General features: G+C 44.7%; 2 protein-coding genes across 2 annotated transcripts; both read left to right on the top strand.

Annotated features, from left to right (window-relative positions):
• Nucleotides 1–24,420: 24,420 nt before the first annotated feature.
• Nucleotides 24,421–55,805, top strand: LOC115465426 (zinc finger protein 2-like). Its single transcript, XM_030195879.1, has 6 exons — nt 24,421–24,667; nt 24,856–24,982; nt 30,576–30,689; nt 41,107–41,214; nt 50,919–51,026; nt 55,248–55,805. Exons 1-6 carry the CDS (start codon nt 24,644–24,646, stop codon nt 55,790–55,792), a joined length of 1,026 nt encoding a protein of 341 aa, XP_030051739.1. The 5' UTR covers nt 24,421–24,643; the 3' UTR covers nt 55,793–55,805.
• Nucleotides 55,806–55,872: 67 nt separating this feature from the next.
• On the top strand, nt 55,873–56,745 carry LOC115464197 (gastrula zinc finger protein XlCGF7.1-like). Its single transcript, XM_030194588.1, has one exon. The coding sequence runs from the start codon at nt 55,873–55,875 to the stop codon at nt 56,743–56,745; it is 873 nt and encodes a 290-aa protein (XP_030050448.1).
• The last annotated feature ends 298 nt before the right edge of the window (nt 56,746–57,043 follow it).

Raw genomic sequence — 57,043 nt, forward strand, 5'->3', positions numbered from 1 at the left:
ACGTCCAAATGATGCTTTTTGTCACTTTTATGCCACTTCTTTTCTTTTGAAATGAGTCCGTGGAGGGGCATAATCGAAAGGGACGCCCAAGTTTTGCTGAGGACATCCTCGCAAAACGTCCCAGTGAAGGGGCGGGGAAACCGTATTATCGAAACAAGATGGAAGTCCATCTTTTGTTTTCAATAATATGTTCGGGACGCCCAAATCTGGAAATTAGGTTGTCCTTAGAGATGGTCGTCCCATAGACTTGGTCGTTCTGATTTCGGCGATAATGGAAACCAAGGACACCCATCTCAGAATACGACCAAATGCAAGCCCTTTGGTCAGGGAGGAGCCAGCATTGTAGTGCACAGTCCCCCCTGACATGCCAGGCACCAACCAGGCACCCTAGGGGGCCCACTGCAGTGGATTTCATAAATTGTACTATACTACTTATCAAGCGCTCTCCAGGTACATAGCTCCCTTACCTTGTGTACTGAGCCCCCCAAACCCACTACCCACAAATGTACACCACTACCATAGCCCTTACAGGTAAGGGGGGCACCTAGATGTGGGTACAGTGGGTTCTGGTGGGTTTTGGAGGGCTCACATTTTATCACCACAAGTTTAACAGGTAGGGGGGGGGGCCTGGGTCCGCCTGTCTGAAGTCCACTGCACCCACTAAAACTGCTCCAGGGACCTGTATACTGTGCGATGTAGTTGAGTATGACATTTGAGGCTGACATAGAGGCTGGCACAAAATGTTTTGAAAGATTTTTTTGAGAGGGGAGGGAGTTAGTGACCACTGGGGGAGTAAGGAAAGGTCTCCCCGATTCCCTCTGGTGGTCATCTTCTCATTTAGGGCACATTTTTGTGGCTTGGTCGTAAGAAAAAAAGGACCAGGTAAAGTCATCCAAGTGTTCGTCAGGGACGCCCTTCTTTTTTCCATTTTCAGTCGAGGACGCCCATGCTGTTAGGCACACCCCAGTCCCGCATTCGCTACGCTTCCGACATACCCCCGTGAACTTTGGTCGTCCCCACGCTGGAAAGCAGTTGAGGACGCCCAAACTCGGCTTTCGATTATGCCGATTTGGGCGACCCTGTGAGAAGGACGCCCATCTTGCGATTTGTGTTGAAAGGATGGGCGCCCTTCTCTTTTCGAAAATAAGCCTGATAATTCTCTAGAGTGTGTTCAATGTGCATATTACCATTAGCAACAGAGGTACTAAGGGGGAGACAGCTGGTGCTGCTCCACCAAAGCAATACAGGGATCCTTCCCAGCTGTGTTCACAAGTGTCCCACACTATTCCTTTACTGCCCCACCTTGTCTTGCCCACCCCAGTTAAGCGTCTGGTCTCTGAACAGCTGAGTCACCAACCCATCTGCAGCTGATGGAAATGACCTGGAGCAGGGCTTAAGCTGGAAGAAAATGTGGGGATGGGAGAAGTGCTATATAAAAGCCCTTGCTGTTTGTTTCATGGTAGCTGTTCTTCTCTTCTTTTGGTGACTTTTTTCCTGGTTAAATAGTTTAGCCCCGCCTTTTATTTGAACACTTATAGCCATTGGGCTGCAGACCTTGAATGGTGTATTTTTTTTTTTTACTTCCAGGTCTATCCTGTGGGGTGGGGGAAGGGTATTCCTTCCTATTCTTCAGCCTGATTTTAGAGACAGTGCTGGTGGTCCCAGTGTCCAACTCCAGCAGCAACAAATCCTTTAAAGAGTCTGCATTCTTCACTTGTTATAACCTGTGAAAACAAACAAGAGCCTGCAACCATAATGAGGAAATCAACACAATTTTGTGTATTTACTGTACCAAAAAGAAAACAAAGGGGATACAAAGATACTTTGATCCAGCAGCACTGGTGCTTGGAAATGTACTTTGTTCCAACCCCACTAACTTGAGAGGGTTGATAGCATCAGGGGCAGCACCCTGGATTCCTCAACCACTCAGCCTGTATTCCAGATGTAACTTGAAGCCAGCAGGGAAGTCTAGCAGAATTGAACTAGTAGGAAGTGCAAATACATCCTGCTCAAGATTCATCTAGTGCTGCCTCTGACCCTTTTTAAAGTAATGTATTTTATGACCATTTTCATAAAATTCCTTTCAACATTATTTTTGAATTGGGGGGGGGGATGGGTCATGGGAGGTTGTTTCTTTCAAGGTAATAGGGCCTTTATTTCTAGATTTATTTGTATCTGGGTTTTTTTTTCATGTTTTTCTATAAACCAATAAAATACATTTAAACATTATTTTTGCATGTCACATTTTTTCCTAATTGATCAAGCAAAATTCTTAAATTTATCTATACTCCATGCTCTATACCCCTACTCAAATACAATTAATAACATGTTCTAATTTTCCTGTTCCTTCATCTTTTTCGCTTTATTTCCCCCCCCCCCCCTTTAAGATATACCACACTCCATGTACTCCTCAATTAGAATATCACCTCTACTCCGCCCCATCACTCAGTAGTGCTTTCTCTCTCTCTGTTATAGTGTAGCCAGGACACCTGAAGGGCTAGGCCGGGTGGTCCGCCCCAGGTGCTGGTAGCAAGGATGCATGGAGCAGGTGCGCACTATCAGCTCTGCCTGAGGAGGTTAGATTGAGAACAGGAGATGGCATGATGTCATAAAGCTGAAGCCAATTAGGTTTGTCTCATTTTCCCTCTCCCTGGCGCAGCCATCATCCCCGCTCACAAAACAAAGCAAGCAACTTATGAACTGCTGTATCCACATTGTCATTCTTTATTGTTGGCAGCATTTTTATTTGATTTCACTTATAATTTTCAAACATGCCGGCTTGTGCAGCATATGGATGTACACAGAGGAAGTATTGGTTTAATCGGTTAGAGTAGTAATTAGTTCTAAATTGTAAATCATTGTGTCATTTGGAGGGGCTGGGTTTTCACCTAGTAAAGAGCCACAAAAACAAACATGTTATGAGAATCAGGTGCTTAACAATCAGACTTACTATTTATAAGTACAATTTAAAAAAACAAAAAAATAGTGGACGAATGGCCTAGTGGTTAGAGCTGATGGGGAGAAATTAAAAAATAGACTTTTACTTCAGCAGATTTAGCCCATACGCAGCAGAGCTTTAGAAGTGTTAACTCCCATTTTTTTCTCTCTCTCTCTCTCTCTCTTTCACACAGACTCTTGAATAAAAGATTCAATTACTCTCTCTTCTTTAACTTCCAAACAAAAATGATGTTTACTTACAGTTTCTTCAGATAACTATTTACATCATACTTGCAGTAGACATGGTAAAACTACTGAATACCAAAAATTCTGTTAGTTGGTTATCATACAGCTTGAAGGGAGATTGCTAACACCATCTTATGCTGACACAGACTGACTCACTCTCAGAGCAACTAGAGTGACTCAGACACACCCACAAGACATTACACTATATCCAATGACATCATAGCTCATAGAATTGTTGACAGTTAATGCATGCAGCACTTGTCTTTCACATATTCCTACAAGAGCACCCATCTTGACATCCAGAGGTGGCTGTGACCGGTTCAAATTCCACTGTTGCTCCTTGTGGTCTGTGCCCTGAAAATGACAGATACAAATCAAGGTAAGGTATACACAAAATGTAGCACATATGAGTTTATCTTGTTGGGCAGACTGGATGGACCTTGCAGGTCTTTTTCTGCCGCCATCATCTACTATGTTGTGATCTTTGGCAAGTCACTTAACCCTCCATTGCCTCAGGTACAAGCTTAGAGCCTGTTTACTAAGCTGCATGCACTGTGTAGGCATCTATAATATTCCTGTGGGTGCCTACAGGGAAGTTTAGCCACATATTTAAAATGCTAGTGCACCTTAGTAAACAGGGCCCTTAGATTGTGAGCCCTCCGGGGACAGAGAAATACCCAGTTTACCTAAATGTAACTCACCTTGAGCTACTACTGAAAAAGTGTGAGCAAAATTCCAAAATAAGTAAAATAAGAAAATAAATGAATTAGGTTGAAACCTGATGGTATGTGGGAACTTGCTCCTTTTGTTTTGTGGTATATTACAAAAATGCACTTGCCTTTTTTATTATTACTACTATTTCACAGAGAAGTATTGAATAGTGAGGGAAGAGCTTCCTTCATGAAGAAATGCTGTCCAGAGTCAGTCTAAATGTGACAACATTTTCCAGTTCAGCACCACGGGTTTCTTTTGCAAAGCCGCGATAGCGATTCCTGCGCAGCAAATGAGAGGAAGCCCATTCAGTTCCTAAGGGCTTCCTCTCATTTTATGCACAGGAATCGCTAGCACGACTTTGTAAAAGAAGCCCTATTAGTCTCCAAGTTCATACAAAGTTAATTATGTTCAGTGGAACACATCAAAGCAGACAGATTATGGTCTACTTTTAAAACGCCTACAACCGACACAGTTAAAACATTACTGACAAAAGACACACATTCAAACTGTCTGTTAGATAGCTGCCCTAATTACATGATGAAGAATCCACCAAGATGGTTCATTAAATGCTTTACCAAATACATAATATATATGTTGTCGAAAGGTCAATTCCCTCCTGACAAAGGCGACATTATATTTACCCCAATCTTTAAAAACACCTCTAACAAGATCAATGAACTCACGAACTGTAGACCAGTGGCTTCAATACCACTCAGTGGCGTAGGAAGGGGGGGCGGGGGGGCTGGTCCGCCCCAGGTGCACGCCGCTGGGGGGTGTCGGCTCCGCGCTGGTGCACTGCCCTCTCTGCCCCGGAACAGGTTACTTCCTGTTCCGGGACAGAGAGAGCAGTGAACCAGCGCGGAGCCGACACACCCCAGCAACATGCAGTCGGGGCGGATCGGCCCTCCTGCCCATCCCTCGCCGCAGGTATGCACTCCGGGGGGGGGGGAGGTATGCGCTCCGGGGGGTATGCGCTCCAGCGGGAGGAGGGTGCGCCGTGCTGCACCCGGGGGGGGGGTGCGCAGCGGCGACCCGCCCCGGGTGTCAGCTCCCCTCGCTACGGCTCTGATACCACTGCTGACCAAAATGATGGAAGGTCTAGTAGCAAAACAACTAATGGAATATCTGATACATATCTCAATTTTACACAGCTCTCAATCAGGTTTCAGACCACTATACAGCACCGAAGCAGTCATAACCAACCCTGATAACAAAATTCAGTCATGTGCCTTCGATCTAGTCAACCACAACACACTAATGACCCTGCTCAACAATATAGAAACCACAGGCACATTGGCAGCCTGGTTCAATGGTTTTTAAAGACTAGATCTTATATTGCAAAGATGTCTAACCAATTTTCAACTCCTTGGATCCCAGAAAGTGGGGTGCCACAGGGCTCCCCAATATCACCCATACTGTTTCAATATCATAATGGCTCCACTCAGAATAAAAGTGGAAAAAAACGGGATTCAGCCCACTCATATATGCTGACTCACGTCACCATTTATATACCTTTCAACAACAATATCACAGAAATACCAGACAGGGTTAAAATAGGGCTGGACGTTAAGGAAAACTAGACCACAATTTTCAAACTTAAACTAAACAGACACAAAACAAAATTCCTGGTCCTAACCAGCCCGCATGACCCCACCTATTACCAAAAAGTAAGAATCGACCAACAAACGTACCAAATCGAATTGCAGCTAAAAATACTAGGCATCATTCTTGACAAACACCTATCTCTTGAAAATCAAATTTCAGCAGTCATAAATAAATATTAAAATGTTTCAAAACGCTATGGAAACAGCAGAGACTACTTTCCTAATCAATCATTTCGCCTCATAGTACAGTCATCAATATTGCCACAACTAGATGATTGCAATGCAGCATATACAGGGTGCAAAGAAAAGATACCGAAATTTGCTGCAAACCATTCAAAACACAGCAGTAAGGCTGATCTTCAAAAAGTCAAAATAATGAAAGAAATACCCCATTGCTTACTATCCAGCTTATAATCGAAAGTAATCGCCAGCTATTTCCCGACACAAATCGGGATATGGCCGGCGATTTCGCAAAAGCGGCGAAAAGCGTATAATCGAAAGTTACATTTGTGATAGCTTCGCCGCTTTCCCTTCGCCGCGCCGGCGAAAGTTCAAAGGGGCGTGTTGGCGGCGAAGCAAAGACGGAACATGGGCAGGCTTGGGCGTGGCTACCAGATGGCCGGCTTTCGCGGATAATGGAAAAATAATCCCGGTGATAAGCAGTATTTCGCCGGGTTTACTTGGTCCTTTTATTTTCACGACCAAGCCTCAAAAAGGTGCCCCAACTGACCAGATGACCACCGGAGAGAATGGGGGATGACCTCCCCTTACTCCCCCAGTGGTCGCCAACCCCCTCCCACACTAAAATTATTAAAATACAAACCTTTTTTGCCAGCCTGTATGCCAGCCTCAAATGGCATACCCAGCACCCTGACAGCAGTATGCAGGTCCCTGGAACAGTTGTTGTTGGTTGCAGTGGACTGCAGAAAGGCAGAGCCAGGCCCATCCCCCCCTAACTGTTCCACTTGTGGTGGGTAAAGTTGAGCCCTCCCAAACCCCCCAAAACCCACTGTACCCACATGTAGGTGCCCCCCTTCAGCCCTTAGGGCTAGGGTAATGGTGCACACTTGTGAGCAGTGGGTTTTGGAGGGGATTTAGGGGGCTCAGCACACAAGGGAAGGGTGCTATGCACCTGGAAGCTAATTTGGTTGGTTATAAAGATGTTTGAAGTGCCCCCTAGGGTGCCCGGTTGGTGTCCTGGCATGTGAGAGGGACCATTGCCACTACAAATGCTGGCTCCTCCCATGGCCAAATGCCTTGGATTTCGCCGGGTTTGAGATCGCCGGCAGTTTTTTTCCATTATCGCGGAAAAAAATACAAGAAGTGGCGATCTCAAACCCGGCAAAATCCAAGGCATTTTCGCCGGCCCACACCGTATATCGAAAAAAAAGATGGCCGGCCATCATTTTTGAAAATATGGTTCCTGGCCGGCTGTTGCGCCGCCGCCAAAATAGATCGCCGGCGACCTATTTCGCCGGCGACGTTCGATTATTCCCCTCTATGCTACACTGGCTCCCGATCTAGGCCAGACTATTGTTCAAAACCAGCACCCACATTTTCAAAATACTGTTTGGTATGGTCCCCGACTACATGTTAGACCTGATCGAGGTATCACCAAGAAACGCAAGTCCAGATGCCAGAAATTACCTAGTACTTACCCAAGTGCAGAAACACAGTCTACAAAACCACTCACATGGCTGGATTTAGTTACCTGGGATCCAAATGGTAGAACTCATTTCCTAAGATCACATGAAGCATTACAAATTACCTCCAGTTCAGAAAAGAACTGAAAAACCTACCTCTTCAAGAAATGTTATGGAGGAGTGGCCTAGTGGTTAGGGTGGTGGACTTTGGTCCTGGGGAACTGAGGAACTGAGTTTGATTCCCACTTCAGGCACAGGCAGCTCCTTGTGACTCTGGGCAAGTCACTTAACCCTCCATTGCCCCATGTAAGCCGCATTGAGCCTGCCATGAGTGGGAAAGCGCGGGGTACAAATGTAACAAAAATAAAATAGATACTATTGGAGATTCTACATGGAATGTTGCTATTCCACTAGCAACATTCCATGTAGAAGTCGGCCCTTGCCAGATCACCAATGTGACCGCGCAGGCTTCTGCTTCTGTGAGTCTGACGTCCCAGCCCAAAACCAGCCGTAAACCTGCCCAAAAACCGCCTGCAGCCAACCCCCGCCCCCCCGCGTCACCGAATCCCGCCCCTCGCGTCACCTAACCCCGCCTCCTGCATCACTAGCCCTGCCCCGACGTCACCCCTGACGTCAACCCCGCCCCTGAAAGGCTTCTATTGGACCAAATTGGACCAATAGAAGCCCCGGCAGCGGGAAAATTGGCCAATCGGCGGCCGCGAAAACCACCCAAACCCGCACCGCGGCCGCTCGATAACCCGCCCAAATCCCCGCAGCCCACGCGATTAGAGAATTTCCCGCAGCCGTTTCCGAAAAGCTGCCCAATTCGGCGGCTTAACCACAACCCTGGCAAGCCCGTTGAGGAAGTTACCGAGAGACTGAGCTGGGCCCAGGGCAGGGCCGCCATTGCCGGGCCCGCCCCTCTCAGAATCGCTACCGCCGCTGCACCCCCAAAGATTGTTGCTGCCACTGCTGCCCCCCCCCACCTGCAAGGATTGTCGTTGCTGCCGCCTGCCACAACTGTAAATACCTTGGTTGTTGGGAATCCCAAGGCCCTGCTAGCTGAAAAGTCTTCTTCCAGCGTTGCTCTTCTTCCTCTGCCGTGTGGCCTGCCCCTTCGGCTGCTTTTTCTCTCAGATCGCGTATTCTCAGTTTCAAAGCCGAGAATGCTCAGCCTGAGGGGAAAATCAGCCGCTTGGAAGGCAATGCGGCAGCCTGTGAAGAAGAGCAGTGCTGGAGGAAGATCTCTTCTGCTGGCAGGGCCCCCCCCCCCCCACCAGTCTGCTGTGTCTGCTCCTCTGGGTCCTCCCCAGCCTCCAAGGGGGGGCCTGGCGCCAGAGTTTTCTGTCTCCTGCTCCTGTCGGGACGCGATCATCCGGGTCCCATCAGGAGCAGGAGAGGGAGAGAGACCCTGGTACTGCCCCCCCCCCTTGGAGGCCCGGGCCCTAGGAATTTTGCCCCCCTACCCCCTCCCCTCTCGGCAGCCCTGGAAGTTACCAGTATTAATGGGTTATCTAATTCTGAGCATTTCACTTTCTCTAGAGTATAATCTAGGGACTGTTAACATGCCCTTCGTTTACCTTTCCATATCTCTTGTTACTGTTACCAGTGCAGCTGATTGCTTTATTTTTGTAAATACATCTAAGTCTATTCCTAACATAACCTCTCCTGGTCTCCTGTGCAATACAACTTCTTTTGTGTCTCTTGCTTACTCTCCTATGTACTAACCCAGCTTCTCTATTGGAGCAAATTCTATTCTCTGCTTGTGTGGGTGATTCTGGACAGAATCAAAGGGGGGCATGTTGTGAGGGGTTTGAAGGGGACCCTGAAGAACAGGGCCTGGAAGAGCCGGAGTTTTGGGGTCCAGAAGGGGATAAGTGAGAAATGGAAAAACAGTGCCAGTTATATAATGAAAACAGTTTTCCCGAGGCTGACAGTAACCTTGAACGCTTTGAACTGTAAATGCCTGGCTAATTAGTTTTTGAACCAAATGTCCTAGCACTAAGCCTTGAAACCTAGATATAAAGAGAACATAGCAAACTGTGTATATAGCTTGGGCCAGAAAAGATATGATGTATCTATTGATGTGTGAAGACAGAGAGAGCCTGAGAAAGAAAAGTTATTTTGCTTGTCAACTATGTTATCATGCAAATGAATTAATCTGTATCCTGAAAATTGGTAATAAACGTCGTCCAGCAAATCGTAGACTCAGGGGACCTTTTACTAAGCTGCGGTAAGCGTCTACACACACCCAATGCGTTGCCAAAATGGAGTTACCACATGGCTACCGCGTGGCCCTTGTGGTAATTTCATTTTTGACGCGCTTCCACTATGCACACCCAAAAAATATTTTATTTTCTGGTGCGCATCACTACGTGTGCCAAGTGGCATTTGGCGCATGTAGGTCATTACCGCCCGGTTACGCGTGAGACTTTACCGCTAGGTCAATGGCTGGTGGAAACGCCTTTTTTATAGGTGCACTGAAAAATGGATTGGCGCGCGCCCAAAACCGTCTACACTACCACAAACCATTTTTCAGCGCACCTTAGTAAAAGGACCCCTCAGAGACTTATGTTACTTTCCTCCAGGAACTTTTCAAACCTTTTTAAAACCCAGATACGCTAATCGCTGTTACCACATCCTCCAGCAACAAATTCCAGAGCTTAACTATTCTTTGAGTGAAACAAATATTTCCTCCTATTTGTTTTAAAAGTATTTCCATGTAATTTCATTAAGTGTCCCTTGGTCTTTGTACTTTTTGAAAGAGTGAAAAAATCGATTCACTTGTACTCATTCTACACTACTCAGGATTTTGTGACCTCAATCATATCCATATTCATCCATCTCTTTACCAAGCTGAAAAGTCCTAACCTCTTTAGCCTTTCCTCATATGAGAAAAGTTCCATCGCCTTTATCATTTTGGTTGCTCTTCTTTGAACCTTTTCTAATTCTGCTATATCTGTTTTGAGATCCGGAGACCAGAATTGAATGCAATACTCAAGATGAGGTCACACCACGTAGCAATACAGAGGCATTAGTTATTTATTTTATTTGTTACATTTGTATCCCACATCTTCCCACCTATTTGCAGGCTCAATGTGGCTTACATAGTACCGTAAAGGCGTTTGCCAATTCCAGTATGAACAAATACAGTTATGATATTCTTGGCCTTGTTTACCATCTCTTTCCTAATAATTCCTAGCATACCATTTGCTTTTTTGGCCGCCGCCGCACACGGAACAGAAAATTTTGGCGTATTGTCTACAATAACACCTAGATCTTTTTCTTGGGTGCTGAGTCTTAACATGGACCCTAGCATCAGGTAACTATGAATTGGATTATTCTTCCCAATGTGCATCACTTTACATTAGTCCAGATTAAATTTCATCTGCCATTTGGATGCCCAGTCTTCCAGTTTCCTATGGTCTTCCAGCAATTTTTCAAAGTCTGCATGTGTTTTGACAACTTTGAATAGTTTTGTGTCATCTGCAAATTTAATCCCTCACTCGTCTTTCCAATTTCTAGATCATTTATAAATATGTTAAGTAGCACCAATCCCAGTACATATCCCTGCAGCCCTCCACTATTCTCCATTGAGAAAAACGGCCATTTAACCCTACCCTCTGTTTTCTGTCCAATAACCAATTCCTAATCCACAGAAGGACATCCCATGACTTTATTTTTCTCAGGAGTCTCTCATGAGGAACGCTATCAAAAGCTTTCTGAAAATCCAGATACACTACATCAACCGGCTCACCTTTTATCCACATGTTTGTTCACGCCTTCAAAGAAATACATAGTAACATAGTAGATGACGGCAGAAAAAGACCTGCACGGTCCATCCAGTCTGCCCAACAAGATAAACTCATATGTGCTACTTTTTGTGTATCCTTACCTTGATTTGTACCCATCCTTTCCAGGGCACAGACCGTATAAGTCTGCCCAGCACTATCCCCGCCTCCCAACCACCAGCCCCGTCTCCCAACACCGGTTCTGGCACAGACCGTATAAGTCTGGCCAGGATTCATAGTAGACTGGCCCACCTGACATGCCAGGACACCAACTGGGCACCGTAGAGGTCAGTGCAGTGGACTTCAGAAACAGCTCCCACATGCATAGCTCCCTTACCACGGGTGCTGAGCCCCCAACCCCCTCCCCCAAAACCCACTACCCACAAATGTACACCATTACCATAGCTCTTAGGGGTGAAGGGGGCACCTACCAGTGTTACAGGTAGGGGGGATGGGCCTGGGTCCGCCTGCCTGAAGTGCACTGCGGTACCCACTAAAGTGCTCCAGGGACCTGCATACACGCAGGCCTCTAGGACTTGTTGCTGCTGTAGAACCTTGGCACACCAGTTGACACCTGAAGACTGTCTCCGAAAACGTCCTTTATTTGAATAAGCACGTTTACTCACAGTTAACTGCAGATCAGAGGTTGTGTCCCACTGGCAAAGAGTCTCCCTGGTACTGAGATTAGCAGTAGGTCAGAGTCTTCAGGAGGACGTCTCTCCTTCCCTGACCTGGGTCCGCCCCTTCTGACATACCTACGTGGGTTACTTACGTCAGAAGGGGGCGGGCCCAGGTCAGGAAAGGAGAGGAAGACTCGCGGCCATCAGATTATCTTCTTGCCTGTGCAGCGCCTTCACACAGAGGTGAGAGGCACTGCGCGGGCCCGGTAAGGTGGAGGGGGGGAGCGGTGGCGACGACCTCAGGGGGTGGGGCATGGGGGCAGAGGATGGTGGGAGGCGGAGCTGTGGGAGAAGGCGAAGAGAGAGATAGGAAGGGAGGGGGGCCGGGGCTGCTAAACTTCTGATTTTTGATAATACAGGGGGAAGCGGGGAGCAGCGGCGACCTCTGGGGGGGGGACAAGGCCGTCCATACAGGACGCTCCTGACGAGCGCCTTTGCCCCCTCCTGATCCTTTTTTTATTTTTGGTTTGATTTTATATTTTAAGCAGGGGGAAGCGGGGAGCAGCAGCGACCTCGGGGGGGGGGGGGGGGAAGGCCGTCCATTCAGGATGCTCCTGACGAGCGCCTTTGCCCCCTCCCGATCCTTTTTTTATTTTTGATTTGATTTTATATTTTAAGCAGGGGAAAGCGGGGAGCCACGTGTTTGTGGGGTTTTTTTGATGGTTGTTGTTTTGACATTTGTGGCATGCGCAGAGCAGCCAGCATAACGCTTGGCTGCTCTGCGCATGCTTTAGGGGCCGATTACCGACGGGGATTACAACAGTTTAACGAATCTGTAATGCATTGTACTTTACAATACCACACCGAACATGTGCGACTTGTTTTTTTGGTGCATTCTTCGTTTTTTCAAATTCGGTAAGCACTTTTACGTTTTAGATTTTTTTACATATGGTTGATGCATCTGGGCCACAGTTCGGGAATTGCGGATGTAAAAGAAAATGATGGGGGAGGGGGGTTAAATAAGAAATTTGTGTACTTATCAGTGTAGAAGAGATATAATATATGCATGTTGGTGAGAGTAAGGGCGTGTGAGATAGAAAGAGGTGCATGAGAACAAAGAATGTCTTCTCCTTGTTCCTGGAAAGTTGAGTAAAACAGGAGGAGGCTGGGCTGATTCCTGCTCCCCCCTCTGCAGATCTAGGACAGGAATGTGCAGGGGGATGGGTTTCCAGTTCTGGGAGGCAGAAAGTTTCTGCTTTTCTGAGTCTTTTTTTGTGCTGTTTGCAGCCCTACAGCCACTAGAGGAAGAGATAGTATCGGAGTACAAGGAAGGAGGAGATTGAGAGGAGATGGCATGACATCAAAATGTTGAAGCCACTTAGGTTTGTCTCTATTTCCCCTTCTCCGCGCAGCCGTCATTCTCCGTCCACTCAAAACAAAGCTATGAGCTGCTGCATCGTCGTTCTTTATTGTTGGTAGCATTTTTATTTAATCTTACTTATATTTTCAGATATGCCAGCTTGTGCAACATACGGATGCACACAGAGGAAGTATGATAATGAAATAACTTTTCCTAGTAAAGCACCACTAAAACAGACTTCTTTCTTTCTTTCTTTTCCACATTATCCCAAACACGATTGAGTTCAATGTGGCTCACAAGTAACAAATATTGATATAAGGAAACAATCCAGTAATGTACACAATATTAAATTATTTAGTACAGATAGAATTCTAATGGCTCATAGAAGCAAAATTGGAGAGTAATTCCTCTTTATCACAACTCTACTGCCTGGCCCTTGGACAATTGTTATTATTATTATTATTATTATTATTATTATTATTATTATTATTATTATCAGCAGCAATCCCTGACTTACTCCTTTCAGCAAGCCCTGTACTTCCCTGGCTAGCAGGTTTCAATTCTTGAGCTTTGGCCCTTTTATAACTAATATTCACGCCATGGTGCTTAAGGGACAGAGGCTATTATGACATTTATATCCCATATCAAGCATTAATTAGGTTGAAACCTAGGAGCATTAAAAAAAAATTTCCTGTGCCTAGATCAAAAGCAAAAGATGGTTTGTGGAATGCAGTGATATAGAAAAACAATATTGTTTATTACTACTGTTTATAAGAGAGATATTAAATAATGTATATAGATGTGTCCTGGGAATAATGAAGGCTAAGGGAAAGCATCAGTAATTTGGAGCTGAATGACAGGAACAAATCTGATGGGAGTGGAAATGAGTCTGCGTGAGTTCAGCAAAACAAAATCTAGGCTTAAAACTATTAGCTGGTTGATATTTAGCAGAAGTTATCCAAGTCGACTTCAAGCTTCCTAATATGATTTGATAACACCATTTTCTCAGTTATTATCCAAATGAGAACACAAATTATAATGTTAATTATATGACCATGTCTGCCTCTGATGGTAGTTAGGGTAACCCAAACAATAATAGCCACAGTTCACAGTTTGGTAATTGTTACATGTTCTTTACTTAGATTTCCATCAAAGCCTTTTCTTCAACGGTGTTGGATTTCTGCTATTTGACATAAAGATTTTGCCCTTCATGAACTGCAGTTTTGTGCTCAAAGCATTTCAGGGAAGAGGACTTTGACAGAAGCAGCTTGATAGTTGTTTGTTTGCGTAAAGGTGCTGTGCCAGGCATATTTGATGCTTTTCCATCTTATCTTTAAACAGTCAAAAGACCCAAAAACCTCTGAAGCCATGCTCAAACCAAATCCTGATAAAGAAATACACGTGCCACTTCCTGAACCTGCTACTCCAGAGACGGTTCTGTTAAATAATCCAGATACGTCCAAATCATCTAACACACCACCCCAAATCCTAAACCTCATACCATCTCATCTTCTCAATCTAACCCAGGGGCGTAGCCAGACACCCAATTTTGGGTGGGCCTGGGCACAAGATGGGTGGGCAGAAGAACCTCGCCCCGTCCCAGAGGTGATTTGGTCTCTCCTTCTCTCGCCTGCATGCCATATGATCTCTCAAACACCCCCCTTCTCCCGTATACCTTTTAAATAGCAGATTTTCACCAGCAGTGAGCAGCAACTAATACACACTGCTCATGTTGGCCCCACAACCCTTCCCTCTGATGCAACTTCCTGTTTCCACCTAGGCAGAAATACATCAGAAGGAAGGCTGTGGGGCCGGTGCGAGCAGTATGTATGTCACTGCTCACTGCAGGCAAAGATCTGCTACTTACAAGGTATGCAAGAGGGACACTTGTTGGGAATTTTCGGCTGGTGGGGCTTGGGGATCCCTGCCAGCCACATCATAGGTATGCTGTTACTGGGTGGGCCTGAACCCAAAGTGAGTGGGCCTGGGCCCACCCAAGCCCACCCTTGGCTACGCCACTGATCTAACCTCCTTATCTGAGTATGCCCCAAGAAGGTTGGATAAACAGGAGATGAAGTGAGCCTATCTAGTCTAAAGATTACTCATCCAGAGTGAAGGGAAGCACTAGTAAAGGTTGATTAGAGATGGTGCCCCGAGCAGCTGGTGCAGCGCACCTCCACCACCACTCTCTGCATCACGTGACTCACCGGATCTCTTTTGTTTACGCATAACTAAATGGGCTATAAACTCCTAATGCAGTCCATTGGTTTTCTTATAATTTGTTCTTGTGATAACTTATTCTGTGCCAAACTGAGAACTCTTATCTCTATCTAGTCGATAATAAAAGGAGCTCATTGTGAACACTATCCACCCTAAAAGGTTGTTTTGTGGCTGTACATGAGGAATTGTGATATTGAATAAATAAGTGTATGTTTGTGTCCCTAATCATGCAAAGTTTATATAATCCTTTCAATATAGCCAGTTAATCGTTTAACTTATTAGTGGAACATAACCACAGAGACATGGTATGGTTGCATTTTCAATATGGTAATAGTAGGGCCCAGCTAAGGAACAGGTTATTTTGAGTTGGTCTTCACTTTCTTCCTTGTGCCATCACTATCCAGTGGGTAGACAGTGTCTTAAAAGGTAAAGGATAAAGGATAAAAAAAAAATTATATCACATTATTACTACTACTACTTAACATTTCTAAAGCGCTACTAGGGTTACGCAGCGCTGTACAATTTAACATGGAAGGACAGTCCCTGCTCGAAGAGCTTACAATCTAAAAAGACAAATGTACAGTTAATCAGATAGGTCAGACAGATTAGGGCAACCTATATGTTCGAAAGGTTAGGTTCCGAATGCAGCATTGAAGAGGTGAGTTTTAAGCAAGGATTTGAAGATGGGTAGGGAGGGGCTTGGCGTAGGGATTCAGGAAGACTGTTCCAGGCATAGGGTGAGAGAAGGGAAAATGAGCGGAGCCTGGAATTGGCAATGGTGGAGAAGGGTACTGAGAGGAGGGATTTGTCATGTGAGCGGAGGTTACGGGCAGGAACGTAGGGGGAGATGAGGGTAGAGAGGTAGGGTGGAGCAGCAGAGTGAGTGCATTTGTAAGTAAGGAGGAGAAGCTTGAATTGGATGCGGTATCTGATCGGAAGCCAGTGAAGCGACTTGAGGAGAGGGGTGATATGAGTATAACGGTTCTGGCGGAATATGAGACGTGCGGCAGAGTTCTGAATGGATTGAAGGGGGGATAGATGGCTGAGTGGGAGGCCAGTGAGGAGCAAGTTGCAGTAGTTGAGACGAGAGGTAATGAGAGCGTGGACGAGAGTTCGGGTGGTGTGCTCAGAGAGGAAAGGGCGAATTTTGTTGATGTTGAAAAGGAAGAAGCGACAGGTTTTGGCAGTCTGCTGGATATGCGCAGAGAAGGAGAGGGAGGATTCGAAGATGACCCCGAGGTTGCGGGCAGATGAGATGGGGAGGATGAGGGTGCCATCAACTGAGATAGAGAGTGGGGGAAGAGGAGAAGTGGGCTTAGGTGGAAAGACGAGGAGCTCGGTCTTGGACATGTTCAGCTTCAGGTGGCAGTTGGACATCCAGGCAGCAATGTCGGATAGGCAGGCCGATACCTTGGCCTGGGTCTCTGCGGTGATGTCTGGTGTGGAGAGATAGAGCTGGGTGTCATCAGCGTAAAGATGATACTGGAAGCCATGAGATGAGATCAGTGAGCCTAAGGAAGAGGTGTAGATAGAGAAGAGAAGGGGTCCAAGAACAAATCCCTGAGGAACTCCAACAGATAGCGGGATGGGAGTGGAGGAAGATCCATGAGAGTGCACTCTGAATGTGCGGTGGGAGAGATAGGAGGAGAACCAGGAGAGCACAGAGCCCTGGAACCCAAATGAGGCCATTGTGGCGAGAAGTAAATCGTGATTGACAGTGTCAAAAGCGGCAGAAAGATCAAGGAGGATGAGGATGGAGTAGTGGCCTCTGGATTTGGCCAGGAGCAGGTCATTGCAGACTTTAGAGAGTGCTGTTTCTGTCGAGTGGAGAGGGCGGAAACCGGATTGGAGAGGGTCGAGGATGGCATGAGAGGAGAGAAAATCAAGACAGCGGCTGTGAACGGCGCGCTCAAGTATTTTGGAGAGGAAGGGTAGGAGAGAGATGGGGCGATAGTTGGAGGGGCAGGTAGGGTCGAGTGATGGTTTTTTGAGGAGAGGTGTGACTACGGCGTGCTTGAAGGTGTCAGGGACAGTTGCAGTGGAGAGAGAGAGGTTAAGGATGCGACAGATGGAGGGGTTGACAGTATGGGCAATGGTGTTAAGTAGGTTGGTGGGGATGGGATCAGAGGAACAGGTGGTGCATTTCGAGGAGGAAAGAAGGCGGGAGGTTTCTCCTCGGTGATCTCAGGAAAGGAGGAGAAGGAGGCCTGGGTTGGTTGGTTGAGGGAGAGGGTTAATGGGTGAAGAGGGGACCAAACTTTCTTCCTTGTGCCATCACTATCCAGTGGGTAGACAGTGTCTTAAAAGGTAAAGGATAAAGGATTAAAAAATAAATTATATCACATTATCCCAAGCAGAGTCGGGTTCAATGTGGCTTACATTTGAAAATACAGTGAGACAGAATAATAGAATTCAGTTATAGCATGGGAACAAATGGATGGATAAGTCTGAAACATTTAACAAAGTTGAGATCAGCATATATGCCCAACTGGGCATTTAAAAGTTTGTTTTTTTTAATGATACCACATGTTCAGAAATCCATAGCAATTAGTATAGGCAGTTATCCAAAGATTATCACATACACACACCAGAACAGGAATCCATCACATTGCAAAAGTAAACAACTTCTTCTACAGAGTACATCCAAAATTTAACTTTTATTTCCTTATTTATATCATCCAAAATTCCAGACAGCAGATGTACAGCTCCGTATACTGCACAAGTCGGCATGTTTGAAAATATAGTGAGATTAATCAAAATGCTACCAGCAATAAAGAAGGACAACTTGGATACAGCAACTCATAGGTTTACTTGCTGGGGAAACTTAGATTGACCCCTCACTTGATCTCCTGTCTATTAAACCTCCTTGACCCAAAGCTTCTCAGCTGAGGTCATGCTGAGAAGGATCTTGAATTCTTAAGGTAGATCTGTAGAGATAACAGGTTGCTGCTGTGTTCCAGGCAAAAAGAACAAGTCAAATCACTGGTATAGAAAGCAAAGGAAAAGGAGAAGAACAGCACCAAAACAGGAGTAATATGTTTTTTAAAAAATCCAATTCTGAACATATTAATACGTTAGAGTTGATGGCAAAAAACCAAGGAAGGTGATCTTGTCTCTGTACCCCAGCAATGTGAAAAGTTACCTTGGACACTTATTCGGAACTGACGGTTGTAATATTGTGAAATAATGCTAGAATTTACTGTGATCTTCATATGGGTTTGTTATGTTGAGGGTTCATTTTGTATTGACTTCATTTGCTGTATGGTAGCTTTGTTTGTTGTTGCATATAGAAATACAAGTTTTATAGATAGATAGATAGAAGTCCAACCATGGATCGAAGGCATTTCATATTGTTGAATCATAGCAGCTGCTGAAGAATATAAGAATCTTGAGAGATCCATTAAAAGAATGGCAAAATATGACCATGTTGAGCTTTTAAATATTGTTCTTAAAATTGGTTTTATGTATGTAAAAATTATCATTATTTGCTCATTACTCCTACTTAGGCTACTGGTTTAGTCATGTTGCATCACAACTTGTAATTTTGCTGAATTTAGAGAAGTCATTATAGACTGGCAGAGAGACCCATCAAAAATGGCTGGTTAAAAATATCAGTGAAACAGAGTGTCTCGGGACTCACAGATGCACACAAACTGTCTGTCATGGAGACACGGACACTCTTAATCACAATCTCTCTATCACATATACTAACACTTCCACGCATATTCTGCAGAATAACCAGGAGATGGCACCAGTACTCCATACCAGATTTAGTATGCAAATACTTCTACATTAAATTAAAATGATCTGGAAAAGGTTTTATTTATTTATTGCATTTGTATCCCACATTTTCCCACCTTTTTGCGGGTTCAGTGTGGCTTACAATAGGAGTTAAATGTTGGAAATACAATTTGTTACATATTGGTTATGGATTATATTTTGCATAATTATGCGAACCAATTGAAGTGTCGTTGAGAGTGTAACAATGGAGCACAAACATTGAAACATTGGAAGGAAACAATGGGAGCTTAGAGGGCGATAAGGGGGCATAAAGACATATAATATATATCTTTTTGTGATTGGAGGTATGAATGATGTGATATTACGGGAATGAGAGTTCCGAGGTGAATGTGTGTTGCATTCGTGGATAGTAGGTGTGGACTTTATGTGTTTTGGTTCCATAAATCTTTTCGAAAAGATGGGTCTTCAGTGATCTGCGGAAGGAAGCTTGCTCGTTGATTGTTCTTAAGTTGCGTGGCAGTGTATTCCAATATTGCGTGCTCATGTGAGAAAAGGTTGATGCATGTAGCGTTTTGTATTTCACGCCTTTGCAGTTGGGGAAGTGGAGGTTTAGGAAGGTTCGGGATGATCTTTTGCCGTTTCTGGGTGGTAGATCTATTAACTCAGACATGTAGGCTGGGGCTTCGCCGTGAATGATTTTGTGGACTAATGTGGACTAATGTGCACACTTTAAAAGTGATGCGTTCCTTTAGTGGAAGCCACTGTAGTTTCTCTCGTAATGGTTTTGCACTCTCATATTTGGTTTTCCAAAGATGAGTCTGGCTGCCGTATTCTGGGCTGTTTGAAGTTTTCTCAGTGTTTGTTCTTTGCAACCTGCGTATAGTGAGTTGCAGTAATCCAGATGGCTGAGTACGAGGGATTGTACTAGGCTTCGAAAGTATTTTAGGCTTTTCTGTATTTTAGTCCAAATGACAGATAACAAACTGCTAAAATTAGTAACATGTTAGCTTGCACTAGCGCTGCGTACGTCTAGTAGCGCTATAGAAATAAGTAGTAGTAGTAGTAGGAGTTAGCAACTTTTAATGGTGTAGCAGCCCTCACAGATAGTGGGGCTGAGGCTGGTGCACAACCAATGAAGTCAGGGTCTGTGGCTAGACTCTTCAAATCTCTCAAAAACCTTTCTTCTGTAATAAAGAAACCCCATAATGTCAGGCTTTAAATGTTAATAATCAATATTAGATAGGCATAGCAAGCCAAAAACGTGGCTGAGAGACTGCTCAGATTGGACCTCAAAGCGGGGTAACCCACCTACTGCCGACTTACATCTCTCTTTGTTTAAAACCCCTCTAGGGGAGTGCGACTGTGCAGGGCCGCCGACAGACTGAGCCGGGCCCGGGGCAAGGCCGCCTCCCCCCCCCCCCCCGGTGCCGCCGCCCTACCAGTCGCCACTCAGGCCGCCAGCGCCACAGTCTCCAGTCTCCACCCACCCACTCCCAGCCCCGTTGACAGCCCCCCTCCGTCCGCCACTGGGCCCCCTGCATTCAAATCGGCAGCCCCTCACCTCCATGTGAAAGCGGTAGATCACCTCCCTTCGGGCCCTTCCTGCCTGTGACCCACCCTCGCGGAAACAGGAAGTTACATCAGACGAGGGCGGGACACAGGGAGGGAAGGCCTGGGGCAGCGCTGCTGAACATCTGACTGTGAGTAAATTACCTGTGATTTATTCAGTAAAAGAGACTTCATAAAAATAATAGAGACTTCAGGTGTGACTGGTGTGCCAAGGTTATACTTTCAAGATATCAAGACTTTGTAGTCAAACAAGTCCTGAGAGGCTTGAACAATGCTAACCACTGTTACCACATCCTCCGGCAAAGAGTTCCGCAGCTTAACTATTCATTGAGTGAAAATTCCTTCTATTTATTTTTAAAGTATTTCCATGTAACTTCTTTGAGTGCCTCCTGGTCTTTGTACTTTTGGAACACGTAAAAAATCGATTTACTTCTACTCATTCTAGAATGATAATGGAGAAAAACTAGAGAGTATAGTTTGTATCAGACTTGGAGGAATAGTATTCTGGATTATAAAAAGGCAATAAAGGAAGTAAAAGTTAATTTCTATGATAAAAAGATACATAATTCTGAAAATGCTTCCAAAACACTGTTCAAAATTTATATTGAATGAACTAGTACTGATAGAACCAGGAATATTTCTGAAGTATCTCAGCCTTCTGCTGATCAACTTGCTCATTTTTTTCAATGTAAGGTTAACAACATTACCCCCCCCCCCTTTTTACAAAGCTGCGCAGCAATGCTGACACAGCCTATTCAAAATGAATGTGCTGTGTCGGCATTGCCACACGGAAGCCGCTAGTGTGGCTTTGTAAAGGGGGGGGGGGGGGGAGTTGTATTAAATAATATTGATGCTGTTTTCAGTTTAGGAGGGATGAGATCGTGCCCCCCCCCAGTCCAACATCTTTCCACGCTCTCTCTACCTACTCCCTCCCTCCTCCGGCAGTGGTCTGGCATCCCCTCCTTCCTTCCTCAACCCTCCTCCCCGAGCCTACCTTGTTTTTTTTTTTGTTGTTGTTGTTGTCAAAAGTCAGCGGTGGCAGAAATCCCCATACACTGCCCACTGCCGGCACCAGTGTCTCCTCTGTACTGTGGGCCGCCTCTCTGACATAAGAGAGGCGGCCCACAGTACAGAGGAGACGCCAGTGTTGACGGCAAGGCAGCGTATGGGGATTGCTGCCTTTGGCAAATTTTGAAAAAAAAAAAAAGGAAAAGAAAGTAAGCTGGAGGGGGGAGTTGAGGAAGGAAGGAGGGAAAGATGCCGTGCACTCCATGCACTCCGCTCCACGGATAAATCCTTCTTATCTGTTCCCTTCTCCACTACTGCCAACTCCAGACTTCGCGCCTTCTGTCTCACTGCACCCTACGCCTGGAATAAACTTCCTGAGCCCCTACGTCTTGCCCCATCCTTGGCCACCTTTATATCTAGACTGAAAGCCCACCTCTTTAACATTGCTTTTGACTCGTAACCACTTGTAACCACTCGCCTCCACCTACCCTCCTCTCTTCCTTCCCGTTCACATTAATTGATTTGATTTGCTTACTTTATTTATTTTTTGTCTATTAGATTGTAAGCTCTTTGAGCAGGGACTGTCTTTCTTCTATGCTTGTGCAGTGCTGCGTACGCCTTGTAGCGCTATAGAAGTGATAAATAGTAGTAGTAGTAGTCTCTTGTAACCAGAGCTAATATTGTAATGTCATAATGCCTCAGTCCACCAATAAGAGCCAACCTCATCAGTAATGTCACAATGGCTTGATTGTCCTATACTTGGCTCACTTTTATTACATAGCTCTTTGAGCAGGGACTGTCTTTCTTCTATGTTTGTGCAGCGCTGCGTACGCCTTGTAGCACTATAGAAATGCTAAATAGTAATAGTAGTAGTAGTAGTAATGCCGATCCATAAAGAGTGCCGCCTGAGGCCCCTGCCTCAGTTGGCATAATGGTAGGGCTGCCACTGCTGCAGCCTATGGGTGAAACATTGTATCTTACTACTACTACTATTTAGCATTTCTATAGTGCTACAAGGCGTACGCAGCGCTGCACAAACATAGAAGAAAGACAGTCCCTGCTCAAAGAGCTATGTAATAAAAGTGAGCAATCAAGCCATTGTGACATTACTGATGAGGTTGGCTCTTATTGGTGGACTGAGGCATTATGACATTACAATATTAGCTCTGGTTACAAGAGACTACTACTACTACTATTTATCACTTCTATAGCGCTACAAGGCGTACGCAGCACTGCACAAGCATAGAAGAAAGACAGTCCCTGCTCAAAGAGCTTACAATCTAATAGACAAAAAATAAATAAAGTAAGCAAATCAAATCAATTAATGTGAACGGGAAGGAAGAGAGGAGGGTAGGTGGAGGCGAGTGGTTACAAGTGGTTAATATATGTTTTTTTTTACTTTTAATAGAGGTACCAGCATGTCACCTCTATTCAGTGCTGCTTCTTTTTGCCTTGCTGTTTTTTGCAAATACAATTTGAGGGTTACTACAATATTTTGTATTTCAGATCTGGTAATATTGCTTCCACCCCCCACAACTGGAGTTAAAAAAAGATGCAGAGACCATTTACCATCCAATTATTTCACTGCAATATAAATGCTATTTCTATGCAATTTGATGAAGCAGTTTGCACAAAACATTCCAAACCAGTGAATAAACACTAACAAATTTAATATTACATGGAGGGGCATAATTGAACGAAAACATCTATCTCCATGGGCGTTTATCTCTGAGAAACGGGTCCGTGAAGGGGCGGACCGAACCGTATTTTCGAAAAAAAATAGACGTCCATGTTTTATTCGACAATTTGTGAGCTGGGCGTTTTTGTTTTTCAGTGATAATGGAAAATGAAAGCGCCCAGCTCAAAAACGAATAAATCCAAGGCATTTGTTCGTGGGAGGGGCCAGGAGTTGTAGTGCACTGGTCTCCCTCACATGCCAGGACACCAACCGGGCACCCTAGGGGGCACTTTTACAAAAACAAAAAAAAGGTAAAAGAGCTCCCAGGTGCATAGCACCCTTCCCTTGTGTGTTGAGCCCCCCAAATCCCCCTCAAAACCCACTGCCCACAAGTCTACACCATTACTATAGCCCTAAGGGGTGAAGGGGGGCATCTACATGTGGGTACAGTGGGTTTGGGGGGGGGTTGGATGACTAAGCATTAAGCAGCACAATTGTAACAGGTAGGGGGGGGATGGGCCTGGGTCCACCTGCCTGAAGTCCACTGCACCCCCTAACAACTGCTCCAGGGACCTGCATACTGCTGCCAGGGAGGTGGGTATGACATTTGAGGGTGAAAATAAAAAGTTGTGAAACATCATGTTTTGTGGTGGGAGGGGGTTAGTGACCACTGGGGGAGTCAGGGGAGGTCATCCCCGATTCCCTCTGGTGGTAATCTGGTCATTTAGGGCACTTTTTGGGGCCTTATTCGTGAAAAAACAGGGTCCAGGAAAAGTGCCCTAAATTCTAGCTACAAACGCATACTTTTTTTCCATTATCGGCGAAAGGCACCCATCTCTCCTCGGCCGATAACCACGCCCCAGTTCCACCTTCGCCACGCCTCCGACACGCCCCGTCAACTTTGTACGCTTCCGCGATGGAGTGCAGTTGAAAACGTCCAAAATCGGCTTTCCATTATACCGATTTATTCGTTTTTGTGAGATAAACGTCTATCTCCCGATTTGGGTCGAAATCTAGGCGTTTTTCTCTTTCAATTATAAGGTGGATAGTGAGCGTTCCAGAGTTACAGAGAGATTCAAGTCACAAGAATTACAAAGCCATAGATGCAAAAGGGACAAAATCAAGTTTCCTGATCTGTTCTTTCTGTGTGGGACACGCTGCCTCTACAGATCCACCTTAAGGAGGTGGGATACACCAGGATGATGTCAACAAAGGGAGGGGGTGGTGAAGAGTTCTGAGCATGCTCTGTTTCTGCTGCTTTGCTTTCCTTCCTTTAGTGTCTGCTGGTCTGCAAAAAAGCAGAAAGAATCAGATCAGAACAAAAGCTGAAACTTTCAGTCTCTTGAGATTAGAAATCCTTGCAAGAACAGTCCCCGATCTGAAGAGTTAGAGAGAAGGGAATTTATCAGAGACCTTCTGGAATCAGCCCAGCCTTCTCCTGTCTTATTTATGTTTTAGGAACAGGGAAATCTCATCCCAGCAGCTGCAGACTACGAGGAAAACAGGAGGAAGATGTCTGCCCTGGTTTCTGATCAGGTAAACAAATACAAAATCAGCCAACACTGAGAGATTTTCAGAGTTTTTCTGAGGAACAGGAAATCTTTCCAAAATACTGCAGATTAAAGGGAGCAAGAGTGACAAAGCCAGAGGTCATGTAACAAAAGTGTATTACATGATCAATGATAATGAAATTGTGTCTGAGGGTGTCCTTTTTGCTGTTCCAGGTGCCAGTCACATTCAAAGATGTTGCTGCTTATTTCTTGGAAGTGGAGTGGGACATTATAGGAGAATGGCAGAAAGAACTGTACAAAAAGGCCATCAGGGAGATTCACAGCATCCTCACATCACGAGGTAAATATGATTTCTCTATCATCTACTACACAGGCATATTATGGAATAGGTACTGTTATTTTCTGAGGTTAAAAAAAAAATCCCAGGTCCCAGGTCCCATGAGCATCTAAGATTTAGAACCTGGCTTCTAATGCTATCCCATATCCAACAGGAGCCAGTGAAACACCTCACTGCTGCAGGCTCTGCAAAACATGCTTCTCTGTGCTGTAAAGATAAAATGTATACCTTGAACGGTAGGTTTCACACAGCACTAGCTCATGGGAGTAGTTTGCAGGGGGCAGTGCCCCCCACCAAATGAGCTGTACCTACCGCAAGAGTAAGGAAGAAAAAGGAGTGGTGTGCACCTGCAGCTTAACCATCCCCCTCCCCTGCAAGTCCAGCATCCCTTCCATCACTGTGCTTGTCCAACACCTTTCCAGCCCCCCCCCCCCACCCGTATGCAAATGCACCACAGGTCACTGACATAGGCAACGCTGAAAACAGGCTGACTCTGGACCTGCCCCACCAGGGCCTTTTCTGTGCCACATCACACAGCACAGGAAAGACCCTAGTGGGGCCAGTACAGAGGCAGCCTGTTTTCAGCACTGTCTATGCCGGTGATCTGCAGCACATTTGCATACCAGTGGGGGGTAATGGAGAGGTGCTGGACCCTTGCATGGGTGAGGGGGAAGAGAGGGGGAGAGATGCTAGACCTTGGGAGAGGGAAGAGAGAAAGGAGTGACCTGGAGCAAAGGGGAGGGAGTTAAGCAGAAAGAAAGAGAGATAGAAACTGGACTGGGGAGAGAGACGCTGGACCAGTGGAGGGAGAAAAGATTCTGGACCATAGGGGGGTGAAGGAGGAAGGGAGGAGAGAACATGGGGAGGGACACAGAACAGATGCTTTCAATGGTAGAATGGAGGGAGCATAGCAACAAGAACACAGAAAGATAATGCTGTACACAAGGGGAGAGGTAGGGACACAGAAGGAGGATGATGATGAGTATGAGATGCTAAACATGGAGGGAGGATAGGGACAGAGACACAGATAGGACACGCTGGACAGAATGGTCAAGGGATGTAGAGGAAAGATGGATGGTGAACATTGAGAGAAGAAATATCAAAAGGATAGGAGACTCTGGAAAGAGTTAAGAAATAAACAGAAATAACTCAGACAACAAAGGTAGGAAAAGGTATTTTATTATTTTCAGAATTTATTAATTGTAAGCGTTGGGAAGTGTGTATCTTTGGTATTTTACATGGCAATTTCTATTCCTGTTACTATAACAGGTTTTCTATATAGATCTGGAATGTGTTTGCTTTTTACAGGCTTTTTTTTTTTAACTGGAGCTCTGAAGGAGTTCCCACTTCCCCAAGTCCCCTCTACTTTGGTGTTATAGGGGCCCATCTTAATTTTTCTACCCAGGGCCCATTCAGTCCTAGGTACGCGACTGGGTACAGCTACTGGCTCTGTGGTCCCACCCCTTCAGAGGTCAACTTCCTGTTTCCTAGGGGGCGTGACCAGTATAGCGAGCAGCTGTGTGCTGTATATAGGGCACTCCCTTCTTGCCTCTAAGGGGGGAGCTGAACAGAAGAGACTGAAAAAAAACCAAGCTCTTCTGGCAAAGGAAAAACACTTTAGAGTTCAGTTTGTCTCTTTTATAATAATGCTAAAATTTATTAGAGTAAATAAATGGTTGCAATAAAATTTCTTTTATCCCAGTATTACAGAAAATTGAATTCTTATTTATATCAGTCCAAATTTCAGTGTAAGGAAAATCAAATATTTCTCTCTCTGTATGTTTCCTTTGGAAGCTTAACAAAACCTGACTACCACAAAATGTGCTTGTCAGATTACTGAAGCCCAATTTTGTCCAATCACGTAATGCCTTATATTTTCTCTCTTACTTATCTGGTATTCTTCAACTCTGACCTCAAAGGTCACCTTCACATAATTCTGTTTCTTTGGTATTTTTCTCAAATATTCATCATTTGCCCATTGTAACCTCCTTCCCTCGAATACTTATCACTCAAACTTGTCCTTCATTAAAAGTGTCCCTGTGTTATGTTCAGAGCCTGTTTGAAACAAACAAACAGACACTTGTTAAAGTTTATGGCCCATTACTAGGGCTAAGCAAGCCTGTCTATGGTCTGTGAGAAGACCAAGAAGACAAAAGCTAGCTATTTGCCCTACTACATCATAGATAAGGGAATGTTATATATACAAAGCTGATTGATGTACAAAACCAGACAGCTCTATACAGTGCACATAGAGGCAGGGGCTTGTGTCTTCTTTTTATTGTTGCTTCTGGTCTCAGCAAACATCAGGGGCTGGGGTGTGGGCGAACTGAAGATGCCAGAGGTAGAAGGGAGGGGGGAGACTCTGGATGCAGAGGGTAAGAGGGAGAAGGGGAGAGGCTAGAAGGAAGAGGGAAGCAGCTGGATAGCAGACAGGAGAGAGAGAGCGGAATTGCTGGATGGAAGAAGAAAGTGGAAGAAGGATGCTGGATGGAAAGGGAGGGAGAGAGAGAGAGAGGGGAGACACTGGGTGGAAAGGGGAGAGAGAGGGAAGACTTTGGGTGGAAGAGAGAAAAGGGGGGAAATGGATGTAAAGAGGCGAGACAGAAAGGGAAGAATGGATGGAAGAGAGAAGGGGGAAACAGATGGGAAGAGGAGAGCCTTGGATGGAAGGGGAAAAGAGGGGAGACACTAGACAGAAGGGGACAAGAGAGATGAATGGAAGGGGAAGTGGGAAGTCACTGGATGGAAGAAGAGGGGGGATACAGTGGATGGGAGGGGTGAGACATTGGAAGGGGGAGAGAGACGGAGGAGACGCTGGATGGAAGAGAGAGAGAGGAGACACTGGATGCAATGGGGGAGAGAGGAAGGAAGGAGAAACGTGAAAAAACAGGGGGAGAAAGAGAGAGGATGGAAGGAGGAAGAGAACAGAGTTAGTGAAAGTCTGGGAAATATGAGGAAGGTGAAGGAAAGAGATGGAAACCTGTAGGTAGATGCAGTAAAAATGGGGAAATTGAAAACTGGTTAGTATAATGAAATCTGGACAGAGACAAAAAAATAAATGGAAGAAACTGAAGATGCCAGAGCGAGGATTTACCTCTCATTTCTTGCTGAGAACTAGAACTTCTGTGTAAGGTAAGGGCATAACATGTCCACTGCACACTACTCAACCAGGGCTATGGAGTCCGAGTTGCAGTTAGTAAAGATATACTGATTTAAAGCCTAGTGTCAGTAGACATCAGTGGGACTGTTCTGCCCTCTCACTGGGCGTGATTGGCATTCATAGTAAACATAGTAACATAGTAAATGACGGCAGAAAAAGACCTGCACGGTCCATCCAGTCTGCCCTACAAGATAAACTCATATGTGCTACTTTTTGTGTATACCTTACCTTGATTTGCACCTGTCCTTTTCAGGGCACAGACCGTGTAAGTCTGCCCAGCACTATCCCCGCCTCCCAACCACCAGCCCCGTCTCCCACCACCGGCTCTGGCACAGCCTGTATAAGTCTTCCCAGCACTATCCCTGCTTCCTGCCACCGGCTCTGCCACCCAATCTCGGCTAAGCTCCTTAGGATCTATTCCTTCTGAACAGGATTCCTTTATGTTTATCAGTCTAAGCCAGAGTATAGAACATCACTATGAAAAGACTCTTGAACCAAAATCTTCTTTAATGCAGTAATAAAACAAGGAAAAATAACTCACAGTGCTGGACAAGAGTTTTGCCTTATAAACTGGGAGACTGTTCTCAACCAGCTCTCTCCATACAAAAGAGGCTGGGAGAAATTACAGCAACACACTGAAAAGTGATGCTGTTTATACTTTTACACTGGTGAAATCTTGAGAGTCACAATTGCTTGAAAAGATCATACAGCAGAATACAGCGTAGGCAGTTTCAGTTCACAGAGGCGACGTGCTGCAGACTAACTCTCCCGACCCGGTGGAGAGAGAAAGAGGGGGGACGTAGAGAAAAAGGCAAGCCAATAGAAAGAGTCCCATAAGATACAGGGAACAGGACATGTACTCGGAAAGAGCCTATCACAGGGAACTATAGGATTATGGGGATTTGTAGTTCAAGGGCACAACCCAACTCCCTGCTTCCATGCAAATGGGGGGCAGAACACGGACAGTAGAAAAATAGAGGAGTCAGAGTCGAAAGTTTGGTATACTGACTCCGCTTCCCTGTACTCAGCTATACAGTGCAATGGTTAACTCCTTCAAACAAGTATTACAAAGAAGTTTGCCACCTGCAAAGCCTTCACTACTACTACTACTATTTAGCATTTCTATAGCGCTACAAGGCATACGCAGCGCTGCACAAACATAGAAGAAAGACAGTCCCTGCTCAAAGAGCTTACAATCTAATAGACAAAAAATGAATAAAGTAAGCAAATCAAATCAATTAATGTGAACGGGAAGGAAGAGAGGAGGGTAGGTGAAGGCGAGTGGTTACAAGTGGTTACGAGTCAAAAGCAATGTTAAAGAGGTGGGCTTTCAGTCTAGATTTAAAGGTGGCCAAGGATGGGGCAAGACGTAGGGGCTCAGGAAGTTTATTCCAGGCGTAGGGTGCAGCGAGACAGAAGGCGCGAAGTCTGGATTTGGCAGTAGTGAAGAAGGGAACAGATAAGAAGGATTTATCCATGGAGCGGAGTGCATGGGAAGGGGTGTAGGGATGGACGAGTGTGGAGAGATACTGGGGAGCAGCAGAGTGAGTACATTTATAGGTTAGTAGAAGAAGTTTGAACAGGATGCGAAAACGGATAGGGAGCCAGTGAAGGGTCTTGAGTAGAGGGGTAGTATGAGTAAAGCGACCCTGGCGGAAGACGAGACGGGCAGCAGAGTTTTGAACCGATTGGAGAGGGGAGAGATGACTAAGTGGGAGGCCAGCAAGAAGCAGATTGCAGTAGTCTAAACGAGAGGTGACAAGGGTGTGGATGAGGGTTTTGGTAGGAGCACTCAGTCTGCTGCCCCTCACTACCTCTCTACCCTCATCTCCCCTTACGTTCCCGCCCGTAACCTCCGTTCACAGGATAAATCCCTCCTCTCAGTACCCTTCTCCACCACCGCCAACTCCAGGCTCCGCTCATTCTGCCTCGCCTCACCCTATGCTTGGAACAACCTTCCTGAACCCTTACGCCAAGCCCCCTCCCTGCCCGTCTTCAAGTCTTTGCTTAAAGCCCACCTCTTCAATGCTGCGTTCGGCACCTAACCCTTACCGTTCAGTGAATCCAGACTGCCCCAATTTGACTGCCCCTATCGGACCGACCGTTCACTTGTCTATTAGATTGTAAGCTCTTTGAGCAGGGACTGTCTCTCTTTGTTAAATTGTACAGCGCTGCGTAACCCTAGTAGCGCTCTAGAAATGTTAAGTAGTAGTAGTAGTAGAATTGACTGTACCAGAAAACCTCCAAGGTTTAATATTAATCATGTGGCAGGCCACATCTCCCTGTTCTCTCCAAACGTTGTCAGGCAAAATACACATCCCAAGATATGTATATATATATACTCTTAAACTGCTTCTTCAGATCAGGAAACAGATGGACCTCCCCAGGGATTCTACATACAAATTTAAACGTCATTTTCCTACTTCTTATTGACAGGTCATTCAATTCTTAATCCTGATGTTGTATTCAAGATTAAAAAGGAAGATGAGAAATATTTCATTCAACACTTGGAGCGGGAGGGAAAAGAAAACCCGAATGACCCCAGGATGAGTAAGTAAATGTTTTGGATACAAAAGGCTCTGCATTTTTAGATCACGTGGGTCACTGACATCAGACATTTGGAGGCCCTTTTACTGAAGCTTAGCGCATGCTAAATGCTGCATTTCCTATTTTGTACCTATACACTTTAAGCTTTTAATAAAAGGGCCCCTTGGAAACTTAAAATCCGTTTCCTAATTAATATTATCAGATCCTTGGTGAATCCTTCTAGATGTGTTTTCTCATCACAGGCCTTCCGATTGTAACATCTGTGTTCTCACTGAGTGATAAACAAGAGGAAGTTCTCTCTTTCACGGATCATCCTGAATCAGAGGCATCTGAACAGACTCATCCCTCTGTAATAAGTAAGTGTAAAATTTTTCCTCCACATCTTACTAAGGTCAGCTGGGACCATTAAGAGATTCAGTACTGGTAGGATAAGAGGCCATGTCTGGGAGGAGGGGTGGTTTGGATGGAATAGGCTGACAATGGAGACAGAGAGGCATTTGATGGAGGTGAATGTCTGGGGGGGGGGGGGGGGGTGAAATGAAGCCTGGAAACCCCTTCATCCTATAGTGTCATGGGTTTTGAAAAATCTGTATTTTTGAAAGGGCTGGATGGGAGTGGAGGCGCCTTTCCATGATTGCGGCAGAACAAGACTGATGAGAGCGGTACAGTTTGATTTAGAGTTTTTGTATTGCTATTGGGTTAGTGCAAATCACTGTACATATTACATGATTCTAAATGTAATGCAGCCCATTACATTTTTTGTTAATCTACTTTAAGTCTGCATTAAAGTTAGTGAAAACTGACCCAGACTGGCTTGTAAATTACATTAACGGTATCGTACATTTTCACTTCAAGACTTTGGTCCTTTAGGGATAAATTCAAGAAAGTGCACCAAAAATTGGGCCGGAAGGCGCTAATTCTGTAACAGCAATTGCGTATGTCATTGCCGGTATAGAATACTAGTGTAAATTGTCATTGTCGCACCGAACTTTAGACTCAAGCACTTTACACCAGCTCAATGGTTGGTGTAAATGAACTTGTCTAAATGTTGCAGTCGTGTGCATAAGTGATAGTACACTAATGTCTCGGTTATCCGACAGACACCCCAGTGACATCACTGTGTCATCGTTAAGAAGCACGGGGTTTCTCTTTCCGTTTTTTTTTTTTTTTTTTGGCATAGCACAGAGGGAAGTTTTGCACCTGAGACAATTAGTTTTGAACCCGGGGCCCTACTTTTAATGCAAAACAGCACCGTTGTTACCATTGTTTTCTTTATTATCCGACTTTTCACTTATCCAACAATGGGTCGGTCCCATTTACATTGGATAATTGAGACTTTACCGTATTCTATAACTTACACACACAGCGGCAAGACAGAACCCCTGACATGCCCATATATTTGCCTCCTTTGCAGTTAGGCGCTAGAATAGTTCTGTGAGGGAGTGAGTGGTATAGTGTCAGGTGTCTCCGAGAACACTCTCTCACTGATGCTGCAATTAAGCCACCTTATGGCAGGTGGCGCTAACCTACCATATGAGAGGCTACATCAGAGGGGCGGGACTCAGGCCGGGAGGTGGTTAAATGCCCTGGAACGGAGTAGACCAGAGAGGCCCTGAGGGAAGAGGTTTCAAGGAGCAAGATCCCAAATCAGAGGTCTCCTGGAGGAGAATTGGGAGTGAAGGATTCCTCCCAAGGTGTTGACTGGGCCTGCAGTACCTGTAGGGGAGACCCAGGGAAGTAAGGAGTAGCCCTGTTTCCAAGGATTACACCCGGGCATAGGCGCCGACTCTGTGGGTGCTCGAGCACCCCCAATATTTCACCCACCGGAAGTTCGTTCCCTCCCTCTGAGTTCCAGGGTCGTCCCTCACTTCAATTTCCAGGGTCGTCGTCCCTCGCTTCCTCCCTCCCTCCCTTCGAGGTCCAAGCCCCTCCCTCTGAATTTTAAAAGTCATCTTGACTTACCTCGTCGGGGTTACGGCGGTAGCAATGGTGAAAAGCGTGCAGGCTCGGCCCTTAATTCAGTTTTCCCTTCTCTCTCAGCTCTGGTCCCGCCCTTGCGGAAACAGGAAATGAGGGCGGGAACAGAGCTGAGAGAGAAGGGAAAACTGAATTAAGGGCCGAGCCTGCACGCTTTTTACCGCTGCTGCCGGCCGCCGTAACCCCGACGAGGTAAGTCAAGATGACTTTTAAAATTCGGAGGGAGGGACGACGGAAGGGGGGGGACCCTGAAACTGGGAGGGAGGGGGGATGAGGGGGGGAGGGGGATGGGGAGAGGGAGGGGGGACGAGGGGGAGGGGGGAATGCACCACCTGTAAAAAAAAAAAAAAAAAATTCAGCACTCCCAATCATTTTGAAAAGTTGGCTCCTATGCATCCGGGGGGGGGGGGGGGGGGGGGGGGGGGGTAAAGAGTAAATACCCAGGGGTTACAAGAGAAGGAACAGAAGACTGCAAAGGAAAAAGAGTGCATTTCCTTATTTGTGATGGCTCAAACCTGAGTGTCCTAATTAGAGCTAGGCCTGGATTTATGCATGAATGACTTAAACTATGCTGTAGTAGCCTGAGGACTGCTGAAGAGAGGAGAAGCCAATGTTAATGTGATTGTTGCCATGTTAAGCCCTGAGTCTGTGACAGAAACAGACTGCCATTTTGTTTGCCTGTTCAACAATAATCCTTTTGATTTACACTGCACCCTGACAGTGTCTGTGTGGCTCCCAGTCTGACAGCCAGCCACGCATATAACTTCAAATTAGTGCCAGTTTAGGTCCATTATTGATACTTAATGCTCATTAGCACCTAATTTAATAATTAGGCACATAACTGGCACTAGTCCAGTTGTTCCTAAACTGTGCATTGTTGGCACCCTGGGTTGCTGCAGCGAACTCACAAGGGAGCCGCTGCGGCATATTATAACATCCTTCCCCCCTTCAAAATTGTGGCATCCATGGAACAGTAGGCAGGGATGCCCAAGCCCCGTCAGCTGAAGTTGTCTGCTATCCAAGCCCTGAGCTCCTTGCTGCCTGAGGAAGTCGGCGGCTTACTTCAGCCGCCAGTGCTGGCACTCCTGCGCATGCTTAGTTCATGTTGAACTGAGGATCCACAGGAGTTCTGGCATTGGCGGCTGAAGTATGCCACCCACTTCCTCAGGCAGCATGGAGTCCAGGGCTCAGGCAGCAGACCACTTTAGCTGCAGGGTCTGGGCATCCCTGGCAGCAGAGGTAGGACTCCATGTTGCCGTCATCATCGCTGCCACCACTGGGGAGAGGGGGAGGGAAGACCTGAGAGGAAATGTGTATCCTAGGGACGCCATGAAAAAATGACAAACAGTGAGGGTGCTGTGAACCGAGAAAGCTTGGGAACCGCTGCAGTAGTCTGTAACGTGCACACACAATTTTGTTTTTTTCATTTGAAGCTTTTATTTTATGAAATTACAGCAACACATTGAACACAGCACCCAAAAGGGGTAACAATTACACAGTAAACATGTCCAGAAACCACTGCTTATAGAATTCAGCTGTTCATGTAAAGACCTCTGTAGCATTATAATCCCTATAAAAACAACTCCTCCCTCACCCCTTCTCCCACTGATTCCATGTTAATATATGTGGGAATTAAATGCTGGGAATAAAATTAATTCAGCCTGTGGCTGTAAGTTACTTAAAAACCATGGATGCTGGAGAGTGAATATCCACCCTTTAATGATTTAGCAGATTTGCAACTGGGGGGGGTCAGACAGAAGCTGATTTCTTATCTAAAGCAACTGAATGGAGAATAATCTGTGGCAAAAACAAAACAAAACTCTTGGTGACAGAAATTTCCATTATATTTATGCAGTAGCAGTATCTACAACAGAGCTGTTTGTAGCTCTTGAGAAAGAAGTTGCCCACCACAATATAAAAATATCAGGGTATTTCTAGAATGCATTTATTTGGATTTTGTTCACACCTTTTCAGTAGTAGCTCAAGGTGAGTTACTTTCAGGCACACTGGGTATTTGATCATTATCATTTGATTATGATCAGTACAGCAGCACCCCTCTTTTTATGGACTCTGTACTATGAAAGTGCCCATGAAAACAGCATAATTCTGAGCACTTTATAGGCTTTGTGGTAACTTTTTAAAGCATATTGTACTATCTTTTTCCTAAATAGGCTCCGACAATGTCAAGCCTGACATTTTAATCCGATTTCAACAAGAGGGATTTGGGACTGTGCTTCAGGTGTCTGAAGAAAGAGGAAATCTGATCACCACAGGCACATGTGAAAAACTGCACGAAGCATGTGATGAAGCTTGGATTAACACTAGTAATGAGGTGATATAAATTTTTCCTACCAAAAAGATGCATATTCTGGACCAGTCTTAGTGAGAATGAGATTACAATCACAGCCTCTGACTTCTTACCTTTTCTGTGTAGATAATATGTTTGTTCTATTTTCATTGGGGGTCAATATTCAAAGTGATTTTTTTTTCCACTTTAAATATTTTTATGAATGAAGCAACTTACAACATTCAAGACAATACAGATAATGCCAAGTTGTCCTAAAATATTGGACATCCATATAATAAAACAGAAAAGAACAAAACAACAACCCAGTCACCCTTATGGTGAAAATTGAACTATCAACTCCCAATCACTATAAACAAGGGTCTACACCCTCAGCTCTGTCCTACCTCCTTAAATTTGTTCAAGCATATAATTGCCTCACTTCCCCCTCTAGCCCTCCTCTTCAATATTCAAAGTGATTTAACGTAGCATAGCATATATGGAGGGACATTTTCGATATGATGTCTAAGTTCAAGTTTGGACATTTTGCTCAAAACATCCACAATTCAAGTGGGGAATATAGTCATTTTCGAAACAGAAAAACGTCTATTTTTTTTTAATGGCTATTTTCTAGATGTTTTTGTGCTCTGTGCGTTTATCTTTTTGGTCCAAGTGAAAAACGCACAAAATCAAGCCGTTGGGATGTAGGAGGAGCCATCATTTTTAGTAGACTGGCCACACAAACATCCCAGAAGAGCAGTGGGGCACCCTAGGGGACACTGCAGTGGACTTCACATAAAAGGTCCCAGGTACACATCTCACCATTGCTCCCTTATATTGTATAGTGAGCCCTACAAAACCCACCAAACATCTACTGTACCCAACTGTAGACCACTACAATAGCTCTTATGGCTGCAGGTGTCACCTATCAGTGGGTACAATAGGTTTTTTTTTTTTGGGGGGGGGGGAGGAGCTCTTTCCATCACAAGTGTAACAGGGTGGATTATGAGCCTGGGTCCCCTTCTCTACAGTCACTGCACCGACCACTAAGCTACTCCAGGGACCTGCTTGCTGCTCTGATACTACTGGCTATAACATCTGAGGCTGTCATAGAGGCTGTTATGTACTGTTTGGGGGGTGGGAGGGGACCAGTGACCACTGGGGGAGTAAGGGGGTGTCATTCCTTTATTCCTCCAGTGGTTATCTGGTCATTTAGAGAGCTTTTTGTGGCTTATTCATTCTAAAGATGTGAAGCGGCTGTTCACGCTTTCCAAAAATACTAGGACTAGGGGGCATGTGATGAAGCTTCAATGTAGTAAATTTAAAACGAATCGGAGAAAATATTTCTTCACTCAACGTGTAATTAAACTCTGGAGTTCGTTGCCAGAGAACGTGGTAAAGGTGGTTAGCTTAGCGGAGTTTTAAAAAGGTTTGGACGGCTTCCTAAAGGAAAAGTCCATAGGCCGTTTTTAAATGGACTTGGGGAAAATCCACTATTTCTGGGATAAGCAGTATAAAATGTTTTGTACATTTTGGGGATCTTGCCGGGTATTTGTGACCTGGATTGGCCACTGTTGGAAACAGAATGCTGGGCTCGATGGACCTTTGGCCTTTCCTAGTATGGCAATACTTATGTAAGACAGGTCTAGCTCAAAACGTCTTAGTTTTAGTCCTGGACATTTTTGTTTTGTGATAGCAAGCAAAAAGCAGACCAAAGATATAGGAGTGCAGCACCTCCCTCACCAATAGAGAAAGATTCACCTTCTCACTAAGAAGGTGAATCTGCTTTGTTGGTGAGGAAGTGCTGCAGTGTATTTGGAGACATTATAACTATTAGGAAAAGTTGGGTATTTTCCCCTATAGGTTCTAACCCCTGACACAGGGTGAAACGTGGCCATGTCGGATATTTGTACTAATAAATTTGCCCAGCACTCCTATATCCTTGGTCTGCTTTTTACTTGCTGTCAAGTTGGTGTGCAGATCATCGCCTCTCTATGTTGGTTGCCGGTTTTTGTTTTGTTCCCTTATGACTGAAAAACATCCAGGTCTTAGGAATACCCAAATCCCACCATTAACACGCCCCCCCCCCCCCCCCCCCCCGACATACTCCCTTGAGATCTGGATGCACTGCAGACGAACAGCATAGAAAAAGTTTGCAAAATGTGTTTCAAAAATACTGATTTGGATGTTTTTTTGTGAGGAAAAACGTCCAAATGCTGCTTTGTGCCACTTTTTAGATGGTTTTTCTCTTTTGAAAATGAGCCCCATCGTAAGTTATGTTGCTATTTGTAGAACGGTGCTTAGGCGCCTTGTTAGCAATCATGAAGGTATGTGCACACATATGTACCTAATTGCTAGTATTTTAGACATCTGTGCATGCAAGGGGCATGTAAATTTAGAACACTTAGATCAGCCATTCCCGGCCAAGTACTCTGGGCACACCTAGTCCTATCGGGTTTTCAGAATATCCACAATGAGTATGCATGAGTTAGATTTGCATGCAATTGAGGCAGTACAGAATCTATCTCATGCATATTCATTGTGGATATCTTGAAAACCCGATGGGACTAGGTGTGCCCCGAGGACTGGATTGGAAATGGCTGACCTAGATTACAGATTTTGCCTTTTTAGTGCCTAGTTCTTCCATTCTGAAGGGATTTGCATTGGCCAACTGTAAAATCTAAGACAGTATTTTAGAGGCTAGAAGAGAAATATGCAGATCACCAGTAAAATTTGCACTTTAAAAATTTGCATTGCACAGAGCAATATGATTTTGATTAAATTGAGGATGAGGTTTTCTTTTATGCCTATGAGGTAACCACCCATGAAACCTATCACATTAAGGGTGAAGGTGGGGCTCTGAGACTTTTTCCTCCCTCATTTTTTAAATCCTGGCTTTGTGTATTTAAGTTAGTCTTTTAGTTTATTGGCTTGACACTTAATTTTGTAATTCTATAACGGACAGTTTCATTGATGACTACATTTAAAGTGTCACACACTATATAAATGTCTGTCTGATTTTTAAGATAGTTTGTGTATTATGTGTTACTGATTTGAATTGTTTGGTGAGTGATTATCTTCCTTCTAGAACTCTTTGTTCTTTCTTTCAGGGGTTGTTGACTTTTCCTAGTAGCACTGTAGTATGGAAAACTTCCATAGGACTGCGTAGTTTTCAGTATAAGGACCCCAACTCAGTGGCGTAGCAAGGGCAGGGTGGTGGGGGCGGTCCGCCCCGGGTGTCAACGGGTGGTGGGGTGCTCCGTCCACCCCCCCCCCCGGCGCAGCGCCTCTCACTCCCCCCGACAGTCCCCACCTGCCTACCAGCTGAGCTCCGCCGGCACCTCCAATCTGCAGCGCTGCTGACTTTAAATGAAGAAAACCGTCTCGTCGTTGGCCCTTCACTACTGAGTCCCGCCCTCTGATATAACTTCCTATTTCCTCGAGGGCGGGACTCAGTAGTGAAAGGCCAACGACGAGACGGTTTTCTTCATTTAAAGTCAGCAGCACTGCAGATTGGAGGTGCCGGCCGGAGCTCAGCTGGTAGGCAGGTGGGGACTGTCGGGGGGAGTGAGAGGCGCTGCACCGGGGGGGGGGGGGGTTAGGGTCCACACCAGGGGGGTGCAGACGCCAGGGGGGGTGCCGTTCCACGCCGGGGGGGCGCCGTGTTGCACTGCACCCAGGGGGGGTGCGTGCAGCGGCGATCCGCCCCAGGTGTCAGCCAAGGACGGAATGCCACTGTTCGCTTAGACACTGCAACTTGCTTCTCACAGGTTTCCCACTAAGCCATCTCTCTCCCCTTCAATCTGTTCAGAACTCTGCTGCACGACTTATATTCCGCCAGTGTCGCTAAGCTCATATTAGCCCTCTCCTCAAGTCACTTCATTGGCTCCCTATCTGTTTCTGCATACTGTTCAAACTCCTTTTATTGACTTACAAGTGCATTCACTCTGCAGCTCCTCAGTACCTCTGCACTCTTATCTCTCCCTAAATTCTTCCCGGGAACTTCATTCACTGGGTAAATCTCTCTTGTCTGTACCCTTCTCCACTGCAAACTCCAGATTCCGTTCCTTTTATCTTGCTACACCATATGCCTGGAATAGACTTCCTGAATCAGTACGTCAAACTCCAGCTCTGGCCGTCTTCAAATCTAGGCTAAAAGCCCACCTTTTTAAGACTGCTTTTAACTCCTAACTCCTATTCACTTGTTCAGTACCATGTCAGTTTTATAATTCCCACCTTAAGTAATTCCCTTATCCATTATTTATCCTGTTTGTCTGTCTTGATTAGATTGTAAGCTCTGTCAAGCAGGGACTGTCTCTTACATGTTCAGTGTACAGCACTGCGTATGTCTAGTAGCGCTAAGAAATGATAAGCAGTAGTATTACTAACTGTTTACTCTTGGAGTTGCAGTGTGTGATAGATTTCTTGACTTGCTATAAAAAAGATAAAGGCTTGGATGTTTACTTCTGCTTACTCATGATATTTTATTTTGAATGATTTTCTGTTATTGTTTGTTTTTATGTTAACTCATGTATGTTTAAACCAAGTATGCAGATAGGCAGATGTACATTTCAGTAATAGAAATTAAATGAAAAAAATAATGAAACTTTGACTTACTACTACTACTACTACTACTTAACATTTCTAGAGCGCTACTAGGGTTACGCAGCGCTGTACAAATTAACAAATAAGGACGGTCCCTGCTAAGAAGAGCTTACAATCTAAAGGACGAAATGTCAAGTTGGGTAGATGAGATTTCCTGAGAAGAGATGTAGTGATTAGGTGCCGAAGGCGACATTGAAGAGGTGGGCTTTGAGCAATGACTTAAGGTGTAGTTTTTGCTGTTCCAGGCATCGGCCACATTCGAGGACGTCGCTGCTTATTTCTTGGAAGTGGAGTGGAACATTCTGGGAGAGTGGCAGAAGGAGCTTTACAAGAAGGTCATCAAGGATGTTCATGACATCCTCATGTCACGAGGTAGATATGTCCTACTCTGTCATCTACTGCACGGTCTCATTATGGAATCAATGGTATAAAAATGACAGGTACCATAGGCATCTGAAATTTTTAACCTGGCTTTCTAATGCCATTCCATATTCAACAGGAGCAAGTGAAAGACACCATTTCTGCAGGCTCTGCAAAAGATGCTGCTCTGTGGTGTAAGATAAAATGTATGCGTGAGAACATAAGGAGGTTTTACACAAGACTAGCTGGAGTCTCTCTCCCTTTTCTTTATAAAATAATTTGGTGCAGAAGACCAGAGAGAAAATTTACCTCTCAGATTTCACACTAGAACATACACTTGCACACCAGTTGCGTGGCTAATTTGGCTCTGAGGCCCCCGGTTTGGCTCCCCTGCCAGTTGAAGCATTTATCTGTCCCGCGCTGGTCTCGCACTTGCCTCCTCTCCTGTTTCCAGTCGTACCGTGCATGCTCTCGTTTTAATGAAACTGAGCATGCTCACACATGCTCAGTTTCATTAAAACAAGCGTGCAGTGTATGGCGCGCTGAAAACAGGAGAGGAAGCAAGTGCGAGACCAGCGCGGGATAGGTAAACGCTTCAGCTGGCTGGGGTTGGGGACCCCCACCAGCAAAGGTACCTGGCGGCAGCGGCGGGGGTGGAAGCGGTGGGGGAGGGAGGCTCTTAAACCCCCTCCCCCTACTTTGGGCTCTTAACCCCCCACCACCACCACCACTTTCGGCAAACCCCCTCCTGCCAAGGTCTGGCTACGCCCCTGTCACACACACACTGCTCCATCAAAACAGGAAACGGACAGAACCTTCCCAGGAATTCTACAAATACAATGTAAATGTCATTTTCCTACTTCTTATTGACAGGTTATGCAATTGTTAATCCTGATGTTATATTCAAGATTAGAAAAGAAGATGAGAAATATTTCACTCAACACTTTGAGTGGGAGGGAAAAGAAAACCCAAATAACTCCACCAAGAGTAAGTAGATGTTTTTGGATTTCAAGGGATTTGCATTTTCATATCACAGGAGATGGGCCACTAACATCAAACGTTTGGGGGACCTCTTTTACTAAGGCGTGCTAGTGTTTTTTGCCCGCGCTAAGCCTTGGAGACTTAAAATTCATTTCCTGATTTTAAATTATCTGATCCTTAGTGAATCCTTCTAGACATGTTTTCTCATCACAGGCCTTCCGATTGTAACGTCTGTGTTCTCACTGAGTGTTAAACAAGAGGAAGATCTCCCCTTCATGGATCATCCTGAATCAGAGACCTCCGAACATCCTTCTGTAACCAGTAAGTATAAAATTCCTCTTGCACATCTTTACTAAGGTCAGTTGAGACCACTTAAGAATTCATTGGTGGGATAAGAGGCCATTGACCTTTCTTACCTCCCACTGTCTGTTTCCCTACTTTGGATGCAATAGGCTGCCATTGAGGTGGGTAATTGGCAAAAGTCTTCCTTCTAGACTGTCATAGGCTTGAGAAATCTGCATTGTTCAAAGGGGCTGGTGGCAGTGAAGAGAGTTCTCCACTGTTGCAAGGGAACACGGCTGATGAACGTGGTGTAGTTTGACTTATGTATTGGTAACAGGAGAATGCAAATCACAGTACGTAATACAGTTTACAGTAATGCATTGTAATATTAATGGACTTATTTTTATGAGTTTCCCTGCAATACAGCTTATTAAATATTTTGTCCATCTTCTTTAACTCTGCATTAAAGTTAATTAGAATTGACGCAGACTGCCATGCTAAATTACATTAATTGTATCATACATGTTTAATATGTATTAATGTTCCTGTTAGCTTTAATTTACTTCAGTACATTAATCCCTGAGTGTGTGCCCAGTTATGAAAGATTATAAGATGAATTGATCAAAGAGTAGGCCCCAGTGTTGTCCTCACTAATAAGAGATGCTCAGGGCCCCATGTGTAAAGAGAGGTATTTTCTACCGTGGGATTCGGTGTGTGCCAAATTCGGAATTACCACATGGCTCACGCGCTAGCGCCGAATTGGCGCACATTGTGTACACGTAGGCCCTCCTGCTCCTTTGTGAAAGGGCCCCATAGTTACTTGATGCTAGATCCTACTGTTGAAGTCACCACCCAAAACAGGTCTAGGTGTTGTCTTGGACAATACATTGAAATCTTCTGCTCGGTGTGCAGCAGCGGCCAAAAAAGCAAACAGAATGCTAGGAATTATTAGGAAAGAGAGAGAAAATAAGACAAAGAATGTTTTAGTGTCCCTATATCGCTTCATGATGTGACTTCACCTTGAGTATTGTGTGTAATTCTGTTTGCCATACCTCGAAAAAGATATAGCGGAATTAGGAAAGGTTCAGAGAAGGGCAACCAAAATGATTAAGGGGATGGAATTCCTCTCATATGAGGAAAGGCTAAAGAGGTTGGGGTTCTTCAGCTTGGAAAAGAGACGGCTGAGGAGAGATATGTCAGTGGTCTACAAAATTCTGAGTGGAGTAGAATGGGTAAATACGAATTGTTTGTGTACTCTTTCAAAAAGTACAAGGACTAGGAGACACTCTTGGAAGTTACGTGGAGGCGTATTTTCAAACCAGTTAGATTTATAAAGTTACATAGAGGGGCATTTTCGAAAGAAACGTCATAAATTGGGATTTGGATGTCTTTGTAAAATGTCCAAATCCAGAGGCAGGAAAAAGCGTATTTTTGAAAAAAGATGGACGTCCATCTTTCGTTTCAAAAATACCATGAATGTCCTTAGATTTGGACATCTTTGAGTTTTGGTGATTTTCGAAACCAAAGACGTCCAAGTCAAAAACATCCAAATGCAAGCCATTTGGACATGGGAGGAGCCAGCATTTCTAGTGCACTGGTCCCCCTAAAATGCCAGGACAGCAACCGGCCACCCTAGGGGGCACTGCAGTGGACTTCATAAAATGCTCCCAGGTACACAGCTCCCTTACCTTGTGTGCTGAGTCCCCCCAAAACCCACTACCCCCAACTGTACACCACTACCATTACCCTTACGGGTGAAGGGGGGCACCTATATGTGAGTACAGAGGGTTTCTGGTGGGTTTTGGAGGGCTTGCTGTTTCGTTCACAAATGTAACAGGTGAGAGGGGGGTATGGCCTGGGTCCTCCTGTCTGAAGTGCACTGCACCCACTAAAACTGCTCCAGGGACCTGCATGTGCTGTGATGGACTTGAGTATGACATCTGAGGCTGGCACGTTATATTTTTAATGATGTTTTTTGAGGGTGGGAGGGGGTTAGTGACCACTGGGGGAGTAACGGGAGGTCATCCCCGATTACCTCCAGTGGTCATCTCGTCATTTTGGGCCCTTTTTTGTGCCTTATTCGTAATAAAAACACGTCCGGGTGAAAACGTCCAAGTTGTAGTCATAGACATCTTTGCTTTTTTTTTTTATTTATGGGTGAAAGACTTCCAAGTCTTAGGAATGCCCAAGTCCCGCCTTCACCACGCCTCCGATACACCCCCTTGAAATTTGGACGTTCTTGCGACGGACTTCAGTTAAAGACGTCCAACATCGGGTTTTGATTAAACCAATTTGGACGTCTCTGAGAGATGGACGTCCAAGAACCAATTTATGTCGGAAGATGGACGTCCATCTCTTTCGAAAATGAGCCTGATAGTAACCTATGGAACTTTGTAAGTCTAAGTACTTTGAAAATGAGCCCCATAGTAAAAGAAATAGGAGAAAATATTTTTTCACTCAATGTATAGTTAAGCCCTGGAATTCATTGCCAGAACAAATGGTAAAAAAGCACTTAATATAGCCGAGTTTTAAACAGGTTTGGACAGGTTCCTGGAGGAAAAGTCCACAAACCATTATTAAGGTAGACCTAGGAAAAGCCACTGCTTGTCCTTGGGATTAAGTAGCATGGAATCTTGCCACTCTTTGGGACTCTGCCAGGTATTTGTGAACTGGATTAGCCTCTCTTGGAAGCAGAATAATACTGGTCTAGATGGACCATTATTGGTCTGAACTGGTGAGACTATTCTTATAATGGGCTTTACATTTGAACAGAATGATCTTATTGTTTTAGTGTATTTCTTGATTGCTAGGTGGTTAGACTGCTTTAACGGTTGGTACATGGGAGTTCCAAAAAGAACCAACTGAAGTACCTCCAGGTGGTTCAAAATACGGCCACAAAATTGCTGACAGGGAAAACATTATGTGATCATATTTCACCAGTTTTATTTACACTGGCTATCGGTTAATTGTTGGATTAAGTTGAAAGCTCTATGCTTAGACCCCCTTTACTAAGGCATGCTAAACGTTAGAGACGCCAATGCATTCCTATGGGTGTCTCTAACGTTTAGCATGTGCCTAATTTTAGCGTGCGCTAAAAACATGAGTGCACCTTAGTAAATGCCCCCCTTAGTTTTTGGGGCTCTGCCATTGTATCGCTCCAAGGTGCGACCGCACCTTGAATACTGTCACCACATCTCAAAAAAGATATAGTGGAATTAGAAAAGGTACAGAGAAGGGCAACAAAAATGGTAAAGGGGATGGGATGACTTCCCTATAAGGAAAGGCTGGAATGGCTTGGGCTGTTCAGCTTGGAGATATGATAGAAGTCTATAAAATAATGAGTGGAGGACGTCACTGTCCTCGATGGAAGGGACGTCACTGTCCTCGATGGAAGCCTGATTTTGTGGCTCCCGAGTAATCCAGCTAAAATAGCGTACTATAGCAGTAAATACGACGCATTTTGACTCATTCCCGCTGATCGAACCTCGTTTGAAAGGTTGGAAGGTAGAATGGCACAAAAGTTAAAGAACTCAGAGGCGAAAAGCGCGATGCGCAGTAGCCAGCGTACATCTAAAACGCCCTCGCGCCATGTCTCACCACACCTCGAAGAGGCCTCAGATTTTGAGTCGGAAAGATCGGAAGAAGACACAGGCAGTGTGAGGAACTCACATTCTGCTCGTTTGCTTATGGATTTGAAAAAAGATTTAGCGCATATGAAAGCGGACATAGTAGAGCGCATTGATAATTTACGAGGTGAACTTAAAGAAGTAGGTACCCGTATAGAAGATCTAGAAGTGCGGATGGATGAGCACGTGGAAGTAGTACAACAAATGCACCTACGTGAGGAAGGAACTACAACGCAGATATCTGACCTACAATATAAGATAGATGACATTGAAAATCGCAGTAGACGTAAAAATCTGCGATTTCGTGGGGTGCCAGAAGGAGGGAGCCAGGAAGAGGTCTTGAAAATAGTGCAAGAGGTTTGTGGACAGCTTCTAGCGGCACAGCCAGATACGCCTTTACCAGAGGTCGAGAGGGCCCATAGAGCGCTGGGTAATTCGCAAAATAACAGACCAAGAGACATTATTGTTCGGTTTTGGAAATTCACTGAAAAAGAGCAATTACTTGCTTTGGCACGCCAGAAGAAAGAACTGATGTATAATGAGACTTTGATAACAGTATATCAAGACCTGTCAGCAAATACATTGCAATGGCGTAGAGAGATGAAACCAATACTGGACACTTTGAATAAACATAATATCAAATATCGATGGGCCTTCCCATTTGCCCTCTGCTTTGTTATAGCAGGCAAATCATATCGAGCACGCACTGTAGCAGATGCGAAACAACTTCTTCAAGTAGCAGGCCTAATGGAACTGGAAGCGGAAGAGACAACAGCGGCCAGCAAGGCGCGGGATAAAGTTCATCAATGGAAACAAGTCTTCAATAAAGCAAAGAAGCTGCGTAAGACGACAACACGATCTGTGACTTGAACTGGGACAACACTAAGATTTTGTTATTCATGATAAGAGAGCACCCAGAGAAGTGAAAAGAAAGGTGCACTTGTATTGAACTGAAGAGTCGTATTTCAGGGATGAAGGGAGGTTAGGGAATCGGGCGGTGTGAGAGGCTGTTGACCTTGTTGGGAGCTTCATGTGGGTGAGTGTGGGAAGAGTTTTTTCTGTTTTCTACACTTCACACATGGAATACATTGTTGGGGCTGGGGTTGGGGAGGGTGGGTGGGAGGGGTTCTTAATCTTCTTCTATGTCTGTAAATGGGAAAGATTCTACTATAGGTGCTGGTATATGCAGTCTCTAATTAAGGAAGTTAGATGCTACCAGATCTAAAAGTAATAACCTGGAATGTTAAGGGTTTAAACTCTCCGAGAAAAAGACAGTTGATATATCAAGAATTAGCCAGATTGCATCCACAGGTGGTAATGTTACAAGAAACACATTTGAAACGAGCACATGAACATTTGTTTCACCCTACCTCATATTCAAAAATCTATTTTGCCTCTGATATTACCAATAGTAAGAAGCGAGGAGTGGCTTTACTTTTTCATGACAGTATACCAATACAAGTTCAGCAAATTAAGAGAGACCCAGCAGGGCGGTACCTTCTTATTAGGGGAATGCTGGAAGCTAAGGAATATACTTGGGGATCTATATATGGGCCGAATGCAAACCAAACCTCCTTTTTAAAAACGTTAAAGAGGAATATTAGACCTATGGTAGGAGGCCAACTCATATTGGGAGGTGATTTTAATGTTACCATGGACCCGAACTTAGATCGATCGGGACCTGTCTCCCGAACGGATAGAACACTGGCGGGTCAGATGGCTGCATGGGTGGAAGAAATGGGTCTCTTTGATACATGGAGGGATGGGCATCCATTGGATAGGGATTACTCATTCTACTCTTCAGTACATGCCTCATATTCCCGTATAGATTTTCTTTTTCTAGATAAATTACTGGGGGGACAAGTGAAAGATACACAGATTGGAAATATTACTATTTCAGATCATGCACCCTGTGAGGTATTATTGTCCCTCTCTGGGATAGCTGATGGACATAAAAGGTGGACCTTTAACAACACTATGCTAAAAGATGAACACATCTGTGCAGATTATGTGAAGATGCTTAAAGAATATTTACATTTTAATCTGGATTCAGGCCCTTCCATTGCTATTGTCTGGGACGCTTTGAAAGCGGTATCCCGTGGCCACTTTATGAAAGTGGCGGGTCGCCTTAAGAGGCAACGGGAATCGCTAAAGAGATACTGGAGGGGTAAGATTGAAGAATTTGAGATTATTCATAAGCAAACAGGTTCACCTAGGATATATAGATCTCTTCAGGAAGCGAGGCTCCAATTAGATGAGCTGCTTTTTAGAGACCTTGAGTTTATTAATGAGAAGCTCCGTCTCCATGCGTACAATGGAAGAAATAAAATTAACCGTCAACTGGCCCTACGTTTACGTAAACTTAGGATGGACAGGAACATATTCCGAGTTAAAGATAAAAGGGGCACAACTCTTTCCACATCTCAGGCTATTGGAGAGCGATTTAGGGAATTTTATGCTGAATTATATACTAAAGATTCCTCTATACAAAATACTGCTATCCAAGCATATCTAGAGGAATTAAATCTTCCAGTCCTGCTCCCGGAGCACTGGAGCACATTGGAAGCTCCGATAGAGGTTAAGGAGGTCCTTAAAGCTATCAAGACACTGCAGACAGGCAAATCTCCGGGGGTGGATGGATATACTGGAGAATATTACAAGACATTTGCCCCATATCTTGCACCTATATTGACAGAGGTTTTGAATTTTGTTAGGGAAGGAGGGAATTTGCCTCCAACCATGAAGGATGCTTGGATAGCAGTTATTCCCAAACCCAATAAGGAGATAACTGAATGTGCTTCGTACCGCCCGATTTCTATACTAAATGTTGATGTACGAATCCTGGCCAAAGTAATGGCCACTAGGTTGGTGGGTATTTTACCGACCCTAATACACTCTGATCAGGTAGGCTTTATAATGGGCAGACAAGCCTCTGATAATATTAGAAGGACGATGGACGTCATGTACTTGGCGCAGCAGCAAAAGTCCCCATGCTGTTTGCTAAGTATAGACGCTGAGAAGGCCTTTGACCGGGTGCATTGGTCCTTTCTGCACTCGGTCTTACAAAAGTTTGGGTTTGGACCTATGTTTAGAGGGTTGGTGCAAGAATTATACACTGCACCTAGGGCCTGTGTTAAGATTAATGGTAACTCTTCCCCTTTTTTTGAGTTATCTCGAGGAACTCGTCAGGGTTGCCCACTCTCCCCCTTATTATTTGCTCTAGTACTGGAACCTTTAGCTCATAATATCAGATCCAACCCGGGTGTCCAAGGGCTGAAGGCGGGGAGATGGGAGTCAAAAATTGCCCTTTTTGCAGATGACATTTTGTTGACCTTAATCTCACCCTTAACATCTCTACCAGCAGTATTTACGGAGATTGAGGCATATAGTCAAGTATCAGGATTTAAAATTAATTATACAAAGACTGAAGCCATGGCAGTGGGGATGGAGGAGAGAGACTATCAGACCTGCTGTCAGACATATCCGTTGACTTGGGTCAAGCAGGGATTACGGTATTTGGGGGTGATACTTACCAGTAAATTGAATGACATGAGTACAGCCAACTATTTGCCCTTAATTAAGGAAATTAGGAGAGATCTAGATAGATGGGATCCCTTGCATCTCTCGTGGTTTGGGAGAGTGGCAACTGTGAAGATGAATATTCTCCCACGTCTGCTATATCTATTTCAGTCTATACCGCTTCCAATTAATAATCGTATGCTTCATTTGCTCCAAACCAGAATAGAACACTTTATATGGCAGGGTCATAGGGCTCGTCTCCCTAGGTCCCGTTTATATGCAGCTAGGAAAAGTAAGGGTGGACTGGGGGTACCACATTTGGGGCTATATCACAGAGCTGCCCAAGCGAAAGCTGCAATAGAATGGTTCCATGAATCAGAACATAAGCTTTGGATTCAGATAGAGCAGTATATGATACAGAGCCCACTAAGGTTGGGACAATTACTTTGGCTGGCACCTAGATATCGATATTTACCTCAACCCTTAAATCCAATCATTCAATACACCTTTTCTTGTTGGGACAAATTAGAGAGAATGAAAGGATTCTATGAATCACGACTAACACCTATAGCTTACAATGCAGCATTCCCTCCTGGATGCACACTGTCTCCTTTTATTAAATGGCGGAAAACTAGATTGATTTGGTGGGGGCAGTTAATGAAAGATGAGCGCTTCATTACATTTGGGGAGTTGGCTAGTGAATATGACTTACCTCAGCAAGACCAATATGCATATAATCAGATTATTCATTTCCTTCAGACAGCAGGTTTGAAGCGTAAGTTATGTGGGGAAGTTACTTTTTTAGAGCAACTATGTGTGGAAACTGAAAAATCCAAGGGTTTGATCTCTAAGTTATACAGCCATTTGAGGGACTCCCTAGGGGTTAGTTGTAGACACCGGGATAAGTGGGAAAGCGAATTGGGAGTGACATATACCCCTGAAATGTGGCAACAGATGGAGCGGGCCTCAGTTCACAGCTCTCGAGCAGTCAATATCCAAGAAAATTGTACAAAAGTAATATATCGCTGGTATCTCACCCCGGCAAGGCTACATCATATGTACCCTGGGGCATCGAAATTATGCTGGAGAGGCTGTGGACAGATTGGCACAATGGGACACATTTGGTGGTCCTGTAGAAAAGTACAAGCATTTTGGAAATCGGTACGAGGCAGGTTGAATAGATGGGTGGAGGGTAACATACCATGGGACCCTGCAGTGTTTTTATTTAATAGACCAATCATGGGGCTCACTAGCCAGGGGAGCCAGCTGGCAAAACACTGCATCAATGCAGCTAGATTGCTGATAGCACGGATGTGGAAACAGAATGGATGTCCCTCAATACGGCGATGGTACAATTTGGTGTGGTATATAAGTAATATGGAAAAACTAATGGCTAAGGAGCGTAAAACCCTAGCAAAATGGGAACAGATTTGGGCACCAGTAAACACATCGTTATCATAGATATGGATCTTGGAGTCATCTCTTGGGATGAGACATGGAGAAGTGAAGGGAGGGGGGGGGAGTTCTTTGGGGTTACTGGGGGGTTATAAAAGGTTTAAATGTGACAAGAAATGTTTTTGCTTTTTATGGAAATTACACTAGGAGTCTTTATGTATTATGGAAATTAATGTGAGAGGAACCTGTATGATAAGTGACTGTACAGTTTTGAATTGTACTTTGTGGTTTCACCCAATAAAGCTTCTTGTTAAAAATTAAAAAAAAAAAAAATAATGAGTGGAGTGGAACGGGTAGACGTGAATCGCTTGTTTACTCTTTCCAAAAATACTAGGACTAGGGGGCACACAATGAAGCTACGAAGTAGTAAATTTACAGTGAATCGGAAAAAATATTTCTTCACTCAATGTGTAATTAAACTCTGGAATTTGTTGCCAGAGAATTTGGTAAAAGTCTGCAAGTTTAAAAGCTATTAAAGATGTGTACATTCAGGTATAGTAGCTATTTTTCTGTCCGTAGAGGGATCACAATTTAAGTTTGTACCTGAAGCAGTGAGAGGTTTAGGGCCCCTTTTACCAAGCTGCGGCAAAAGGGGGCTGGTGCTGGCTTCGGCGTGTGTTTTACACGTGCGCCGAGGCCTCCTGTTACCGCAGCTGGTAAAAGGGAAGTCTTGCTTTTGCCAAGTATTGTTTTTCTTAAGTAAATATTGAAAATTAGTAAAAAAAGGCCCGTTTCTGACACAAATTAAACGGGCGCTAGCAAGGTTTTCCTCGGCTCCCCTGCAGCCACCCATGTCCAGCGACCCTCCTCTCTCCCCTGCCCCCCTCCAGCCACCCATGTCCAGTAACCCCCTCCAGCCACCCATGTCCAGCGACCCTCCTCTCTCCCCTGCTCCCCCTGCAGCCACCCATGTCCAGCGACCCTCCTCTGGACATGGATCAGCTGTGAGGCATGTTCCCCCCCCCCCCCCCCAGGGTTCTGAAGTTGACATCATAATGGCTACAGTGATGTCAGCCTGATCTATGGAGCCTAGCAGACCAACTCGGAATGAGCCATGGTCCCAGGCAAGTCAGAACGTTGGAGGTGAGAATTATTATATAGGACTGTTTAAAGGCTGAAAAGATTTTTCCCTTTTTCTAACAGGCAGTCAAAGTTGCAAACCTGATGCAATGGTACAGATCCCAAAGATAGAAGAGCCTCATGTCAGGATCCAGCTGGAAGGAGGAGAGAAGGATACTGATATGGAGAGTGGTGAGGAAAAATTTCCTGTACCTTAAAATCCTTGCTGTGTGCCATAGATGATTCCCCCTTTTAGAGTACTGCATGCAATTCTGGAGACCACACCTATGGAAAGATATAAACAGGATGGAGTTGGTCCAGAGGGCGGCTACAAAATTAGTATGCGGTCTCTGTCGTAAAACATATAGGGACAGGCTTAGGAATCTCAACATATATACACTGGAAGAGAGGCGGGAGAGAGGGGATATGATAGAGACGTTTAAATACCTCAGTGGCATTAATGTACAGGAGGTGAGCCTTTTTCAAATGAAGGAAAAATCTAGAATGAGGTGGCATAGGATGAAGTTAAGAGGTAATGGAGCTTAGGAGGAATCTAAGAAAATACTCTTTCACCGAAAGGCTGGTGGATACATGGAATGGCCTCCTGGTGGAGGTCATGGAGACAAGGACTGTGTCAGAATTTAAGAAAGCGTGGGACAGGCACATGGGATCGCCTTAGGAAAAGAAGAGTTAGTGATTTCTGAGGATGGGCAGACTGGATGGGCCATTTGACCCTTATCTGCTGTCATATTCTATGTTTCTAATGCATTTTCACATGGATATGGCAGTATACCCACAAGTATGCACAATGAAAGGAATGCATTCTGGGGGTTGAGATTTGGGCCGCGTGAGGGCAAAATCACAATTTATCCTGTTACTTTTTAAAATACTTAGGGGTAACCCCGCACAGTTTTGTGGAAGTGGATGATTCTTTTTCGAGTGTGAGGCAGGTCACTTACACACCAGCACTCAAAATCCTTATCAGTCCTTTCTTTAAAAACATCCTTATGAAACTCTTCAATTCAAAATACTCAATTTCTTACTCTTCTTATATGATTTTCAAAAGTATGAACATCTTAGAGCGGGTGAGGGATTCATTACTGCCTCCCTCAGTTGGAACTTGGATTAAACTAGACTTCTAGTTCCGTAAATTTGGATTGCTGGCTAGGAAGTGTATTCTACAATACTGGACAGTTGAAGCGGTACCCAAGTACTGGCATTGGCGTAATCTTGTACACCAGTTGATGATGTGGGAGGCGAGGGAAGCTAAGAGATCAGTTTGTCGCAAAAATACCTTTTTGAAAATCTGGGGTGCATACATAGATACCTAGTCCCCTAGAGGGAGGAGTTTGGTACTCAACATGCTGTAAATCATGACAAAAAAGGAAGGAACCCATTCAGTGTCAACAACAATGGTGGGGGGGGGGGGGGGGGTTAGGTGTGGGAAGGAGTAAAGGGGGGGGGGTTCAGAGAGGATGGATAAGGAAGGTTGTGGTGGGAGGTCAAGTAGAGGGGAGGGGAGGGGTTAAAATACAAATAACTGAGAACAATAAAGACAGTTTGATCTGTGCTGGTATAACAAGTTTTCTTTTATTGATGACTAGGAAAAAAAGGCCCGTTTCTGACACAAATGAAACGGGCGCTAGCAAGGTTTTCCTCGGGGTGTGTGTGTTTTACAGAGTGTGTGTGAGAGTGAGTGTGTGATAGAGAGAGAGTGAATGTGTGAGTGTGTGTGACAGAGAGAGTGAGACTGGGTGCGAGAGTGTGTGTGTGAGAATGAGAGTGTGTGCCAGGGGCCCCCCTCTCTCCCTCTCTCCCAGTTCCAGGGAGGCCCCGCCTCCCTCCCTCCCAGTTGCAGGGTTGGCCCTCTCCCCCTCCGTCCCAGTTGCAGGGTCACCCCACCCAGTTGCAGGGTCCGCCCGCCCCCCCTCCCAGTTCCATGGTCGTTGCCCCCCTCTCCCCCTCCCTCCCAGTTCCACAGTCGTTGCCCCCCCTCTCTCCCCCTCTTCCAGACCCTCTCTCCCCCCCTTCCAGCCACCCTGCAATGTTTAATAAAATGCACCTGCAATGTTGTGAAGCTGACTTCGTGGCTTCACTGAAGTAAAGGGTTCATAAGGTTCGTCAGATTCGTCAGTCTGTCACCATCTCTCTCAGCTCCGCCCTCGCGCCTCTGACAGGTCTGGCGCCCTCGACGTCATCACGTTTTGACGCGAGGGCGGGGCCAAGAGAGATGGTGACAGAGTGATGAATCTCACGAACCTTACGAACCCTTCACTTCAGTGAAGCCACGGAGTCAGCTTCAGAACGTTACAGGTGCGTTTTATTATAGTAGAGATTTTGATCTCTGTAACATGGAATCTATATGTACAATGAAGCATTTAACCTTTGTATTGTTGATGTCAATAAAAAGTTAAAACATAAACTAGACTTCTACCCAACATAGTGCTACATTTCACTGTCATAGTTGCATCAGGAAAACAACTTGGCACTCTTCTATACACTGGCAGGACATTCCGTACATAGAAAAGTGCCAAAGTTATATGAGTGATAAGTTGTTTCCGTAACGCAACTGTGATAGTGAAACATAGCGCCATGTTGGGCAGAAGTCTAGTTTAATCCAAGTTCCGACTGAGGGAGGCAGTAATGAATTCCTCACCCGCTCTAAGATAAGTTCATACTTCTGAAAATCATATAAGAAGAGTAAGATATTGAGTATTTTGAATTGAAGAGTTTCATATGGATGTTTTTAAAGAAAGGACCGATGAAGATTTTGAGTGCTGGTGTGCAAGTGTCCTGCCTCACACTCGAAAAAGAATCATCTACGTTCTGATGGTCCACAAAACTGTGTTGGGTTACCTCTAAAATATTTCTAGGACCACAGGCAGCCAAGGTCCTACGTGTTTAAATGTGAGTCACACCCTCAGCAGCACTGTATAATATAGATGTGTAACTTGTTAGTGTGTAAATGCACATGGGTGGGTCTCACATTTACACGCACAAGTTTCAGAATACTCTATGAGCTAAGATGCCATATTTAGGTGCAGACGTTTATGCCTGCTGTTGACAAGCAGGGCTGCGGAGAGAAGAAGCCGGGTCTGGAGAAACAGTCTTAGGGTGCCTCCTGCTGCTGCCGCCGCTGCCACAACAATATCAGTCAAAGTGCAAAGCAGAGGCATAGACAGCAGCCCATTTTTTTTGGGGGGGGGAGGACTGGGGGACACCCATTCCTTTTTGCTCTCTCTCCTACTCCCCCCCCCCCCCCCCATTAAAAATTTTATCTTTGCTGGCGGGGATGCCGAAGCCCCACCAGCCAAAGAGCTCCACGACCTGAACCTCCCCTAGTATGAGGAAATTGGCTGCATGCTTTCTAACCACTGATGCCGGCACTCCTTGGACATACTCAGTTCATGCCCACGAATTGAGCGTGTGCGGAGTACCGGTGTTGGCTGCTAGAAAGCATGCTGCCAACTTCCTCACCCCAGGGGAGGTTCGGGCTGCAGGGCTCTTTGGCTGACAGAGCTTGGGCATCCCTGCCAGCCATTCAGGTTACTGCAGTTGGGGGGGCCCCAAGCTCAAAGTGTAGGGGCCCTGCCCCCCATGCCACTGGGTCAGCTGGACCCCCCTTGGAGGCCAGGCTCAGGGAATCTTGTCCCCACCCCTCTCCTCTTGGCAGGCCTATTGACATGGTATAAGTGGGTATGCCTAAATGTGAGAGGGATGTATGTAACTTACAATTTTTCAATTTACATATGTAAGTGGGAGCTCAGCATCTGTATCACATGTGCTTTGCCTATGTGAATATGTCCTTGCAAGTACCCACTAGAATACAGCATAGGCAGAATGTTGTTCTTTACACAAGTATGTGCACATATAAATTGATTCTAAACATTTACATGCACACTGGGCATGTAACTGTGAGCACCTGATTTATAGAATTGCTCTTTATGTGTGTCTATAAAATAGGCTACAGATAGGCACTTACTTCACCTTCACAGCTAGGTGACTTTTACAAAACTACCCTCAAAGTGAGCATATATTAATATTGGCTTTCAGTTTATTTCTAAGTCATTAGGATTCAGTTAGTTTAAGCTGACAAGTCTGAGCTTTTGGGACCCAGATCCTAGGCTTCCAGCATAATGTTGCAGAGTTTTTGTTTAGTGGTGTAATCAGAGTTAAGAGACTCATTGCACAGACTAGAGGTGAGGGTGAGATGCACAGAACCAGCAGCATGAAATCAGATATGGTCTGTTTTTCCTCTGCTTATGTGCCATTTCCCACCTGACCCTGTTTATAAGCAACACCTCTTTCTGTTATGTCTCATTTGGAAATTAGCCAAGCAGATCTCTTTTTAAATAATCATATAGAGACAATTAAGGTAAAATTAAGGATCATTCTCTCATTTTTATCCACCAGATGATAGATTAAGGAATAATGGTAAAAGAATGACAATGTGCGATGGGCAGCAACGAGAGGAATGGAAACACAAGGATCCCTCCAGAGACAACCCATTTACTTCAGCTTATTGTGAGGGAGATATCAAGAGCATAACACCAACCAAGGTGAAAGAAATAGCTCATAAAAGAGAAAGATCAAACCCACAAGAGAGAAATTCCAACTGCTGCCCAAGTTTTCTACAGACAGAAGGAATCAAAGAAGGTGAGAGACATTTTCAAAGTGCTGGAACTCGGGAAAACTTCACAGACTCACAGTTTGTTGAGCACCCCATACCCAGGCTTAGGACTGAGGTTCATGACTGTCAAGATATTCACAAAACAAATCCACTTGGAGACACTGTACTTCGTGAAAAACAATTTAAAAGTTCTGAATGTGCTAAATGTTTCAATCAGACATGCAGCCTGCACCCGCATAAAATGACTCACTTGGGAGAGAACGGTTTAAATGTTCTGAATGTGATAAATGTTTCAAAAGGAAAGACAACCTTCAACTTCATCAAATGAATCACACAGGAGACAAGCCATTTAAATGTTCTGAATGTGATAAATGTTACAGAAGGAAAGTTGACCTGCAACTGCATGAAATGAACCACACAGGAAACAAACCATTTAAATGTTCTGAATGTGAGAAATGTTACAAAAGAAGAGCTGACCTGAAATTACATCAAATGAATCACACAGGAGACAAACCATTTAAATGTTCTAAATGTGATAAAACTTTCTGTCGGAAAGCCCATCTGCAACGGCATGAAATGAGTCATATGGGAGAGAAACCATTTAAATGCTCTGAATGTGATAAAAGTTTCATTTGGAAAGCTCATCTACAATTACATGAAATGAATCACAGAGGAGAGAAACCATTTAAATGTTCTGAATGTGATAAAAGTTTCAGTCAGAAAAGCAACCTGAAACTGCACACAATGGGTCATATGGGAGATAAACCATTTAAATGTTCTGAATGCGATAGAAGTTTCATTCAAAAAAGTGATCTGCAAAAACACCAAATGATTCACACAGGGCATAAGCCATTTAAATGTCCTGAATGTGGTAAATGTTTCAGACAGAAAGGTAGCCTTCATTTGCATAAAATGAATCATACAGGAGAAAAACCATATAAATGTTCAGAATGTGATAAATTCTTTGGTCAGAAAAGTGACCTGCAAAAACATAAAATGATTCATATGGGACACAAACCATTTAAATGTTCTGAATGCAGTAAAAGTTTCAATCGGAAAGCCCATCTGCAATTACATGAAATGAATCACACAGGAGAGAAACCATTTAAATGTTCTGAATGTGGTAAATGTTTCAGGTGGAAAAAGTGCTTGGACGTGCATAAAATGGTTCACACGGGAGACAAACCATTTAAATGTTCTCAATGTGAAAAATGCTTTAGGTGGAAGCAAAGCTTGCAACTACATAAATGTCACCATGTTTGTTTTGTTTGGCACTTTTAATGTACTGAGTTATTAACTCTTTGGGCTATGGTTTTAGCCTTACTCCTGAATATGGTAGTAATGCAGAGAGAGTATGTCACACTTACTGCCTGTAAATGACCTAGAGTTCCAATGCCCAATAATTAGCAGAGCTACTATGAGTAGTGAAAAGCTTCTCAGATGACACAAAGATTACTTTGGTTTGAGGAAATATGTAAAGGCAGATTTTCTTGGGGGGAAGGTTGAGCAAAACTTGAAAGCATCCCTTTTGACTGTGATGACTGTGAGATAAGGGAAGTTGAACAGAAAGATGTATATT

This window comes from Microcaecilia unicolor, chromosome 3, assembly GCF_901765095.1.
Source record: "Microcaecilia unicolor chromosome 3, aMicUni1.1, whole genome shotgun sequence".
NCBI classification, from domain to species: Eukaryota; Metazoa; Chordata; class Amphibia; order Gymnophiona; family Siphonopidae; genus Microcaecilia; species Microcaecilia unicolor.

Coding starts and splice junctions, on each gene's coding strand:
- LOC115464197 (XM_030194588.1), top strand. CDS start 55,873: ATGAACCACACAGGAAACAAACCATTTAAATGTTCTGAATGTGAGAAA.
- LOC115465426 (XM_030195879.1), top strand. CDS start 24,644: ATGTCTGCCCTGGTTTCTGATCAG. Junction 41,215..50,918: donor CGAACATCCTTCTGTAACCA/GTAAGTATAAAA, acceptor TTTTTCTAACAG/GCAGTCAAAGTTGCAAACCT. Junction 51,027..55,247: donor GGATACTGATATGGAGAGTG/GTGAGGAAAAAT, acceptor TTTATCCACCAG/ATGATAGATTAAGGAATAAT.